At 38.3% G+C, this 72,089-nt stretch overlaps 4 protein-coding genes and 1 long non-coding RNA gene across 5 annotated transcripts; all 5 read left to right on the top strand.

The window, feature by feature from the left end:
- The first annotated feature begins 8,119 nt into the window (after window positions 1-8,119).
- Window positions 8,120-9,473, top strand: LOC125251452. Its single transcript, XR_007181004.1, has 3 exons — window positions 8,120-8,404; window positions 8,584-8,688; window positions 8,997-9,473. It is a non-coding gene; the product is annotated as an uncharacterized LOC125251452 (long non-coding RNA).
- Window positions 9,474-21,055: 11,582 nt separating this feature from the next.
- On the top strand, window positions 21,056-22,804 carry LOC125251497 (cystatin-like protein). Its single transcript, XM_048164522.1, has 4 exons — window positions 21,056-21,301; window positions 21,450-21,557; window positions 21,666-21,731; window positions 21,851-22,804. The coding sequence occupies exons 1-4, from the start codon at window positions 21,128-21,130 to the stop codon at window positions 21,971-21,973; spliced, it is 471 nt and encodes a 156-aa protein (XP_048020479.1). The 5' UTR covers window positions 21,056-21,127; the 3' UTR covers window positions 21,974-22,804.
- Window positions 22,805-28,263: 5,459 nt separating this feature from the next.
- Window positions 28,264-30,545, top strand: LOC125251475 (cystatin-like protein). Its single transcript, XM_048164501.1, has 4 exons — window positions 28,264-28,499; window positions 28,650-28,757; window positions 28,877-28,942; window positions 29,062-30,545. Exons 1-4 carry the CDS (start codon window positions 28,329-28,331, stop codon window positions 29,140-29,142), a joined length of 426 nt encoding a protein of 141 aa, XP_048020458.1. The 5' UTR covers window positions 28,264-28,328; the 3' UTR covers window positions 29,143-30,545.
- Window positions 30,546-33,096: 2,551 nt separating this feature from the next.
- fastk (Fas-activated serine/threonine kinase) lies at window positions 33,097-52,423 on the top strand. Its single transcript, XM_048162924.1, has 10 exons — window positions 33,097-33,750; window positions 36,731-37,562; window positions 40,200-40,673; window positions 41,512-41,660; window positions 41,781-41,997; window positions 45,214-45,373; window positions 45,458-45,549; window positions 45,709-46,374; window positions 46,464-46,579; window positions 50,772-52,423. The coding sequence occupies exons 2-10, from the start codon at window positions 36,773-36,775 to the stop codon at window positions 50,856-50,858; spliced, it is 2,751 nt and encodes a 916-aa protein (XP_048018881.1). The 5' UTR covers window positions 33,097-33,750; window positions 36,731-36,772; the 3' UTR covers window positions 50,859-52,423.
- A 2,889-nt stretch (window positions 52,424-55,312) lies between these two features.
- Window positions 55,313-70,602, top strand: tmub1 (transmembrane and ubiquitin-like domain containing 1). Its single transcript, XM_048163448.1, has 3 exons — window positions 55,313-55,439; window positions 62,020-62,588; window positions 69,667-70,602. The coding sequence occupies exons 2-3, from the start codon at window positions 62,065-62,067 to the stop codon at window positions 70,016-70,018; spliced, it is 876 nt and encodes a 291-aa protein (XP_048019405.1). The 5' UTR covers window positions 55,313-55,439; window positions 62,020-62,064; the 3' UTR covers window positions 70,019-70,602.
- Window positions 70,603-72,089: the final 1,487 nt, after the last annotated feature.

The following is a 72,089-nucleotide window of genomic DNA, read 5'->3' as shown; positions in this document are numbered from 1 at the left end:
ATTTTCAAAACTCTAAACACATTTAGCAGAACATCCGTCTGTTGTGGCCATACCATTAACACAATTCATGTTGTTTTCACACAAAATGCAGTCAATTAACATGTTTCTAAAATGCTTACATTTTCTTTTCATTTAAGCTTACTCCATACCAAAATCATGGATCTTTCTCATCTTATTTGCAAATGCTTAAAAACAGCGAGTCAGAAATGAAGACCCAATGTTCCAATCTTTAAATATAGGATAAAACTTATACTTTTGCAACAACAGCAGTACTGGAAAAGTACTGGAAAAAAATATAAAACAAATACTGAAACAACTGATAAGGATTTTTAATTAGCAGATCACTTGAATATTTAGAAATTAGTCTCAGTTGGAGGCATAGTCAGGTGTTGAATTTATTTTCATTACATGGACACACAGTAAAATAGGACTCTTTGAAACGGATTTGTTCAGGGTGTATGAAGAACAACACAGAGGAGCAGAGAGAAAATAATATCTGGGTGAGGGAGAGGAATAGATGAAGGAGGAGAGGAGAAGTTGGATCAGGACAAGGGAGAAGAAGAGGTATGGGAGAGGAGGAAGAATATGTGCTGGACTGTGTATCTCTGTTTTTTTCACTTACACGTGTGGAACCTGTGGTAGATTTTCCAAGACGCACCTGACTTAAGTTACCTAATGTCGTGCTCCTAATCGACACCCGAGCGTCCCCTAATCGACACTCAATACATTTCCTGATCTTTCGGAGTGTCTCCTAATCGACACTCAATAATATTTTGGGTCAACGTCTTGACCCCCTTAAACCTTGTTCCCTAACCTGACTTGCTGCGCAGCAATAACCAGAGACTCCAATTTTTGTCCTTCAAAACTTTAATCACGGCCGGGAGAGTTCTCGTCAATTCCAGAGAATCTCTCTCCAAACACAGGAATACAACAGGTTTTATAGGATTTCAGGTACACTTCACAGTCAGTATGGCATGATCTATTACTCATTATCATCAGTCTCAATACAATTGGTTTAGATTTAAGAAAAACATCTCAGTTCCTCTGTCCCGCATAAATTTAGATTAGAACAACTGAATCACAAGATCATCAAAAAATGTCTCAGGGTTAATAGTTCAGATTACTTCAAAGTTAGATTATTTTATTAGGCCTGTAGAAGAAAAGAAATGTTAGTTCATTATTAATTAGTTCAAAAATTCCATCACAAACCTATGAAAGCTTATTTCTGCCATGAATAGAAAATAAAAAAAGGTAATTGTGACTTTTTTCTCTCAATTCCTAGTTTATATCTCACAATTCTGAGAAAAAAAGTCAGAACTGTGAGATGTAAACTCACAATTGCAAAATAAAAAATAGTTTTGATAAAAAGTCACAATTACCTTTTATGCTTTTTTATTCTGTGGTGGAAAAAAAGCTTCCATAATAACCAAAGGCCATGTATGTTGGATTTGTTGATCGCAGCAATTTCATGTTTTCATTTCATACTACAACGATTTTACTACTATGATTCCACTACCATTGTTCCATATTTACTAAATGTGTGGTCTGCGTAGGGCACTAGCTACCAAGGGGACACCATCCCATCCTCTACAGGGGCAACATCAACACCACACACCCAACCCCAGAAAGAGATTTCAACATTTGACCAGTAGCTGCCCTGAGAAATTCTGTTACTTTCTTCTTCTCTTTTTCTACTGTACATTCTATAAAATAATGACTTACTTCTGTTGCCAAGAATGCACACATTCATCACTCAACCAAAAATGTAGAATGGCTTACATCCATTATACTTTTACTGCAGTAAAAGGAAACTGAATTTTAAAAACAATGAATTTCATATTTTCTGCAGGTAAAACTGAATGACAAGTCATGCAGTTTTCATAATGCCATCAACTGTTAGTATTTTGACAGTCATTGCGCTTTGATTGACTATATGTTCATGTTGGATAGAAAACTAGTGTGTTTGACAGAACGACTCGATTTTGAATCAGGTTTGCTGTGTTTTGATAGAGTTAGTATGTGTTGAAAAAGGTTTTTAGTATTTTGAAATGTAGAGTTATGACTTGCTGTTTTTAAGCATTTGCAAATAAGGTGAGAAAGATTCATGATTTTGGTATGGAGTAAGCTTACATGAAAAGAAAATTTAAGCATTTAAGAAACGTGGTAATTGACTACATTTTGTGTGAAAACGACATGAATTGTGTTAATGGTATGGCCACAACAGACGGATGATCTGCTAAATGTGTTTAGAGTTTTGAAAATGTGACTACAGATTGGACAAAAGTATGTTAGCAATTGAAAAAAACTGTAACAAAATATGGTTTTGGGCAGAAAATTAACTATTTGGCTAATTGTGTGATGTAGGTGTGTTGCTGTGTTAAGAGTTTAGAAAAAGTACTTTAAGTATTGGTAAACACTTGTTAGCAATTGAAAAAAACTGTAAAAGTAAAAAAACTACAACAACGGAATTGGTCATAGTTTACATCTTTCATACCCAATCATATGTAACTACATCATGTTTATGTTTAATTCATGTTTATGTATAATTAGTTGCTGTATTTAAATAAATGCCTAGTTCTGTCATGAATCTCTAGATGGCGCAGGCTGATGGGTCTTTAACGCAAGCTGATGATATTTACAGCGTTAACTACTGGCACAAGCTGATTGGTTCATGTCGCATCTGCTGCCAATGAACTTGAGGATAGCAGTTGCAGTGCGCTTTCAGAGTTCGTCTAAAACCCTCCACCTTCCCCAGCTCCACCTGTACAGATCTACTATGGGTAATTGGTATATGCTATTTGTGCAGCAGCAGCAGGATGTCTTGCATGCTCACAGCAGCATTTCGGTGTATGTATTGGCAATGGCAATAATCTACAACACAGCAATAATCAACAGCAGCAGCGTAGCAGATCTATTCTGCCAAAACCAAATACGTTAACAGTCATATCCATTACCATGCAAACAATCTTCCGAGAGTTGTCATGATAGAACTATAAGTAAGTATTCATAATACAATTTAACCACTTATAATCATTTTACATTAATAACAAGAACGATTCAAGTTCACTGCCCATGTCAAAATAATTCTTCTTATGTTATTACGTCGCTAGCTTGTAATCTTTGAATCTAAATCGCTGTTACAACGCGTTTGCATCTCGCTTGTTAACTTGTTATCAGTCTCGCGCGCTCCTTTTTTTTTTTTTTTTTTTTTTTTAACGCGTTCATCAAACAGCTGTGGTAACTCGGATCGGATCAGTCTACAAACACGGTGAGTCATGTCATCCTCTCCCTCTGTTATTTTGTGCTCAGTTTGTCACATGTTCAGTGTAGCTCTCTCTGTCAGCGACGAGGGATTTACATGTCATAAATGTAGGGAAATAGTCAGGCTGACAGAGAGAATCTCAGAATTAGAGACACGCATCCAAACTTTAATCGAGGATAGTAAGAATGCAGGGGCGTCAGATACTGTTTTGGATGCGACTAGCTTAGTGAACTCTGTACATTGTTCGGTTCCGGCTGTAGAGCCCGCGCAGCAGGGCACTTGGGTAACGGTGAGGCGGCCTAGCCACGGAAAACACCACTCTTCCGTTCCATTAAGAACATCAAACAGGTTCTCCCCACTCAGTGATGCACCCACTGAGAATCCTGTTGAAAGTGCCCTAGTTATTGGCGATTCTATTACAGGGAACGTGAAAATAGAGACACCAGCCACCATAGTCACATGTTTGCCGGGAGCCAGAGCACCTGACATCAAAGCAAATTTAAAAGTGCTGGCTAATGCTAATCGTAAATACTCTAAAATTATTATTCACGTCGGCACAAATGATGTTCGACTTCGCCAGTCGGAGATCACTAAAATGAACATTAAAGAGGTGTGTGAACTCGCAAGTACAATGTCAGGAGAAGTAATTTGTTCTGGCCCTCTTCCTGTTCGTAGGAGTGATGAGATAGTTAGCAGATTATCATCACTCAATGGCTGGCTGTCTAAGTGGTGTCCGCAGAATAATATAGGTTTCATAGACAATTGGAAAAGCTTTTGGGGCAGACCTGACCTGTTGAAAAGAGATGGTATTCATCCGTCCCGGGATGGTGCTGCTCTTCTCTCTAGCAATATGGCACATAGTCTCAGAACTAAAACATGACAAACTGGGGCCCAGGACAGGAAGCAGACAGACTGGCTAAACCGACCGTCTGCTAGCTGCCTCACGTTACAGAAGTCAGATAATTCCCAACACATAGAAACTCTTGCACCTAGATATTATCAAATAGAGACTGTGTCTGTACCCCGAATAAATAAAAACAAAAAACTTCCAAACCCATTTAATGGTAAAAATTTAATTGATGTTCAACAAATAAAAAATAGAGATAATAATGATAAACAAATGATAAAGCTTGGGCTGTTAAATATTAGATCACTTTCTTCAAAAGCACTTATTGTAAATGATATTATCACAGACAATAATCTAGATGTGCTGTGTTTGACAGAAACCTGGCTAAAACCGGACGATTACACTACTTTAAATGAGTCTATTCCTCAAGGTTATGATTATCGACACAATCCTCGACAGAAAGGAAAAGGGGGAGGTGTTGCTGTAATTTATAGTAATATTTACAGTATCAGCCAGAAGTCATTCAAATATAATTCGTTCGAAGTGATGGTGCTTTACGTAACATTATGTAAGTTGACATTTGTGTTGGCTACTGTATACAGGCCACCAGGGCACAATACAGACTTTATCAAAGAGATTGCCGATTTTCTATCAGAATTAGTACTAGCTGCAGATAAAGTCCTTGTTGTTGGTGATTTTAATATACATGTAGATAATAAAAAAGACTCATTAGGATTGGCATTTACAGACATTCTAAACTATATTGGTGTTAGACAACACGTGTCGGGACCCACTCATTGTCGTAATCATACCTTAGATCTAATATTGTCACATGGAATCGATATTGATGCCGTTGAAATTCTGCAGCAGAGTGACGACATCTCAGATCATTATCTAGTCTCGTGTATATTACATTTATTGAAAGCGGCTAAACTGCCTCCCTGCCATAAATATGGTAGAACCATCACTTCTACCACTAAAGATTGCTTTATAAATAATCTTCCTGATCAGTTTCATCGCCTTAGCATACCAGACAACTTAGAAGACCTCGATATTGCAACAGAAACTATTGACTCTCTCTTTTCCAGCACATTAGACTCAGTTGCTCCTTTGCGCTTAAAAAAGATTAAGGAAATGAATCCAACACCATGGTACAATGAGCACACTCGGGCCCTAAAAACAGCAGTTAGAAAAATGGAGCGCAGCTGGAAGAAAACAAAACTAGAAGTATTTCGCATTTCGTGGAGAGAGAAAATGACTGAGTACAGAAAGGCCTTAAAAACTGCTAGATCTGCCTATTTTTCAAAACTTTTAGAAGAAAATAAACACAACCCTAGGTATTTATTTGATACAGTGGCTAAATTAACAAGAAATAAAGCTTCAACTTCTGATGTTTCCAAAGAGCACAGCAGTAATGACTTTATGAACTTCTTTACTTGCAAAATTGATAATATTAGAGAAAAAATTATAATCATGCAACCGTCTACTACAGTCTTGTGTCAGACAGTGCATTGTAGTGTCCCTAAAGAAAAATTCAATTCATTTACTGCTTTAGGAGAGGAAGAATTGTCTAAACTTGTTAAATCATCAAAATCATCCACATGTATGTTAGACCCTATAACGACTAAGCTATTGAAAGAGATGCTTCCGGAGGTCATAGATCCTCTTCTTAATATTGTTAATTCATCTTTATCACTAGGATACGTACCAAAAACCTTTAAGCTGGCTGTTATTAAACCTCTTATTAAAAAAACACAACTTGATCCTAGAGAATTAGTCAATTACAGGCCGATCTCAAATCTCACTTTTCTGTCAAAAATACTAGAAAAGGCAGTATCATCACAACTATGTTCCTTTTTAGAAAGAAATAGTATCTGTGAGGATTTCCAGTCAGGATTTAGACCATACCATAGTACTGAGACTGCTCTCATTAGAGTTACTAATGATTTGCTCTTATCATCAGATCGTGGTTGTATCTCTCTATTAGTGTTACTGGATCTTAGTGCTGCATTTGACACTATTGATCACAATATTCTTCTAAACAGACTCGAAAATTATGTTGGCATTAGTGGAATTACATTGGCATGGTTCAAATCATACTTATCTGACCGTTATCAGTTTGTAGTAGTAAACGATGAGATGTCATATCGATCACAAGTTCAATATGGAGTACCGCAAGGCTCAGTACTAGGACCATTGCTTTTTACTCTGTACATGCTACCCTTGGGAGATATCATTAGGAAGCATGGCATTAGTTTTCATTGTTACGCTGATGATACTCAGCTCTATATTTCTTCGCGCCCTGACGAAAATCACCAATTCGCTAAATTAACAGAATGTATAGCTGATATAAAAAACTGGATGACCAGTAATTTCCTACTACTAAATTCAGGAAAAACAGAGATTCTAATTTTTGGACCGAAAACTTCTTCACGCAATAATCTAGAATACTGTCTAACACTTGATGGCTGCTCTGTTAAGTCTTCGTCGTCAGCTAGGATCCTGGGTGTGCTCTTTGATACCAATCTTTCATTTGAAGGCCATGTTACTAGCATCTGTAAAACTGCATTCTTCCATCTTAAAAATATATCTAAACTACGACATATGCTCTCAATGAAAAATGCAGAACAGTTAGTTCATGCGTTCGTGACCTCAAGGCTAGACTACTGTAACGCTCTACTGGGTGGTTGTTCTGTTCGCTTGATAAATAAACTACAGCTCGTACAAAATGCAGCAGCTAGAGTTCTTACTAGAACTAGGAAGTATGACCATATTAGCCCAGTTCTGTCATCACTGCATTGGCTTCCTGTTAAACATCGTATAGATTTTAAAATCTTGCTAATTACTTACAAAGCACTAAATGGTTTAGCTCCCCAGTACCTAAGTGAGCTCTTAATACATTATAGTCCCTCACGTTTATTGCGATCTCAGAATTCAGGCCAGCTGATAATACCTAGAATATCAAAATCAACTGCAGGTGGTAGATCCTTCTCCTATTTGGCACCTAAACTCTGGAACAAGCTTCCTAGCATTGTTCGGGATGCAGACACACTCTGTCAGTTTAAATCTAGACTAAAATTGCATCTCTTTAACCTGGCATACACATAACACATTATCAATTTATATTTTCAAATCCGTTAAAGGATTATTAGGCTGCATAAATTAGGTCAGCCGGAACCGAGAACACTTCCTATAACACCAGATGTACTCGTTACATCAGAAAAAGAATGGCATCTACGCTAATATTAGTCTTTCTGTTTATCCCGAGGTTTACCGTAGTCAACCGGATCCAGGCCGTATCCAGCTGAGACCAAGGACCGGTGCCATAACACGACCACAACGCAGCCCTGAAGTATCAGCAGAGATCGAGTCAACTAGATCATCCATTGTGAAGGCCTCATCGACACGACAGCCAGTAGCACAGTTCCTCAACAGACCGTCCATACCGGCGTGATGAATACGATCCTCAACTGGATGGAACTGAAATAAATACTTTGATTGCTGCGATCCTATCAGACTTATGATAGCAACCTGATTGTAACAAAGCACTGTTCGCCAGAGGAGAACTGGCCCCCCGACTAAGCCTGGTTTCTCCCAAGGTTTTTTTTTTTCTCCATCTTAACACCTATTTGCAACTTGTTTGCCACCTGATGTCACCTGATGGAGTTTGGGTTCCTTGCCGCTGTCGCCTTTGGCTTGCTTAGTTGGGGACACTTGACATTTGATATTCAATAGTATTCTTGACATTTATTCAACAGTGCTTCTGATCTGCCTGCATTGACACTATTATTTAAGAGCTGCTGTGCAGCCAAATTATGTACCAGTTATTATATCTTATTATATTAGGACAAGATATTTAGATACTGATGAATCAGAATACTCATACAAAAGTATGTTGAAAATGCATTTACTGACATAAAACTTCTATGACTTGATCTTGAAAGGGTCTTAAATGTATCTTCATAAAACCTGCAGAAGCTCTGTCTTATTTCATCATCCTGGGGAGGGCCTCCACCTACAAAGCAGACCAATCACAGCTGTTGTGGTCAGTGTAGACGTGACACCAGTTACTGCTTCTGACCAGATCAGGCAAACAGTGAAGGACTTCAGTTACTGTGCAAGATGAGAGGTTCACTGTTACTGCTTAGTGCTCTGTTACTGCTGGAGTCCACAGACGGAAATGAAAGAATATCAACTAGGCCAACCTGAGACAAACAATATTATTGACAACAAAAGAAGCCAATGAGAGACATGGAAAAGCCAAACACCTTGATTTTGACTCCATTTTAAGTTCTGTAAGTTATTCAAACGTTAAACCTTTTTACATTTTACTGTAATTTGTCTGTTTGTTTTGATTGGTTGTTTTCTGTGCTTATGCATCAGCCTTAAAGTGCTTGAAAAAAATATTTGAACATTTCCTACATTTATGATTGTCATCTTTATGCTTTACCTGTATCTTTCCCCTACATGACAGAATTATGACAAGTGCATGCTTAATGTGTTATTAAAACCCACCACATGTGACAGGACAGAACCGTTTGTCCATCGGAAAGACTGTAAAATCCAAAATAAGGCTACAGTAAGTATCTACTCACTCTCACAGAAGGATCTTGATTGTCTAAATGCCTATAGGAGTCATTGTAGAATAAATTTTTTTAAAAAAGCTTACAGTTTCACACTGTTCTGTTTTTCTCAAGCTGATTGGTTCATGTCACATCTGCAGCCAATGAGCTTGAGGATAGCAGAGTGAACTGAAACTCAGCGGCTGCTTGCCTCACATACATGAGAAATATATCTATAGAAAGCTTGAAATATCTAAAAACGAAAAGAAATAGGCTACTCTGATTATGTAGCCTAATCCGAATGAAATGTACATTCTCTCTCTAGGCGCGTCCAGTATCCGGAGATGATGAGAGTCAGCAATGTCAACTTCATCTTCGCAGCCGACACCAATTCAGAAAACATTACTTCATTAATAAACAATTAAAACGTCTCCTTGCTGTTTTGGTCACATTCACAATTATTACTTTTGCCGGGTTTTTATGGCAAGCTGTATGCATGCGCCTGAGTGATATATAGCCTATATTACATAAACGCTTATTTATTATGGTTTACTCTCCAGTATTTAAGAAATTAAATTAATATAAATGTGATTAGTCAACTAATGGCTTAAATTAATAACTACTAGTCGAAAAGAAACACTTTTCTCACATATAGGTATCCTGCATGTCACAAAGGGTATTTTGGTTTGAGCTCGCGCTCAGCTCGCATGCTCACAGATACACACACACAGAGCATTGTTTATTATTATCAGTTTAAAATTATATTTGTGTATGGCTAACCGCAGCACACACCAGAGAAAAATCTTTGCAGGTCCTATGGCTGAGAGAGAGCCTACTTGGATGAAAACTGCTTCCGTGAGCTCAATTATAGTAACGCAGCATATTTCTTTGCCAGTAATGGTAACGGCGTTGTAATTCGTTTGATTACTCGTTACTGAAAAAAGTAACGCGTTAGTAACGCCGTTTATTTATAACGCCGTTATTCCCATCACTGGTAATTGGTATATGCTATTTGTGCAGCAGCAGCAGGATGTCTTTCATGCTCACAGCAGCATTTCGGTGTATGTATTGGCAGTAGCAATAATCTACAACACAGCAATAATCAACAGCAGAAGCGTAGCAAATCTATTCTGCCAAAACCAAATATGTTAACAGTCATATCTGTTACAACAGAGACACGGAGACTGAAGTAGAAGCAATCCAGTTAAGTATTTATTCACAAGTTGTAGAGCACAGAGTGATAGCAAGCAGATATAGCGTGATGAGAGAAGAATGGGATATAATACTGTCCCTTTAAACTTGCAGATGCTGGATGAGAGATGCAATGGAGGGAGACGATGGAGACACTCACACACACAGGTAGGTTTGCACACGGGGAGACCAGGAGACGAAGGAGATGAAGGAGATCGCTGGAGCAGGTAGGTAAGTCGTTTGGGAGTCCTTAAGGTAAGCATACATATGACGTAGTGCGAACGAGACCGGACAGTGAGTGTGTGTGAGTGTGGTGGCTTTATGGTGCTGGTGATTGCAGAGTAAATGACGTGCAGGTGGCGGTGATTAGAAGGCTGGTGATTGAGTGCGTGGGTACTGCAGTGAGGTGGAACCTGACGTGTCTGTGACAGTACCCCCCTCCCACGGCCCGCTCCTGAGGGCCGCGGACCTCGACGCCGTGGTGGTCGTCCTCTAGGTCGTGGGGCAGGTCTGTCCGGGTGATTGGCGTGGAAGTTCTGTAATAGAATAGGATCAAGGATATCATTCTTGGGCACCCATGAGCGTTCCTCGGGGCCATAACCTTCCCAGTCAACGAGGTATTCGAGCTGACCACCACGGCGCCGGGAATCCAGGATCTCATGAACCACGTAAGCTGTGCCGTCCTCCAGGATGAGTGGAAGGGGGGGCTCGGCGGCTGCCACGTCAGGTTCTGTGGAGGGAACAACAGAAGGGTGGTGAGGTTTTAGTAGAGAAACGTGGAAAGTAGGATGAATTCTACTATACTGTGCAGGGAGTTGGAGACAGTAAGTGACGGGGTTGATCTGCCGAAGGATGGTGAACGGGCCAATGAAGCGGGGACTCAGCTTCTTGCAGGGCAGACGCATCCTGATGTCCCTGGTGGACAGCCAGACCTTCTGCCCCGGTTGATAGACTGGAGCGTCGGAGCGCCGAAGGTCGGCTGTCCTCTTGCGTCTGCACAGGGCTCTCTGCAGTTGGTGGTGAGCTGAGTCCCATACCCTCTCGCTCTCCCGGAACCAGTAGTCGACTGCAGGGACGTTGGAGGGTTCCCCATCCCAGGGGAACAGCGGGGGTTGGTAGCCGAGTACGCACTGGAAGGGTGTTAGTCCAGTTGTGGCTTGACGGAGGGAGTTCTGTGCGTACTCGGCCCAACCCAGGTACTGGTTCCAGGAGTTCTGGTGGCCGTGACAGAAGGTACGCAGGAAGCGGCCAATCTCCTGGATCTTCCTTTCCGTCTGCCCGTTCGACTGAGGATGGTATCCAGATGACAGGCTGACGGTCACACACAGGAGGGAGAAGGCCTTCCAGACGTGGGAAATGAATTGGGGTCCTCTGTCGGAGACTATATCTTCAGGTATTCCATAATAGCGAAAAACATGGTTGAATAGCATCTCTGCTGTGGCCATAGCGGTAGGTAGACCCTCCAGGGGTATCAAACGGCAGGACTTAGAGAAGCGGTCTACCACCACCAGGATGCACGTGTGACCGTCAGACTCAGGGAGATCGGTGACGAAGTCCACTCCCAGGTGTGACCAGGGTCGCTCAGGAACGGGCAGAGGAAGTAGCTTGCCGGTGGGAAGATGGCGTGGACTTTTGGAGATGGCGCACTCCCTGCAGCCCTGCACGTACCTCCTGACGTCGTTGGCCATGTTGGGCCACCAGAAGCGTTGTTTGAGCAACGAGAGGGTCTCATTGACCCCCGGGTGACCAGTGCCAAGTGATGAGTGGGTATTGTGCAGGAGTGGAGTGCGACGTGCCCGTGTGACATATTGCAAGCCTTGGGGGCAACCCGGCGGAGTGCGTGTGGAGGCATTGGAGGAGGGAATGGTTTCTTCAGACCACTGGATAGGGTTCACGAAGATAGACTCCGGCAGGATCTTTTCAGGCTCTTCGGGCTTTTCCTCAGGGGAATGGATACGAGACAGAGCGTCAGCTTTAGTGTTCTTAGAACCAGGGCGGTAAGAGATGGAGAAATTGAATCTCGAGAAAAACATGGCCCAGCGAGCTTGGCGAGGGTTGAGTCTTTTGGCAGCCTTCAGATATTCAAGGTTTTTATGGTCAGTGAGAACTTGAAACGGATGAGTAGCCCCCTCCAACCAATGCCTCCACTCCTCAAGGGCAAGCTTGACGGCCAGGAGTTCGCGGTCACCGATGTCATAATTGACCTCCGCCGGGTTGAGCTTGCGGGAGAAGAAGGCGCATGGATGGAGTCTACTTGGCGTCCCCTGCTGCTGTGAAAGGACCGCTCCCACTCCGGTGGTGGAGGCGTCCACTTCCACGATGAATGGTAGGTCTGGGTTAGGGTGGACGAGGAGGGGAGCGGTGGTGAAGGCTCTTTTCAGGGTCTCGAAGGCGTTGGTGGCAAGTTGGGACCAGGACAGAGACTTGGGCTGGTTACGGAGTAAGTTGGTGAGTGGACTGACGATGGTGCTGTAATTCTTGATAAATCTGCGGTAGAAGTTGGAGAAACCTAGGAATCGTTGGAGCTCTTTGATAGTTGATGGAGTGGGCCAGGACTGGATAGCGGTGACCTTCCCCTCGTCCATCCGGATGCCACTGTGGTCAATGATGTATCCTAGGAACTGGACGGAGGGCTGGTGAAAGGAGCACTTTTCAGCTTTTAGGAAGAGGTGAAACTGCCGTAAGCGTTGAAGGACCTCCGCAACGTGGTGGCGATGTTCGGCCAAGCTCCGGGAGTAGATGAGGATGTCATCAATATATACCAGAACGAACTTGTGGAGAAACTCCCGGAGCACCTCATGAATGAAATCCTGGAATACGGAGGGGGCGTTGACCAGGCCATACGGCATGACGAGATATTCGTAGTGTCCGGTGGGCGTGACAAAGGCGGTCTTCCACTCGTCCCCCTCACGTATCCGGATGAGGTTGTACGCGCTGCGGAGGTCCAACTTGGTGAACACAGTGGCACCGCGGAGATGTTCCAGGGCCGCTGGGACGAGGGGAAGTGGGTAGCGGAATTTGACGGTGATCTTGTTGAGGGCACGGTAGTCGATGCATGGCCTCAAGCCTCCGTCCTTCTTTGCCACGAAAAAGAAGCTTGAAGCAGCAGGGGAAGTAGACGGGCGGATGTATCCCTGTTCGAGTGCCTCCTTGATGTATTCCTCCATGGCCTTCTCCTCCGGTAGTGATAGGGGGTAGATGCGTCCCCTAGGCACTGGTTCACCCGGTAGCAGATCGATGGCACAGTCCCATGGCCGGTGTGGAGGAAGTTTGGAGGCGCGCTGCGGGCAGAAAACGTCACTGAAGGGGGCGTAGTCCGGGGGAACATCCACGGAGCGTTTCTCGACAGGGCTTTCGATAGAAGTGGCGTACATGGAGAGAGACTTGGAGAGTGGAGACTTTGGAACAGGAAGCGCTGGGAAGCAGTCGGGAAAGCAGTGATCGCCCCACTTCAGGACTTCGCCCGTGCGCCAGGAGATGGTGGGATTGTGTTGTTCTAGCCACGGGCGCCCTAGAACCACGTCAGCGGTGGATTCCTCCAGAACCAGCAGATGTACCTTCTCAGAGTGCAGGATGCCGACACAGAGTTGAAGAGGTCCCACATAATGACGGATGTTCTTACGGCTCAGGGGTTTGCCCGTGATGGAGTGGATTTGATAGCAAGTCGGAGACGGGGAGACTTTGAGGTTGAGTTGTCGGCAGAGGGCACCAGAGATGAAATTTCCTGCTGACCCTGAGTCGAGGAGCGCCACCACTGGAACAGAGGTGTTTGCAGCAGTAAGGATTACAACAGTAGTGAGTGGTTTCATTTTTTGGATAGAGGGAAAAATTGCACTCACCACGGGCCGAGGAGGACGGGTTGGGCATGTAGAGATGACATGCCCCGGTAATCCACAATATAAACATAAGTTCAGGGTCAGCCTTCTTTGTCTTTCATTTGTGGTGAGACGAGAATGAACAATCTGCATGGGTTCGGTGGCTGGTTCTGGAGGGCTGACGGGTTCGGACCGACGGAGGAGGTTGGTGATGGTTGACTGGCCCTGGTGCTCTAGGAGACACGACTGCATACGGGACCCCACGCGAATGGCGAGTTGGATAAAGCGTTCAAGTCCAATGGAGTCCTCGTATGCAGCGAGATGCAGCCGCATATTGGGTTCCAACCCCTGACGGAATGATGTGATGAGAGCTTGTTCATTCCATCCGCTGGTGGCGGCTAGCGTTCGGAACTGCAAGGCATATTCGTTAACAGAGAGATTACGTTGTTTTAGATTGTAGAGTTTCTCACCAGTCGATGAATCCGTCAGAGGTTTCCCGAAGACCTCCCGGAAGTGAGAGACGAACGCCGAGTATGATCTGACCACAGGGCCTTTTTGAGTCCACAGAGAGTCTGCCCATTGCAGGGCCTTACCTTGCAATTGCGAGATGATGAACGCTATTTTAGCCGCGTCGGTGGTGTAGAATTGCGGCTGCATCTCCAGGACCAGTTCGCATTGGAGAAGGAATCCGCTGCATTCCTCCGCCGATCCAGAGTAGGGCGCCGGTTTGGCCATGGGACTGGCGGTGAATGCTGGTGAGGAAGCGGTGCTGGCTGGTGCTGGAGTGGAAGCGTTGCTGGAGGAAGATGACGATAGCTGTGGTGTGAGTGCTCGGCGCAGCGTGTCCACGAGCTCTTGAAACGGGTCGTTGGTGCTCATACTGTGAAGTTGTTATGGTCCGGTCTTCTGTTACAACAGAGACACGGAGACTGAAGTAGAAGCAATCCAGTTAAGTATTTATTCACAAGTTGTAGAGCACAGAGTGATAGCAAGCAGATATAGCGTGATGAGAGAAGAATGGGATATAATACTGTCCTTTTAAACTTGCAGATGCTGGATGAGAGATGCAATGGAGGGAGACGATGGAGACACTCACACACACAGGTAGGTTTGCACACGGGGAGACCAGGAGACGAAGGAGATGAAGGAGATCGCTGGAGCAGGTAGGTAAGTCGTTTGGGAGTCCTTAAGGTAAGCATACATATGACGTAGTGCGAACGAGACCGGACAGTGAGTGTGTGTGAGTGTGGTGGCTTTATGGTGCTGGTGATTGCAGAGTAAATGACGTGCAGGTGGCGGTGATTAGAAGGCTGGTGATTGAGTGCGTGGGTACTGCAGTGAGGTGGAACCTGACGTGTCTGTGACAATATCCATTACCATGCAAACAATGTTCTGAAAGTTGTCATGATAGAACTATAAGTAATACAATTTAACCACTTATAATCATTTTACATTAATAACAAGAACGATTCAAGTCCACTGCCCATGTCAAAATAATTCTTCTTATGTTATAATTTATAAGTTCACTGAATGAATGAATAGCAGGATCAACACTGGAGAGACTTTGGCTTTTAAGACCATTTGTTTCAGTAATGCCATGTCTTTACAAATCACCACAGAACACACCTTAAAAACAAAATAATAAAGGCATCTGCTCAAATGTTTGTACAGTATTTTCTTTTTTGCAGCCTTGAATTTATTTTATGGCAAACTTGATTGAGAATGTAGTATAAAGGTATTATATTTTGAAAGAATATAAAAAGTGCAAAAAAGTGAATATAAAAAGGTACAATGATATAACAAAAGAGAAAAAACGTGGATTTATGCAACTTATTTGAGCAAAATTGTAGTGATATGTTAGTTTTTCTCATTCGCTTTGGTGTATTTCGATCACAACTGAAATTCTACTTGTTCAACCTCCACATCATCTAGTCACTTGTGCGTAAATTATCTGTTTCCTAAATTATCAATTGCTTATATCATCAAAATGTATTATATTGGTTCTCTTTTGAATAGTCTTTCCCCTCAAAACATCTAGGCATTAGTTCCTTGCATAAGTAATTAAATGCAAAATGGTTGAACTAGTAACGCATCAAGTAATGCATCAAGCATATTTTCTATATTTCTATTAGACCTCTATTAGTCTTCTAATTTTTTTGTAAATGTGTCCTGAATTGAATTGTGGAGGTGAATTTTGAATTTCACTAAAGAAGGGAAGTAAATGTAAAGCGTTAGATCAACCAATGATCAAACAGTTCTCTAAAATAGCTCAAAGGTGCATCTCATGAGGCTTCATTTGGCAAGCATAAATAGACAAAGCTAAACACAGTGTTACAAATTCTGACAATGGAAGAACAACAAGGAAACAAACAGTGTCAGTAGAGGAATAGGGATGTGGTAGAAAGGTACAGAGGCAAAACAGTGGAAGATGTAGAAGAGGCCAAGACTGACATGTTTCTGATGAAATAAGGCACTATTGTGGACCTTCTCAATTATATTCACTGTATAATGCTATTTTACAATAGTCCATTTGCATTTTACATTATACAGTAAATATACTCTATAGAGACATAATGAAACACACATGTACATATGTACAGCATTTATAGATGGTCGTCTTTTTCTTTATATTGCAATGACATTGTAATGTAATTTGTTGACAGACCAAAAGTAAAAGTGAAACTGTGAATCCTGTCCTGTCTTTTGCAGTCAATATCCCACATAGAGTAATGTGTACATTTGTACTGTTGAAATGTATATGTGCCATACATATAAAGATCAGTCTTCTGAATTTTCAACCACTGTCATCAAAATCATAGCCATAGTTTACATATGAAAATACTGACACTGTTATATTGACAACATGACTAAGCATTTTGACTATCTTGTTTGTGAACAATGTCACAAGGACTTGTCATTCTGATGGCTGTGATCTGTTCAGTGACATAAATACTTTTGAGACATGAACTAAGGATGTTTTAGCAAGTTACAGGCTTCTGCAGGTAATCCATTGTGTGGTGCTGTTTGTACAAATTTCTTTGCACTTACTGGTTTGCGAATCTTAAAGCTGCAGTTTTGAAGTATGTTTTGCCTCTTTATCGCCATCTCTGTTTGAAACCTGCAATTGCAGTTATTTGCGGAATTAAATCATCTTTATGTGGGATGTGGATCGGCACGGCTCCTCAGTGCGGATGAATCTAATGTTTGCTGTCAGTCACCACATCAGTGTGGATACTGTACCTCAGAATCACAGATTCTACATCTTGGAAGTATGACCAGAATAAGAATTTCCACCAGAAAATATCATCTGAACAATTAAGTAACATGTCTGCCACTTTTCTTCTGACCAACTGAGAAAAAAAAACATTACAAATAAGTTTAATTATTGCAGCTGCTGTGAGAAAAGGCTATAAATGATCCACCACATGCAGCATCCTCATGATATAGTCTACTAGCTGGGACTGTGATGTAATGACGCAAAGATGAATGGCTGCATGCCTTAATTTCCAGTGGAAACCCACCAGAACCACCCAAATTAGAAAACATTAAAAGCCTACCGTTGTGAATCGAGCTAAGGTAAGGAAATAGTTTTGAACACTGGCTGCATGTACTTGCTTAACCAAAAAAAGTTGCAGACTGCAGCTTTAAGGATGATTCAAGAAATATACCAAAGCCACTGAGAAAAACTGTAAGAGAAAACAAAAATAATACAGTGTCTAATGTCATATATGACAAAGTTAATAGATGGATAAATATATATATTTATATAAAATCATACAAATGTTAGTCATAGCATTAAATCTTGCATGAGGGGATGTTTCATTTTAAAGTGAAGAGAATGCATCATTTCTGCACCTCATGGCTCAATACCTTCCTTCCAAAAAGAGTAAAAAAATCTCAGTTCTTGAAAATCTTTTGTTATGTATCCAAAAATGATTACATGCTGAGATATTAGCAACATTCTTTACAAAAATACTCAGTGCATTTTAAAAACTCAGACTTTTCGGTCACGAAGGATCTTCCTCAGTGTTCACCTATTATTTTGAAACATCTCATCTCAATATACAGTTTCTTACATCATCAACATAAATTCAATCAATCAATTTAATTATAGACCAGTTACTCAACAGACAATTCAGCAATAAAATCTATCTGAAAGAGAAGAGAAAAAAATAATTTCATTCAAGAATAAAGTCTTCATTCAATCCATGTGGTTGTACAGTATTCAGACGAAAAATCAATTTGCTTTCTGACACATTGGAAGTACCATATTGTCATGATCACCAGTTGGAGTGCCCTAGTTAGCCACTAGAGGGCACTCCAACATGGACTATTGTCTCACCTTTTGAACTTCATTTCCCATAACCCACTTCCCGGCTCATTATCACTCATTGCACCCAGTTGTCTTGTATTATGTTATTAGTGTTCTGTCTATTTATACTGAGTTTGTTTCTGCTTTTGTTATGGAAGTTTCATTTATTGTCACTGGAGTCTCTGTTTGTTTTATGGCCGGTATGGACTGCTTCTGTGGATTTTGACCCTTGCATGTATGGACTACGTTTCTGGATTACCTCATTAAAGCTGCACATGGATCTAACCTTCTTGTCTCCGTGCCAATCTGTGACAGAAACTTCCATCAACAAATAGATCCAGCAGCATGAGTTTCCGGACTCTTCCTCCAGCCACCATGAGGGAGCGAATGGCTCAACTTTTGGCATTGATGGCTCTACGACAAGGGGGATGGGAGGTAGGATGTTTCGCCCAGTACTTTTGGATGATGGCGGTGGGGCTAAATTATGAGGCTGCTCTAAAGGAGATTTTTAATAAGTGTCTGAAGGACCCTCTGCCTCAATGGGAGTTGGAGGGGCTTCAAATCCTGGATTTTTGGGGCTTTGTCAATTATCTCACCCATAGAAGCCGTTGGGCAACACCTGCTCAGCCAGAGCCCGCTCCAATCCGTGAGTCCGCTCCAGAGCCCGCTCCAATCCGTGAGTCCGCTCCAGAGGCCGCTCCAACCCGTGAGTTCGCTCCAGAGCCTACAGAGGAAGTGGGCACAGAGTCACCGCCTCACCCACGTAAAAGGTGGAAGAGGAGGAGGAGGAGGGGTTCCCTCATCCCTCAAGGCTTGGAGGCCTTCCCAGAGCTCGCTCCAGCCAGTGAGCCCGCTCCAGCCAGTGAGTCCACTCCAGAGCCCGCTCCAGCCCGTGAGTCAGTTCCAGAGCTCGCTCCAGTCTGTGAGTCTGCTCCAGAGCCCACAGAGGAGGTGGGCACTGAGTCTCCACCTCACACACGTAAAAGGAGGAAGAGGAGGAAGAGGGCCTCCTTCATCCTTCAAGGCTCGGAGGCCTCCCCAGAGCCCATTGTTGGTCCGGAGACCACCACAGAGGTCGTTCTTGCGTTTCCCAAACGCCGTGCCCTGCCGGCGCCACCCAAGCGCCTTGCCCTGCCGGCGCCACCCATGCGTTTTGCCCTGCTGCCACCGCCCAGGCTTTCTGCCCTGCTGCCGCCGCCCAGGCCGTCTGCCCTGCCGCCGCCGCCCAGGCCGTCCGCCCTGCTGCCGCTGCCCAGGCCGTCTGACCTGCTGAAGCCCTCCTGGTCAGTTCCTCCAGCACCGCCCTGGTACTCAGCCAGGACTCCAGACCTGCTGGAACCCGCCTGGTCAGTTCCTCCAGCGCCGCCCTGGCAATCAGCCAGGACTCCAGACCTGCTGGCAACTGCCTGGTCAGTTCCTCCGGCGCTGCCCTGGCACTCAGCCAGGACTCCGACCTTCGTGGAGCCCCCGTGGTCTGTTCCTCCAGCTCCCCCCTGGCCTTCGGTCGGGGGCTCTGGACCTGGCCCGCCGTCCCTCCCCCTGGTCCTCCTCTGGTCCACCTCCCCCCTGAGAGTTTTGTTTTGTGTTTGGTCAGGTGGAGCATCTGGTAGCCGCTCCGTAGGGAGGGAGTACTGTCATGATCACCGGTTGGAGTGCCCTATTTAGCCACCAGAGGGCACTCCAACACGGACTATTGTTCACCACTCTGACTACATTACCCATAACCCACTTCCCGGACTCATTAGCACTTCATTGCACCCAGCTGTTTTGTATTATGTTATTAGTGTCTGTCTATTTATACTGAGTTTGTTTCTGCTTTTGTTATCGAGGTTTCATTTACGGTCACTGATTTCACTGTTTGTATTCCTTGTTTTCTGTTGACTGCTCTGTGGATTTTTGACCCCTGCCTGTCTGATTACGTTTTGGATTACCCATTAAAGCTGCACATGGATCTTACCTTTTGTCTCTGTGCCATTCCGTGACACATATCTATTAACTATGTTTTACCTCTGAAGTGTTGAGTAACTGGTGATTTACTATCGGCTTATAGGACTTCTCTGTTCATTAATACGAAATCTCAACTGACGACTGGTCTCACATATTGAAGGCCAAGAAAGCAAAATCACATTCGTTGAACGACAAGAAATAAAATGTTTATTTTCAAATTCCTGAATTTTTGAGAAACTCACAAACTAAAATTTTTTAGGTCACGACAAGCCAAACAAAGTCTACATGGAAAAAGCCTACTGGACCTTTAACTGTTTTTGGATGTCAACAGCAGCTGTATCAGCATGCACCAATCCTGCAGATTTCTTCCCCTATTACGCACAAATAAAGGTCTTTAAACCGATGTTCACATTTCCCACCTGTATTTAAAATATGCCAGTGTTTTTTAATGATGATTTTCACATCCTTATTAATGTAGGCTATATTTGTGCAACATAACATCGTCATTTTTAAAAATTTTTTAGACCTATTAATCGAAACATCATCTAAAACTTTAGCTTTCTCCAAAGCCAAATCCAACCATTGTTTTTATACTCTTGTGCTAACCTTAGTATCATAATCCGTTTTATTTGAACAAAATGTCTTTTTAATGGTCTCACATGGCTACTTGAGGAATGTAAAAGGTTGTTTCTATCCCTCGGTTTTCTATATAAAATTAACTCTCTGTAACCTGTAGAGGAACTTGATAAACATGCGCAGATCTTTTCTGAACATTGCAGCTTTGAGATGTTAAATTGGGGAAATGTTTGTCCCAAAAATTTGCAATACTAGTTTTGTCAGTTGACATGCATTTAGTTTGTAATGGCTCACCACCTTATAAGTTGGGTTTGAGTCATACAGGTCTTATTATATTAGGACAAGATATTTAGATACTGATGAATCAGAATACTCATACAAAAGTATGTTGAAAATGCATTTACTGACATAAAATTTCTATGACTTGATCTTGAAAGGGTCTTAAATGTATCTTCATAAAACCTGCAGAAGCTCTGTCTTATTTCATCATCCTGGGGAGGGTCTCCTCTTACAAAGCAGACCAATCACAGCTGTTGTGTTCAGTGTAGACGTGACACCAGTTACTGCTTCTGACCAGATCAGGCAAACAGTGAAGGACTTCAGTTACTGTGCAAGATGAGAGGTTCACTGTTACTGCTTAGTGCTCTGTTACTGCTGGAGTCCACAGACGGAAATGGATATGATCAACTAAGCCAACATGATACAGACATTATTGACAGAGCAATAAAAGCAGCCAATGAGAGACATGGAAAAACCAAACACCTTGATTTTGACTCCATTTTAAGAGTAGTAAGTTATTTAATTCAAATGTTTGTTTTGATTGTTTGTTTTCTGTGCTTATGCATCGGCCTTAAAGTGCTTGATAAAAATATTTAACATTTCCTACATTTATGGTTGTCATCTTTATGCTTTACCTGTATATTTCCCTATATGACAGGATTATGACAAGCGCATGCTTAATGTGTTATTAAAACCCACCACATGTGACAGGACAGAACCGTTTGTCCATCGGAAAGACTGTAAAATCCGAAATCCAAAGGCTACAGTAAGTATCTACTCACTCTCACAGAAGGATCTTGATTGTCTAAATGCCAATAGTTGTAGAATACATTTTTTTTTTTTTAAATCTTACAGTTTGTTCTGTTTTTCTCAGCCTCAAGTTTCTTGCATTGATTGTCGGGGAGAGATGACCTGTTTCCTTCTCATAGAAGACAAGAAGGTACATCACATATTAGTCACATATTGGGGACAAAAACCTCCTTAATTCACCATCATGATCCAATATTTTTGTTGTCAAGATATTCCTGCATTAAAAGGTTTTAACTGTTCTCATTGCAGATTAAACAAAATGTATCCAATTGTTTGAATCCCCCAAAGAGATCCCATATTGCTGGGAGTGTAAATCTGTTGGCACAAACGGCAGAAGATGAGCAACAAACTGGATGTCTGGGATGCATCTGAGAAATAAAAACGATCAAGGATCTTTGAAACTGGCCATGAAAAAAAACAAACAAGACAAAACAAAATTACTAATGAAATGTACCCTATAATATAATTTGACCTCTCAGGCCAAGTTTCTTTATCTTGAATTTAATTATGAAAATTAATGTGTATTTTTGCTTAATTATCAGTTTTGTCAATATGTTTCCATGTTATGATGTAATTTTGGGAGAAATATGGAAAATAGTAGCCTTCATTAGTATGTCCTAGTGTTTAATAACATACAAGTCAAATTAATAATTGTTTTTGGCACTGAATTTGAATTTGGTCCAGGATCTTGAAGAGATCTGTAAACGGATGTCCTGCAGTGAGATGCTGGTATTTACTGGTTGCGGTTGTTTTAGTGGTTGTTTTAAAGTAAGGGGACTTGAAGGTATGAAGGATTTTTTTTATTATTATTATTAATCATAACTAACATTTCTCTTTCTTGCAGGATTAACATTTATATGCTTTTGAAAACTAAATGTCCCCAATTGTTAGTGTGTCTGAATATTACAAAAGGGGAAACAAAACTAGAAGGAGGAAACTAAACTAAACCCTGTCTAAATATATAACCTCATGACTTGAGTAACAAGCTGAAGTAATCATGAAATCCAGATTTGCTTTTACCTATAGAAACAGAAGGGTTTGCTGAATTATACATATCAAGAACCAATCATATTGTAGAAAAATGATGTAATGAATCATGTCACCTTTTTCATGCTCCTATGCTATAAAAACTGTTTTTGTTGGAGGATTCTCTCTGAAAATGGTCAGATCCTCCCGGCTGTGATTAAAGCAAATTCAAAGGCATTGTCTAGAGTCTGTCTGATTACTGTTCTGCAGCACGCTAGAGATCTTTCTTCTATTCTCAAGTGATAGTGTTTAGTGGAGTACTAGAAATCTCATTTCCATTCTTAAGTGATAGTGCTGAAGGGGAACACTACAGAGACCTTATTCTCAAGTGATTGTGTTCATGAAGGACGAAGCGTCGTCCAACTTGGACAGGTCGAAATGGAGACGCCTAGCTTCAGAACTATAAAATGGCATCTCATGTCTGAATGACAATGTCTGATTGTCCATTTAAAGCAACATTTTTCAAACTGTTATTCTGGTTACATTCTTTTCATTATTAACCCAGAAGTTACAGGGAATATGTGACCCTTTTCAAAAAATAATTTATCATGACCGTTGAAATGAACTAGAGAAATCAAGAAGGATATTACAGTTTTTTTCAATTGCTAACATACAATTGTCCAATCTGAAGTCACATTTTCAAAACTCTAAACACATTTAGCAGAACATCCGTCTGTTGTGGCCATACCATTAACACAATTCATGTCGTTTTCACACAAAATGCAGTCAATTAACAGGTTTCTAAAATGCTTACATTTTCTTTTCATTTAAGCTTACCTCATACCAAAATCATGGATCTTTCTCATCTTATTTGCAAATGCTTAAACACAGCAAGTCAGAAATGAAGACCCAATGTTCCAATCTTTAAATATAGGATAAAACCTCTACTTTTGCAACAACAGCAGTACTGGAAAAGTACTGGGAAAAAAAAATGTAAAACAAATACTGAAACAACTGATAAGCATTTTTAATTAGCAGATCACTTGAATATTTAGAAATTAGTCTCAGTTGGAGGCATAGTCAGGTGTTGAATTTATTTTCATTACATGGACACACAGTAAAATAGGACTCTTTGAAACGGATTTGTTCAGGGTGTATGAAGAACAACACAGAGGAGCAGAGAGAAAATAATATCTGGGTGAGGGAGAGGAATAGATGAAGGAGGAGAGGAGAAGTTGGATCAGGACAAGGGAGAAGAAGAGGTATGGGAGAGGAGGAAGAATATGTGCTGGACTGTGCATCTCTGTTTTTTTCACTTACCCATGTAGAACCTGTGGTAGATTTTCCAAGATGCACCTGACTTAAGTTACCTTCCTGGGGCATCTCCTAATCGACACTCAATACATTTCTTGATCTTTCGGAGCGTCTGCTAATCGACACTCAATGATGTTTTACAGTATTTCACAATTGCTAAAACACATTTCTTGAAACCATCACTCATTTTCTCAAAACATTAAACACAAATCCAATCTTCAAACTAATTTCACAAAACCTCTGACTCTTATGGCAAAATCAAACAAAGCTTTCAGATCATACACATATTAAACAATATATAAACACTACAGATCATTCATTAGACACTACATTAAAAAATGTGTTTTAGCAATTGTGAAATACTGTATATAGTATTGAATGTCTGCATATACAGTACTTACATACTGCAAACATACAGCAGTCTAAATGCAAATGACTAAAAGGTCAAAGAAAACTCTAAATGAAAAGGATGATATTGTACACACAAAAAAAAAGCAAAAAAAAAACAAAAAACAAAGTTCAGAGTCAGTGAGAGATTCATTCTGCTTCAGCATCACGTCTTCATGTTGGGTCCGGCCTAAATCAAATCAAGTCACCTTTATTTCAATTGCAATTTATACTACACAGATACTAGTCTAGTCTAGTCTAGTCTAGTATAGTATAGTATAGTATAGTATAGTATAGTCAAAGCAACTTTACAGTGATAACAGGTATATGATGATCAGTAATGCTTCATTTTGGCTTTACAGCTCTAAAAGAAAATAGTGTCATTGTTCAGCTGAAGTCAGTTCAGTGTTGATTCACTTACATTGTAAAGACCATCAATTATTATGTAAATTACTGTAATTATTTTCCTCTATAAAGCAGTTCTGCAGAAAACAGAGATGTCATCATCTACGCTAGCTTAGTTCAGTTCTCATCCTATAATGTCAGTACTGTCAGATCAATAATATTGTTGAATATTATTGAATATTGTTGAGGCAATGTCGTCTCTTGCCAGGCAAAGGGAAAAACCTGTGCCGGATCCAGCCTTGACAGCCTTGTCTCCACACCCCTTGCTCTTTCTCCTCATCATCCTCTTACACATACTCTTCCTCCTCTACTTTTCAGATTGTTTCCATCTATTGTTGGTATCATCATTCAGCACCTGTGTCACCTGTGCACTCTGAACTGACCTATATTTTATACAGTTGATTTGATCACTTCATTAGAAATAAGTGTGAATAATTTTGAGTCATTGTGTTTAAAGAATGACAACTGTGTTGTAGTTGTGTTTAACTTTTGCCACATGTATTTACCATTTTGCAACACAGTGCAAAATGTGTTTTAGTGAGTAAGAATGTGTTTAGAGTTTTGCAAAAAGAGTGGATGAGATTTGCAAACAGTGTCTTAACTACCTGAACTTGTTTAAGGTTTTGCCTACAAAGTGACTGATTCGACAAATGGGTTTAGACCACTGAGCATTGGGTTCAGAGAATGGGGTTTAGTGTTTTAGCAATTGTGAAATACTGTATTAACAAAATTCGGGAGGAGCAGGTGCAGATTATTAGACTAATTATCACAGGTGGAAAGCATTCAGCTAATCAACCAACGGAGGTATATATAGGCTACTGCAGACTTACCTCTGTTCGATTGACAGTTTATCAGCATCCCTCCACCACCCCATCTCCTCACTTCTAAATTCTATCTCTCATAACCACATCCGGGGGGAGTACTCTGGGTTCGGGCCAAAATTCCGAGCTCGGAGCCCTCCCCCTGGTCAGCACGCCAAATACGCATTACTTTCTCTATCTAATTATATGTATAAGTGAACTTGTGAAATAACACTTGGGAGCGTCTCCAAATTGACACTCAATAACATATGATCTTTCGGAGCGTCTCCTAATCGACACTCAATAATATTTTGGGTCAACGTCTTGACCCCCTTAAACCTTGTTCCCTAACCTGACTTGCTGCGCAGCAATAACCAGAGACTCCAATTTTTGTCCTTCAAAGCTTTAATCACGGCCGGGAGAGTTCTCGTCAATTCCAGAGAATCTCTCTCCAAACAAAGGAATACAACAGGTTTTATAGGATTTCAGGTACACTTCACAGTCAGTATGGCATGATCTATTACTCATTATCATCAGTCTCAATACAATTGGTTTAGATTTAAGAAAAACATCTCAGTTCCTCTGTCCCGCATAAATTTAGATTAGAACAACTGAATCACAAGATCATCAAAAAATGTCTCCGGGTTAATAGTTCAGATTACTCAATAGTTTAAAAGACTATTTTTTATCCTTAGAAGGATGCTGTCTAGCTAGCACAGCAGAATTTTTCTGAATCACAACACTCAGTCTTAGTGACTATTTCTCAAAGTTAGATTATTTTATTAGGCCTGTAGAAGAAAAGAAATGTTAGTTCATTATTAATTAGTTCAAAAATTCCATCACAAACCTATGAAAGCTTATTCCTGCCATGAATAGAAAATAAAAAAGGTAATTGTGACTTTTTATCTCAAAATTCTGACTTTTTTCCTCTCAATTCCTAGTTTATATCTCACAATTCTGAGAAAAAAAAGTCAGAACTGAGATGTAAACTCACAATTGCAAAATAAAAAATATTTTTGATAAAAAGTCACAATTACCTTTTATGCTTTTTTATTCTGTGGAGGAAAAAAAGCTTCCATAATAACCAAAGGCCATGTATGTTGGATTTGTTGTTGATCAATGGCAGCAATTTCATGTTTTCATTTCAGTAAAAGCTTCATACTACAATAATTTTACTACAACGATTCCACAACCACTGTTCCATATTTACTAAATGTGTGGTCTGCGTAGGGCACTAGCTACCAAGGGGACACCATCCCATCCTCTACAGGGGCAACATCAACACCACACACCCACCCCCAGAAAGAGATTTCAACCAAGGGGGCAACTGAAGCTCTGTATAGGGGAAACATTTGACCAGTAGCTGCCCTGAGCAAATCTGTTACTTTCTTCTCTTTTTCTACTGTACATTCTATAAAATAATGACTTACTTCTGTTGCCAAGAATGCACATATTCATCACTCAACCAAAAATGTAGAATGGCTTACATCCATTATACTTTTACTGCAGTAAAAGGAAACTGAATTTTAAAAACTATGGATTTCATATTTTCTGCAGGTAAAACTGAAACATGACAAGTAATGCAGTTTTCACAATGCCATCAACTGTTAGTATTTTGACAGTCATTGCGCTTTGATTGACTATATGTTCATGTTGGATAGAAAACTAGTGCTAGTGTTTGACAGAAGGACTCGATTTTGAATCAGGTTTGCTGTGTTTTGATAGAGTTAGTATGTGTTGAAAAAGGTTTTTAGCATTTTGAAATGTAGAGTTTGTGTTTATTTATAATTAACTATTTGGATAATTGTGTGATGTAGGTGTGTTGCTGTGTTAAGAGTTTAGAAAAAGTACTTTAAGTATTGGTAAACGCTTGTTAGCAATTGAAAAAAAAACAATTTAAAAGTAAAAAAACTACAACAACGGAATTGGTTATAGTTTACATCTTTCATACCCAATCATATGTAACTACACCATGTTTATTTCTATAATTAGTTGCTGTATTTAGATAAATGCCTAGTTCTGTCATGAATCTCTAGATGGCGCAGGCTGATGGGTCCTTAACGCAAGCTGATGATATTTACAGCGTTAACTACTGGCACAAGCTGATTGGTTCATGTCGCATCTGCTGCCAATGAGCTTGAGGATAGCAGTTGCAGTGCGCTTTCAGAGTTTGTCTAAAACCCTCCACCTTCCCCAGCTCCACCTGTACAGATCTGCTATGCCATTTGTGCAGCAGCAGCAGGATGTCCTGCATGCTCACAGCAGCATTTCGGCGTATGTATTGGCAGTGGCAATAATCTACGTAGCAGATCTATTCTGCCAAAACCAAATACGTTAACAGTCATATCCATTACCATGCAAACAATCTTCTGAGAGTTGTCATGATAGAACTATAAGTAAGCATTCATAATACAATTTAACCACTTATAATCATTTTACATTAATAATAAGAATGATTCAAGTCCACTGCCCATGTCAAAATAATTCTTCTTATGTTATTATTTATAAGTTCACTGAATGAATAGCAGGATCAACACTGGAGAGACTTTGGCTTTTAAGACTATTTGTTTCAGTAATGCCATGTCTTTACATGAAACAGATAAATCAGAATATTCATACCAAAGTATGTTGAAAATGCATTTATTGACATAAAATTTCTATGACTTGATCTTGAAAGGGTCTTAAATTTATCTTCATAAAACCTGCAGAAGCTCTGTCTTATTTCATCATCCTGGGGAGGGTCTCCACCTACAAAGCAGACCAATCACAGCTGTTGTGTTCAGTGTAGACGTGACACCAGTTACTGCTTCTGACCAGATCAGGCAAACAGTGAAGGACTTCAGTTACTGTGCAAGATGAGAGGTTCACTGTTACTGCTTAGTGCTCTGTTACTGCTGGAGTCCACAGACGGAAATGGATATGATCAACTAAGCCAACATGATACAGACATTATTGACAGAGCAATAAAAGCAGCCAATGAGAGACATGGAAAAACCAAACACCTTGATTTTGACTCCATTATAGCAGTAAGTTATTTAATTCAAATGTTTGTTTTGATTGTTTGTTTTCTGTGCTTATGCATCGGCCTTAAAGTGCTTGATAAAAATATTTAATCATTTCCTACATTTATGGTTTTCATCTTTATGCTTTACCTGTATCTTTCCCCTAAATGACAGAATTATGACAAGCGCATGCTTAATGTGTTATTAAAACCCACCACATGTGACAGGACAGAACCGTTTGTCCATCGGAAAGACTGTAAAATCCGAAATCCAAAGGCTACAGTAAGTATCTACTCACTCTCACAGAAGGATCTTGATTGTCTAAATGCCTATAGGAGTCATTGTAGAATACACTTTTTTTTTTTTAATCTTACAGTTTCACACTGTTCTGTTTTTCTCAGCCTCAAGTTTCTTGCATTGATTGTCGGGGAGAGATGACCTGTTTCCTTCTCAGAGAACAAGAAAAGGTACATCACATATTAGTCACATATTGGGGACAAAGACCTCCTTAATTCACCATCATGATCCAATATTTTTGTTGTCAGGATATTCCTGCATTAAAAGGTTTTATCTGTTCTCATTGCAGATTAAACAGACTGTAGACAAATGTTTGCATCTGAGATTCCATATTACTGGGGATGGAACTGGGATTTCATTGGCAAAATGAGCAACAAACTGGATGTCTGGGATGCATCTGAGAAATAAAAACAATCAATAATCTTTAAAACCAGCCATGAAAAAAAAAAACCACACACACACAAAACAAAATTACTAATGAAATGTACCCTATAATTTTGACCTCTCAGGCCAATTTTCTTTATCTTGAATTTAATTATGAAGATTAATGTGTATTTTTGCTCAATTATCAGTTTTCTCTGTATGTTTCAATGTTATGATGTAATTTTGGGATAAATATGGAAAATACAGTAGCCTTCATTAGTTCACAAGGGACGAGGCGTCGTCCAACTTGAACAGGTCGAAACAGAGACGCCTAGTAAAGTATATTTTGTAGGTGTTTGGGACACCTGGTTTAAAGGTTATAAGCCACAGCTTCAAAGCTATAAAATGGCATCTCAATGTCATGTCTGAATGACAATGTCTGATACTATGTACAGTATCATTTGAAACTCAATTTAAAACTTTTCAAGCAATTTAAAGTAAATCCATTTAAAGCAAAATTTTTCAACTTATTCTGTATACATTCTTTTCATTATATAATATTAACCCAGAAGTTCACGGGAATATGTGACCCTTTTCAAAAATTAATTTATCACACTGCATGACCATTGAAATGAACTAGAGAAATCAAGAAGGATATTAAAAGTAAAAAAAACAATAGCAATGGAATTGGTTATAGTTTACATTTGTACCTTTCATACCCAATCATATGTAACTACACCATGTTTATTTCCATAATTAGTTGCTGTATTTAGATAAATGCCTAGTTCTGTCATGAATCTCTAGATGGCGCAGGCTGATGGGTCCTTAACGCAAGCTGATGATATTCACAGCATTAACTACTGGCACAAGCTGATTGGTTCATGTTGCATCTGCAGCCAATGAGCTTGAGGATAGCAGTCGCAGTGCGCTTTCAGAGTTCGTCTAAAACCCTCCACCTTCCCCAGCTCCACCTGTACAGATCTGTTATGGGTTATTGGTATATGCTATTTGTGCAGCAGCAGCAGGATGTCTTGCATGCACACAGCAGCATTTCGGTGTATGTATTGGCAGTAGCAGTAGCAATAATCTACAACACAGCAATAATCAACAGCAGCAGCGTAGCAGATCTATTCTAGATCTGCTACAAGTACGCATTTATAATACAATTTAACCACTTATAATCATTTTACATTAATAACAAGAACGATTCAAGTCCACTGCCCATGTCGAAATAATTCTTCTTATGTTATAATTTATAAGTTCACTGAATGAATGAATAGCAGGATCAACACTGGAGAGACTTTGGCTTTTAAGACCATTTGTTTCAGTAATGCCATGTCTTTACAAATCATCCCAGAACACACCTTAAAAATAATAAAGTTAAATAATAAAGGCATCTGCTCAAATGTTCGTACAGTCTTTTCTTTTTTGCAGCCTTGCATTTATTTTATGGCAGACTTTTGAAAATGTAGTAGAAAGGTATCATATTTTGAATGAATATAAAAAGTGTGACAGAGAACATCTGTGGTACAATGATATAACAAATGAGAAGAAACGTGGATTTATGCCACTTATTTGGGCAAAATTGTAGTGATATGTTAGTTTTTCTCATTCGCTTTGGTGCATTTCGATCACAACTGAAATTCTACTTGTTCAACCTCCACATCATCTAGTCACTTGTGCACATCATAACAGCAATTTCTCATTCTTTTGAACAAATTGTCAATGCTTTGGTACATTCATGCAACTAATTATGTACAATTGTCTGCTGTTTCCTAAATTATCAATTGCTTATATCATCAAAATGTATTATATTGGTTCTCTTTTGAATAGTCTTTCCCCTCAAAACATCTATAAAATAGTTAAATGCAAAGTGGTTGAACAAGTCATAATGCATCAAGTATATTTTCTATACATTTCTATTAGACTTCTTTTTTTTTGTAAATGTGTCCTGAATTGAATTGTGGAGGTGAATTTTGAATTTCACTAAAGAAGGGAAGTAAATGCAAAGCGTTAGATCAACCAGTGATCAAACAGTTCTCTAAAATAGCTCAAAGGTGCATCTCATGAGGCTTCATTTGGCAAGTATAAATAGACAAAGCTAAACACAGTGTCACAAATTCTGACAATGGAAGAACAACAAGGAAACAAACAGTGTCAGTAGAGGAATAGGGATGTGGTAGAAAGGTACAGAGGCAAAACAGTGGAAGAAGTAGAAGAGGCCAAGACTGTAGACATGTTTCTGATGAAATAAGGCACTATTGTGGACCTTCTCAACTATATTCACTGTATAATGCTATTTTACAGTAGTCCATTTGCATTTTACATTATACAGTAAATATACTTTATAGAGACACACATGTACATATGTACAGTGTATATAGATAGTCGTCTTTTTCTTTATATCGCAATGACATTGTAATGTAATTTGTCGACAGACCAAAAGTAAAAGTGCAACTGTGAATCCTGTCCTGTCTTTTGCAGTCAGTATCCCACATAGAGTAATGTGTAAATTTGTACTGTTGAAATGTGTATGTGCCATACATCTTCTGCATTTTCAATCATTGTTTCAAAATCATAGCCATAGTTTACATATGAAAATACTGACACTGTTATATTGACAACATGACTAAGCATTTTGACTATCTTGTTTGTGAACAATGACAAAAGGACTTGTCATTCTGATGGCTGTGATCTGTTCAGTGACATAAATACTTTTGAGACATGAACTAAGGATTTTGAGCAAGTTACAGGCTTCTGCAGGTAATCCATTGTGTGGTGCTGTTTGTACAAATTATTTTGCACTTACTGATTTGCGAATCTTAAAGCTGCAGTCCGTATGTTTTGTCATCAGTGTGGATACTGTACTTAAGAATCACATATTCTGCATCATGGAAGTATGACCAGAATAAGAATTTCCACCAGAAAATGTCATCTGAACAAGTAAGTAACAAATCTGCCACTTTTGTTCTGACCGACTGAGAAAAAAACATTACAATAAATCGCTCTACAAATGGTGATTAAATGTAACGATCGCTTAGCTCGGATTATGTCAGAGCATGCAAATTATTATTATTGTTACACTTTGTTCTCAAATTGTTAATGTTAACAACATCAGCATTGCGTGACTGTGTATATTTAGTGTGTATTAGTGTTACCTGTAGATTTCAATTTCTATAGCCACTCCGCAGTCTGAAGTCTTTTGCTTTTGACTACGGGTGAATCTCAGTTGTCACTGACTGATGACTGTCATATGGAACTTTTTGGATTACAATCCGCCATCAAAACGATAAGATTAATTATTCCAGCTGCTGTGAGAAAAGGCTATAAATGATCCGCCACATGCAGCATTCTCATGATATTAGCCCACAAGCTGGGACTCATTCTATATGTAAACAGATGTGACGTAATGACGCAAAGACAAATTCATGCTTGAATTTCCCGCGGAAACCTACCAGAACCACTCGAATGATAAAACATTATTACAAGCTTACCGTTGTGAATCGAGCTAAGGTGAGGAGATAGTTTTGAACACTGGCTAGTTATGTACTTGCTCAAAAATTGATTTTGGATCATTTTTAACCAAAAAAAGTTACAGACTGCAGCTTTAAGGATGATTCAAGAAATTAAATAACAGTGTATAATGCTGTATATGACAAAAAGTTAGATAGATAGATAGATAGATAGATAGATAGATAGATAGATAGATAGATAGATATAAGCATATAAGCATATAAATTTTAATCCTGAATGTTAGTTATGATTAATTACAAATTACTTAATGATAGATAGATAGATAGATAGATAGATAGATAGATAGATAGATAGATAGATAGATAGATAGATAGATAGATAGATAGATAGATAGATAGCCTATCACTTTAATTGTGTGATAAAACAAATTATGATATCATAAAAACTATTATTTTGGAAGAGAGAAAAAAACTGTCCGTCAAACACGTGTTTCCGGACTGCCTCTGTTGACTTCCGGAAACATGGCGAACACCGGGGCGGCGGACGACCACTGGCGGAGTGCAAGGGGAGTGTAGCGGAAGGCTGGGCACCCCGAGGTTATCAGGCCCTGACAGACGAGTCCGCCGCGGCGACAGGAGATGAGTCTCGTGAACGAGTCTGTATCGAGATCAAAGAAAGAAAGCGTTCCGATCAGGCAGCTCTACCTTCACCTACTCTGACTTTAGCTGCTGGAGAAGAAGTCGTGCATGTTGATGAAGCCATGTCCTACCGGATCGCACCAGATTCACGCACTGTATTAGCCATATTTTAATACAATTCTCACCGTTTCGGGACACGGAGCAAAACAACCGCTGCTTCAACACGCAGATACTGTGAAATCATCGGGGTAGCAGCTCGTTAGCAGCGCTCAGCTTCCGGGCCTCAACAGATGCTCCATTAATCCTGCTTTTGCAACATGTCAGTCCGCTTAAAGCGTTTGTTAAAGATAAGTTTTTGAACCCACACAGATGTGCAGCACAGTTAGCCGTCGAATCGTTCAGAAACACGAGCAATAATCTTGCCAATGCCACCGACTCCTGCGGGCAAATTCATCCTCCTGACCCTGACCATCCATCCATGCGCCATCCTCTGAGATAAACATGTAAGCCTGCTTTTAACCTCACTAACACGCCAGGTCTTATGGCAGCAACTGTAAGGAAGTCATTTTATGTTTAGTCTGTTTTATAGTGGTCAATTTGTCAAGAAAAATCAAGCTTTTGTGTCACTGTACAGGTACAATGAAACTATTAAAGAGAATGCTAGAAGTTTAAGTCCAGAACTGTTAAAGGAACAGTTCACTGTAAATGAAACAAGTATCTGTCATTATTTACTCTTCGTCTCGTTGTTCCCAAACTGAATTACTTACTTTCTTCTGTAGCACACAAAGTTTAGCGAATGAGAATTGGAGCTGTCAAATTCCAAAAATGATGAAAAAGCATCATTAACGCAGTTCATATAACGATATTCCAAGTCTGTAGACATTACTTCATGGGTTAGTTCAGCCAAAAATGAAAATTCAGTCATTAATTACTCACCCTCATGTCGTTCTACACCCGTAAGACTTTCGTTCATCTTCGGAATGCAAATTAAGATATTTTTGATAAAATCTGATGGCTCAGTGAGGCCTCCATTGCCAGCAAGATATTAACACTTTCAACACCCAGAAAGCTACTAAAGATATATTTAAATCAGCTCATGTGACTACAGTAGTTCAATCTTATTGTTATGAAGCGACGAGAAAACTTTTTGTGCACCAAAAAACAAAATACCGACATTATTCAACAATATCTAGTGATGGGCGATTTCAAAACACTGCTTCATGAAGTTTCGAAGCTTTACGAATCTTTTGTTTCGAATCAGTGGTTCGGAGCGCGTATCGAACTTGATTTCAGTAAATGAGGCTTCATTGTCATATATGTTTCAAAATGTCAGTGGTTCACCACTGGGGGGCGTGACTTTGACAGTTTGACACGCTCCGAACCACTGATTCAAAACAAAAGATTCATAAAGCTTCGAAGCTTCATGAAGCAGTGATTTGAAATCGCCCATAACTAGATATTGTTGAATAAAATTGTTATTTTGTTTTTTGGCCGCACAAAAAGTATTCTCGTCGCTTCATAACATTAAGGTTGAAACACTGTAGTCACATGAACTGTTTTAAATATGTCTTTAGTAGCTTTCTGGGCATCTGAAAGTGTTAATCATCGTTCTGTCAATGCAGGCCTCACTGAGCCATCGGATTTCATCAAACATATCTTAATTTATGGTGTTACGGGTGTGGAATGACATGAGGGTGAGTAATTAATGACAGAATTTTCATTTCGTTTTAACTCTTTCAGTCTTCAGTGTCATGTGATCCTTTATAAATCATTCTAATTTGCTGATTTGTTGCTCTAGAAACATTTCTTATTATTATTAATGTTGAAAACAATTGTGCTGCTGCTCAATGTTTTTTGTGGAAACCGTGATATACATTTCAATTAAAAAAGCATAATTATATGTCTATATTCCAAGTCTAAAGACATACAGTAGCGTTTTGTGAGGAACACTTTAAAGGGTTAGTTCACCCAAAAATGAAAATTCTGTCATTTATTACTTATCCTCATGTCACTCCACACCTGTGAGACCTTCGTTAATCTTCTGAACACAAATTAAGATATTTTTGTTGAAATCCGAGCCCTGCATAGCCAGCAATGACATTTCCTCTCTCAAGATCCATTAATGTACTAAAAACATATTTAAATCGGTTCATGTGAGTTCAATATCTTAATTTGTGTTCTGAAGATTAACAAAGGTCTTACAGGTGTGGAATGACATGAGGGTGAGTAATTAATGACAGAATTTTAATTTCTGGGTGAACTAACCCTTTAAGTTTGAAGTTGTTATTTGCAGAAAATCTTGCTTGACAGCTGTGTGTCACCATTGAGTTCATTGTGTGGAAAATGGCAGCTTGGACATTCCATGCATTTAACAAGGTCAAGTGGGTTTGGAGAGACACAAGGCTGAGAAAATGATGACAGAATTTTTTGGGAGTGAACTGTCTTTTTAAAGGGGACAAATGCAATGGAAATGGCATTCAAATAGTCCAAGAAATGTTATGTTTCTCAAAGGTGACCACTTCCACGGCTGACCAATGATTCGCTCATGGGATCAGTGTTTCCATAGTGACTAGTCCAACCATTGACACACCATCATGAGGCAATAACAGCAGATGCACTTAAAATGTCAGTCTCTATAATGCAATATTCAATATCCAATATTCAGATTACTAGTGCTTGTTTGATATGCATTTTTCAGTGGTTTAGTATATTTGGTCCCTCTGATCCTGTATATGTGATGATTACACTGCTGTTCAAAGGTTTGGGGTTGATAAGATTTTTTAAAAATGGTTTTGAAAGTCTCATATGCTCACCAAGGTTGCATTTATTTGATCAAATGTACAGTAAGAACAGTAATATTGTGAAATATTGCTACAATTTAAATGTTTTAATATATTTTAAAATGTAGTTTATTCCTGTGATGCAAAACTGATTTTCAGCATCATTACTCCAGTCTTCAGTGTCACGTGATCCTTCAGAAATCATTCTAATATGCTGATTTGCTGCTCAAGAAACATTTCTAATTATTAATCTTGTTAATACGTTAATACGTTTTTGCCTTACTGACCCCAAACTTTAGTGTACATCCAAATCTTGCTATACATTTGATCTGTTTTAAAAGTTTTGTATCTGGATCAACCTTATAATTATTGTATTGCTGTGCTATGAAACTTTGTAAACACTTTGAATTTTTAATATTCATAAATATCTTAATTCATAAATGAGGTCTGATTCAGATGTGAGGATGGGATATCCTCTCCTCCGCTCAGCCCCCTGATGGAAAGGGCACATCAGTCTGACAATTCTCAAGTTACCGGCTATTTTTGGAGCACCTCCTGCCTGCTTCATTAAAGTGGAGATGAGTTTCTGAACCATAATGTTGCATTTCACTGTGGTTCAGCACTAAAATCTGCTGTATACAGACTGATAAAATCATTTGGACTATGAAGTGTACTTAATAAAGGATGTGCTTTCTGTTTGTAGGAGTGTTCTCTTGAACTTCCCTCTTGGACCACCCTATATACCATGCTGGGGCTGCCTTTTCGCTTTGGCCTCTTAACCTGCAGGAGATTCTCCTCGCCCCACCAGCCTTCTCGCCTACTGAGTCTAGGTGCTCTTACTAGTATGTACACCACACGCATGTACAGCGGTGGTGGGGGCAAGCCAGGTCGGCGCATCGGCCTGATTGGAGGAGGGCCGCCCATGCTGGAGAACCACCATCATCCACTCCCTCCACATCACCCTCATGTCCATCAGCCTCAGAGCTACCCGCCCGTTTATCAAGCCCGTCTAGATGCCCACCGGCCCCATTACCAGACCCACCAGCACTACCACACGCACCCTCAAGTCACCCACCTCCCCCCTCCGCACTACCAGCCCCATGCGCATTTGCACCACGGCAAGAAGAAGACCTGGAACTTCATCCATGAGAAGATGAGCTACGACACCTTCTTCACCATGAAGCGGCTGATCGATCGATCGCGCACCGTGGATGAAGTTCTCCGCTGGGTCACGCAGAATCCAGGGAAGATCTCGCACAATCATTACCCCATTGCCCTACAGAAGATCGGTCAGCTCCTGGTACTGCAGCAGGCTGGAGGTCAGGCAGGTGGGAGCGGAGCGGGTGGCGGTGGTGGTGGGGTAGCGGGCGAAGGAGCCTTGCCCGCGACCTCTGTCGGAGGTTCGGGGGAGAACACTATACGACAGATTCTGGATAATCAGGATTTTCAGACTCTCTGTGATGCCATTGTCAATGACTGCTCCAAGTTCGACAACTTCAGCATTGTTAACTGCCTTTATGCTGTAGCTGCTCTTGGTGAGTCCTTCACGTTTAGTTCAATGACAATGTAGTCGGGAACTTTTTTATATGTATATTTTGCACTATTATTTAGTTTATTAATTAATTATGCAAATTTGTGACATTGACCATGTTAACCTCAATCCTTAAAGGCTTAGTTCACCCAAAAATGAAATTTCTGTCATTTATTACTTACCCTCATGCCGTTCCACACCTGTAAGACCTTTATTCATCTTCTGAACACAAATTAAGATATTTTAGTTGAAATCCGATGGCTCAGTGAGGCCTCCATAGGAAGCAATGACATTTCCTCTCTCAAGATCCATTAATGTACTAAAAACATATTTAAATCAGTTCATGTGAGTACACTGGTTCAATATTAATATTATAAAGCGGCGAGAATATTTTTGGAGCGCCAAAAAAAACTAAATAACGACTTATTTAGTGATGGCCGATTTCAAAACACTGCTTCAGGAAGCATCGGAGCATAATGAATCAGTGTATCGAATCTGCTGTTCGGAGCGCCAAAGTCACGTGATTTCAGCCGTTGGCAGTTTGACACGCGATCTGAATCATGATTCGACACAATGATTCATCTGTGCTCCGATGCTTCATGAAGCAGTGTTTTGAAATCGGCCATCACTAAATAAGTCGTTATTTTGTTTTTTTTGGCGCTCCAAAAATATTCTCGCCGCTTTATAATATTAATATTGAACCACTGTACTCACATGAACCGATTTAAATATGTTTTTAGTACATTAATGGATCTTGAGAGAGGAAATGTCATTGCTCCCTATGGAGGCCTCACTGAGCCAATTTGTTCCGAAGATTAAGGAAGGTCTTACAGGTGTGGAACGACATGAGGGTGAGTAATAATTGACAGAATTTTCATTTTTGGGTGAACTAACCCTTTAAAAGGTCAGATTTCCTTACTTCCATTTAGCAGAGTTCTGGTCATGGAAAACCTGGAAATATCAGGGACATATTAATTTATGGTGATTTCCAGGCCTAATAAAATGATAAAATTGTTGAAAGTCATTGACAAGCCATGGAACTTTCTATAATAAAAATAATGTTTTTAATTTAAAAGAGGTTATGCTCAGTGCAAAAATACTTTTTTTTTTTGTATTTAAAAGTATTTTTTTAAAATTAAATTAATTGTTATAAATTTATTATATTATATTATTGTTATAATCATTCAAGTAAAGAAAAAGAGAAAAGCCTGTACATATAGAAAAAACTTCAAAAATATATTTAAGAGAAAAGAAGGAGTAAAAAGCATAATCCTTAGTCCTCTAAGGTTTATAATGGTTGTGAATGGGGTGCCACGTTTTAAAACTAAAAAAATGCATCCATCCAAAAAATGCATCCATTCCGGCGGATGACCGCACACAATACTCATGGTTCAAACAAATAGGGCTGGGCAATAAACTGAAGCTCCTCTCAAAATCCTCTGACATTTCTCTTCAAAATTTCTTATTTTTTAGACTTCTAATTCGTGACCAGTGCTTTGTTTTGCTCTCTCCTCTGCGCCTCCGCGTTTGTCATTGCGTCGTGTCAAAGGTTGCTCTTCCGCCCAAAACAACTTGCGCAGTATGTGTACAGTCGTCCGCTGGAAGCTACTTATTTTCATTTATAAAATTTTAAATATGGATATTTTTCTTTAAAAAAAAAAAAAACGCATCACTTTAAAAGGCCTTTATTAACCCACTGGAGCTGTATGGATTACTTTAATTATGGATGGATGCATTTTTGTTGTTGTTGTTTTAAAATGTTGCCCCCCATTCACAACCATTATAAACCTTGGAGGAGCCAGGATATTTTTAAATTTATCTCTGATTGTGTTCGTCTGAAAGAATGTAGTCATATACACCTAGGATGGCTTGAGGGTGAATAAATCATGGGATAATTTTCATTTTTGGGTGAACTATCCCTTTAAGTATTTTACTCATACTAAATGTAGCCTCAAAGATGCACTAGTCCTCAACACCTAAGAGACATGCCAGTGAAAAACAAGAAACAGTTGATTTGTGTGAAGAGCAATCACGTTTATTGAGAACAAGCCACGTCCTCATATATGAAACACCTGCGATTCACCTGCTAATGCATTCCTGTAAAGTAGCTTTGTTTCCAAGATTGGCAAAACACACAAGATATAGTACCTTCAGTGCCCTGTAGATGGCGATATCACTACTTTTGTAGCAGAAATAAACTGCTGCAGAAAAAGTTAGGTGCCATGCAATATGTATATAAATATATTGGATTAAAGAGTGTATATACTTATTCAAAAATGTAGTCAAGTAGAGGGTAAAAGTTGCTAATATCTTTGATACTCAGTACAATTACAAAGTAGCCAAAAAGATACTTATAGTACAGTATAGTACAGTAACTCATTACATTTACTCAAATACTTGACACCTCTGCTGCAAGCACAGTGTATGCTGTTATTCAAGCAAATGTGCACCCAAATTCCAAAGAAAAATCGTTATAAAATGAGAAAAATGTTTTTTGAAATAGTTTTAGCTGAAGTGTAGCATCTGACACTACTGTCACAGCTTGATGTGTCATGTCAGCTATCCACTTACTGTCTATATTTCTAGATCTATAGTTTCACGAACTTCACTTTTGATCGTATGTGTTCTCCATCTCATTTAGGGCTGCCCAGTGACTCTCAGATTGTACAGGTGCTGGAGGAAGAGTCCCAGGCTCGTCTGTCCCAGTTCAACCAAAAGGACATCTCCATGGTTTTCAGCAGCAGCATGAAGCTGCATCCGTCCAGCCAGCATCCCTTGATTGAATCGTGTCTCGCCGGGCTAGAGAAGAACATCGAGCGGGAGCGCCACCCTCAGACGCTCTTCCTCCTGCTCTCCTACTACCGCACTAAGTGGAGAGCGCTGCGGGTGGCGGATGGAGCCTCCCCGGAGCAGCTGGTGGTGAACCGGAAGATCCTGCGGCTGGTGAAGCACACGCTGGCCAGCGTTAGCAGCGTCAGAGACCATGAGATGGCTCTGCTGGATGAGATGCTGTCAGCATGTGCCAGGGAGGCCAGCAACAAGAGCCTCGAGCTTATCTTCAGCTCTCACCTCTTCTACCAGAACAGGCAGGAGAAGTTTGTTAGCAGTCTTGCAGGTAAGTTAATGAGGTAACACTTCAGTATGGGGGACAATTATCACTTTTAACTAGTTGCTTATTAGCTTGCATATTGGCTGTTTATTAGTGCTTATAAAATACATATTAATGCCTTATTCTGCATGACCATATTCTACATCCCTAAATCCTACCCCATACCTAAACTTAACAACTACTACAACTAAAATTAGGAGGTTTTTTTAGGGAAAAATCATAGTTAATAGTAAATATGTGTTTCACATACTGAGGTGTTACCATTAATGATATATATATATATATATCAGAGCCTTGAGGAAATTACTTTTAGATTTATATACCCAGGGGTATTGACCCCATCGGCCCCTGCTAGAAGATTACCATTAGATTTCTCCTTGGATTTCTCCTCATATATTAAAATGTTTGAATAATAAAAGATTATTCACATAAATTTTAGAATTATTTGAAGCGTGAATCCCCTTTTTATATATATATATATATATATATATATATATATATATATATATATATATATATATATATATATATATATATATATATATATATATCATATGTGATGTATTAAAAAGTGATGTAAATTAAAGTGATGTATTAAAAAAATCCATCATAAAATGCAAATGATGGGCTTGTGATAAACAGAATTTTCTGTAATAATTCTAAAATTTATGTGAATAATCTTTTATTATTCAAACATTTTAATATATGAGGAGAAATCCAAGGAGAAATCTAATGGTAATCTTCTAGCAGGGGCCGATGGGGTCAATACCCCTGGGTATATAAATCTAAAAGTAATTTCCTGTTGTGGAGTGAGGCTAATTTTAAATCTTTTTTATCTTTTTAGAGGAGTTGCCTAAAAAGGTTGATAGCATCACGCCTTACACCATGGCCCTCATTGCCAAGTACATCGCTCGCCATCGTCTCAGAGAAACACGCTTGCTAGACACTATCGCTGACTTCTTGGTCAAGAAGGGTGAATACCTGGACAGCAAGGTTTGGCAAATTGTTTCAGTACTAAGGAGTTGTTTATTTATTTCCTTTTTTTATGTAACTCTATATAATGAGAGGAGTATCGTATTTAACTTTTCCTCTTTCAATGTTTCCTCTGTCTAGGTGATCCAGAAGCTTGTCTTCCCATTCAGTCGTATGAGTTATCGGCCGGCTAATGAGACTCAATTTTTTTCCAAGCTCGAGATGGTGCTTGAACTCAAGGCTCTGAGCTCTCCACTGGCAACTGTCAACATCCTCATGTCCTTGTTCCAGCTGGGGCATTTTCCTGGGCTTGTTCTTCATCGTGTCTTCTCTCCATCGTTCATCAGCAATGTCACAAGTAAGTTGGAGTTTGTCATTACAAAATTTGACAAAATCACACCAGAACTTTCAAATCTGCGTTGGCGCTGCCGCTGACCCAGAGAGAGCAGTTGTCAAGTGTAAGTATGAAAAAGCTTCACAGTCTTTTCAGCCACATGCTAGTATCATCATTTCTGTGTTACAAATATATTTATATTATCACAGAAGTTTTGGGATAAAAGTTTACAGGTGCTGGTCATATAATTAGAATATCATCAAAAAGTTGATTTATTTCACTAATTTCATTCAAAAAGTGAAACTTGTATATTATATTCATTCATTACACACAGACTGATATATTTCAAATGTTTATTTTTTTTTATTTTGATGATTATAACTGACAACTAAGGAAAATCCCAAATTCAGTATCTCAGAAAATTAGAATATTACTTAAGACCAATACAAAGAAAGGATTTTTAGAAATCTTGGCCAACTGAAAAGTATGAACATGAAAAGTATGAGCATGTACAGCACTCAATACTTAGTTGGGGCTCCTTTTGCCTGAATTACTGCAGCAATGCGGCGTGGCATGGAGTCGATCAGTCTGTGGTACTGCTCAGGTGTTATGAGAGCCCAAGTTGCTCTGATAGTGGCCTTCAGCTCTTCTGCATTGTTGGGTCTGGCATATCGCATCTTCCTCTTCACAATACCCCATAGATTTTCTATGGGGTTAAGGTCAGGCGAGTTTGCTGGCCAATTAAGAACAGGGATACCATGGTCCTTAAACCAGGTACTGGTAGCTTTGGCACTGTGTGCAGGTGCCAAGTCCTGTTGTAAAATGAAATCAGCATCTCTATAAAGTTGGTCAGCAGCAGGAAGCATGAAGTGCTCTAAAACTTCCTGGTATACGGCTGCGTTGACCTTGGACCTCAGAAAACACAGTGGACCAACACCAGCAGATGACATGGCACCCAAAACCATCACTGACTGTGGAAACTTTACACTGGACCTAAAGTAACGTGGATTGAGTGCCTCTCCTCTCTTCCTCCAGACTCTGGGACCCTGATCTCCAAAGGAAATGCAAAATTTACTTTCATCAGAGAACATAACTTTGGACCACTCAGCAGCAGTCCAGTCCTTTTTGTCTTTAGACGCTTCTGACGCTGTCTGTTGTTCAAGAGTGGCTTGACACAAGGAATGCGACAGCTGAAACCCATGTCTTGCACACATCTGTGCGTAGTGGTTCTTGAAGCACTGACTCCAGCTGCAGTCCACTCTTTGTGAATCTCCCCCCACATTTTTGAATGGGTTTTGTTTCACAATCCTCTCCAGGGTGCGGTTATCCCTATTGCTTGTACACTTTTTTCTATCACATCTTTTCCATCCCTTCGCCTCTCTATTAATGTGCTTGGACACAGAGCTCTGTGAACAGCCAGCCTCTTTTGCAATGGCCTTTTGTGTCTCGCCCTCATGCAAGGTGTCAATGGTCGTCTTTTGGACAACTGTCAAGTCAGCAGTCTTCCCCATGATTGTGTAGCCTACAGAACTAGACTGAGAGACTATTTAAAGGTTTTGAGTTAATTAGCTGATTAGAGTGTGGCACCAGGTGTCTTTTCACCTTTTCACAATATTCTAATTTTCTGAGACACTGAATTTGGGATTTTCTTTAGTTGTCAGTTATAATCATCAAAATTAAAAGAAATAAACATTTGAAATATAACAGTCTGTGTGTAATGAATGAATATATTATACAAGTTTCACTTTTTGAATGGAATTAGTGAAATAAATCAACTTTTTGATGATATTCTAATTATATGACCAGCACCTGTATATTTCAGATATTAACACTGATGTCTACAGAAAGCGATCGAAATAGAGCAAATCACCTTTTGAAATTAACTTGACGCTTCAAAAAGCTTCATAATTACACCATTATGTGGCGACAAGTGACTGTTAAAAAACATATTTTTCATCTAATCATTCATTCAAAAGACTCATTCAAAACACTGATTCATCCAGGAATTAAACAAGTGAAGTATTTATGAGTGAGTCATTGAATCATTCATTCAACCCGATTTAAAAAAAAAAAAAAAAAAAAAAAAAAAAAAAAAATTAAATATTTTTAATATTTTTAAATAGACTGATTTAATTAACATTTGTCAGAACCTCTAGTAAATTACATGTTATTTTGTTTTGTTTTTTGTTCACCATCTCTATTTGAAAAAAAAAAAAAAAAAAAAGCATGATTCTCAGTTTATCCAGAATCATGCAGCTCTAGTCATTACTGAATGCTTGTTTTGAAAGCAAGCTAACTGGCATGTTTGTGCAGTGCTAAGACGACCAGCACTTGTCTCTTGAGAAGATAAAATAGCCAGGCCTTATGTACTCAGATGGTTCATGGCTTCATATTTGTTTTTAAATGTTTTATTTATAACATCGTAGTCACCCATAAGTAAACACCGAAACTATCTTGGACCAGTATACACTCATGCAAACACATCATAGGGAACAGAAATCAATGGTGACCTCTGCTGGCGGATTTATTTCTTTATAAACATTAAAAAATGATTTCCACAAAGGATAAAGAATGTCTAGGTCCCCAAATTTCATGTGAAATTTAAAGAAAGCCTACTGTGAAAACAACTAAAGCTCTTTCTTTTTTTTTTTTCATGGAAAATAAAAAAAAATTGTTCTGTAAAGTAATAAAAATTGTAGTTTAATTGATAACTTGTAAAGCATTTATGCATCATGGCAGTAATTGCTGCACTGAATTTAATTTATACACTTCCATTCAAACCCATTCAAATTCCATTTTTTGTTTAAATATATTTTAAAATGTAATTTATTACTGTGATGGAAAAGCTGAATTTTCAGCAGCCGTTACTTTAGTCTTCAGTGTCACGTGATCCTTCGGAAATCATTCTAATATGCTGATTTGGTGCTCAGGAAACATTTCTACTTATGTGAAAACAGTCGTGCTGCTTTTTGTGGAAATACTGACTTTTTTTCATGATTCTTTGATGAATAGAAAGTTCAAAAGAACAGCAATTATTTGAAATACATTTTTTTGTCATACTGTAGAAGTCTTTACTTTAACATTTGATCAATTTCAATGGATTTTTTCTTTTCTTTTATTATTTTGGAGTGAAATATCACTCAGACACCCATGTTTTTGGCAGGACTGTAGAGTGGAGAAGTCACTTTCCTCTCTGCAGAAAAGTTTGAGCTTAATTCTGTTGTATCTTTTTCCATGTAGACAGCCCGTACGCCCTAATCGTACGTCGGTACCTTTCACTACTGGATGCAGCCGTAGAGCTGGAATACAGGGACTACACTGGACCTCGCCTTCAGGACACCCACAAAGTGCTCATGTTTGACCACGCTTTAACTGCAGATGAGGTGAACCGCAAATACAGGTAAGTGACTTTAGAAGTCTGCCTGAAATCCATTAGAGAAGTGCCACAAAATTGTCCAGGTAACAGTGAGTGTTTATGTTTCAGTTATAAAGGTCTGGTTGCAGAGGCACTCCGGCAGCTTGTTGGCGAGCACGGCTACAAACAAGATGAAGTTCTCGCACCAGGATATTACACAGGTGATTTTTTACTTTTATTTTTTTATTTTATTTAGCTTTTGACAAATTGCTTTAGTTCCTCTTTTGCCCTTTTGGATAAAAGCTAAATGCATAAATTTGTGCCACAAACTACATGTGCATTTTTGTAAAAAATTCATGTGCCATTTTCTCTCATGGCAGATTTCCTGCTGTGGATCGACAGCACAGGCCGTGTCCTCCCCATCAGAACAGGCACACCAGCAGCAACATTAGCAGCAGGATCGACCCCGTGTGTAGTACTGAACCTTAAATCTCCAGATGGGTCCGGCTCAGTCACGGCCCTCACTACTGACTTCCAGAAGTTCTCTCCCTTTGCCCCGTCACTGGAGGAAGGGGCTGACAAACAAGCCGGAGAGGAGCCTGCCTTCCTCTCTGCTCACATGCGTCCTCCAGCAGTGGCAGGATCTCAAAGGGTCGGCCCTAATGGAACGGTCTCGCTGGACTACAACCCATATTACACCACTTCAGATTATTACTCGACTCTAGCCAAGGAACACTCTCTGGAGAGCCAGGACAGCTCCACCCTCAGTAGCCCCTCAGACTGCCTGACCCAGACAGGACCCTCCGTTCCAGGGACGGTTGCACCGCAAGACTCCCTGTTCCAGTTCTCCATTGGAAAAATCCTGGAGGATGAGGGGGGTGCTGCGTCAGGAGCGAACACGGGGCCGGACTGTGAGATCGCTACTTTTTACGAAAGCGTGTCGTACCCAGAAGGAGGTGAGAGTGATGTGGTGGTCGGTTCTCCACTGCAGCTTCACAACACTGACAACCCTGAAGCTGACCGGACCACAGGAGAGCAGGTGAAGAGGTCAGTCCTTCCTGAATCATTCAAACTAGGTGTCCAATGTCTTGCTTGTCATCTTTAACACATTCTTTCTGTCCTTCCTCATATGCAGGGTTAATTATGTCTGTGAATGATAAATGGCATTATTGCCATAACTCTGACGTGCTGGTCGGATCCAGGGCCATGAGAGATCGTCACCTGCAGTTACTGGGCTACATCATACTACAGGTGAACACTGAACAGTTTATATGATTTATTTAGTTATTAATTCTAATTAACTCTTGCTGTGATATGCTGTCGTTTATTTAAAATGGTAGAAATGAATTTTAATATCATTTTAATATTCTTAATTTGAATAGCATAATGGACAATGCTGTTCAAAAGTTTGGGATCAGTAAGATTTTTAATGTTTTTAAAAGAAGTCTCTTCTGCTCACCAAGGCTGAATTTATTTGATTTAAACAAACAAACAAACAAACAAACAAACAAACAGTAATATTGTGAAATATTATTACAATTTAAAAGAACTGTTTTCTGTCTGAATATTTTTTAAATGTAATTTATTCCTGTGATGCAAATCTGAATTTTCAGCATCATTACTCCAGCCTTCAGTGTCACATGATCCTTCAGAAATCATTGTAAAAAGCTGATTTAGTGCTCAAGAAACATTTATTATTTTTATTTATTATGTTGAAAACAGTTGTGTGCAATTTTTTTTTTTACAGGATTCTTTGATGAATAAAAAGTATTTAAAGAAAGAACAGCATTTATTTAAAATAGAATAATTTGTAACATTATAAATGTCTTTAATGTCACTTTTGATCAATTTAATGCATCCTTGCTGAATAAAAGTAATAATCTCTTCAATTTTCTTTAAAAAAATAAATAAAAAATTCTAACTGACCCCAATTTTTTGAATGGTAGTGTATCATCTATTCAGCTTTGATCACAGGAATAAATTACATATTAAAATATATTCAAATAGAAAAGAGTTCTTTTAAATCGTAATAATATTTCACTATATTACTGTTTTTACTGTATTTTTAATCAAATAAATGCAGCCTTGGTGAGCATAAGAGATTTTCTATTAAAAACAGTAAAAATCTTGCTGATCCCAAACTTATGAACTGCAGTATTTTTTTTTTTGTGTTATGGGGAATATTATAAATCTGTAATCAAAATCTAATGATCTAATTTCCTATAAAAAAATAAAATGCTATACTAAAATCAATACTTGTAGTCAGTCAGCACATTAAAATACATATTAAGACTGTTGTTATTCTAAAAAAAATCTGTTTGAATGGGCAAAATATTAGTAGGATTTAAAAAAGAGATTTATCTCGAGATTAAAGTTGTTAAATTTCAAGAAAAAACTCGTTAAATTTCAAGAAAAAAGTCGTTAAATTTCAAGAAAAAAGTCGAGATAAAATGTTGAGAATAAACTCGTTAAATTTCGAGAAAAAAGTTGAGATAAAATGTTGAGAATAAAGTCATTAAATTACGAGAAAAAAGTCGTTAGATTATGGAAACAAATTCTTTAAATTGAGGAAAAAGTCATTAAATTTCGAGAAAAAAAGTCGAGATAAAATGTTGAGAATAAAGTCATTAAATTACGAGAAAAAAGTCGTTAGATTATGGAAACAAATTCTTTAAATTGAGGAAAAAGTCATTAAATTTCGAGAAAAAAAGTCGAGATAAAATGTTGAGAATAAAGTCATTAAATTACGAGAAAAAAGTCGTTAGATTGTTGTTATTCTAAAAAAAATCTGTTTGAATGGGCAAAATATTAGTAGGATTTAAAAAAGAGATTTATCTCGAGATTAAAGTTGTTAAATTTCAAGAAAAAACTCGTTAAATTTCGAGAAAAACGTCGTTAAATTTCAAGAAAAAAGTCGAGATAAAATGTTGAGAATAAACTCGTTAAATTTCGAGAAAAAAGTTGAGATAAAATGTTGAGAATAAAGTCATTAAATTACGAGAAAAAAGTCGTTAGATTATGGAAACAAATTCTTTAAATTGAGGAAAAAGTCATTAAATTTCGAGAAAAAAAGTCGAGATAAAATGTTGAGAATAAAGTCATTAAATTACGAGAAAAAAGTCGTTAGATTATGGAAACAAATTCTTTAAATTGAGGAAAAAGTCGTTAAATTTCGAGAAAAAAGTCGAGATAAAATGTTGAGAATAAAGTCATTAAATTACGAGAAAAAAGTCGTTAGATTATGGAAACAAATTCTTTAAATTGAGGAAAAAGTCATTAAATTTCGAGAAAAAAGTCGAGATAAAATGTTGAGAATAAAGTCATTAAATTACGAGAAAAAAGTCGTTAGATTATGGAAACAAATTCTTTAAATTGAGGAAAAAGTCGTTAAATTTCGAGAAAAAAAGTCGAGATAAAATGTTGAGAATATAGTCATTAAATTACGAGAAAAAAGTTGTTAAATTATGAGAACAAATTCATTAAATTATGAGGAAAAAGTTGTTAAATTAAAAAAAAAAGTTGAGATAAAATGTTGAGAATAAAGTCATTAAATTACGAGAAAAAAGTTGTTAAATTATGAGAACAAATTCATTAAATTATGAGGAAAAAGTTGTTAAATTAAAAAAAAAAAGTTGAGATAAAATGTTGAGAATAAAGTCATTAAATTACGAGAAAAAAGTCGTTAGATTATGGGAACAAATTCTTTAAATTGAGGAAAAAGTCGTTAAATTTCGAGAAAAAAAGTCGAGATAAAATGTTGAGAATAAAGTCATTAAATTACGAGAAAAAAGTCGTTAGATTATGGAAACAAATTCTTTAAATTGAGGAAAAAGTCATAAAATTTCGAGAAAAAAAGTCGAGATAAAATGTTGAGAATAAAGTCATTAAATTACGAGAAAAAAGTCGTTAGATTATGGGAACAAATTCTTTAAATTGAGGAAAAAGTCGTTAAATTTTGAGAAAAAAAGTCGAGATAAAATGTTGAGAATAAAGTCATTAAATTACGAGAAAAAAGTTGTTAAATTATGAGAACAAATTCTAATTTAACGAATTTGTTCTCATAATGTAACGCCTCTTTTTGTCATAATTTAACGAATTTGTTCTTGTAATTTAACGACTTTTTTTGTCATAATTTAACGAATTTGTTCTTGTAATTTAATGATTTTTTCTCGTAATTTAATGACTTTATTCTCAACATTTTATTTCAACTTTTTTCTCAAAATTTTACGAGTTTTTTCTCGAAATTTAACAACTTTAATCTCGAGATTGTTTTATTTATTTTTTTTATTGCTTGGCCCTAATCCTCTTCCGTAAGATATTAATACTTACATTCAGGATGCATTAAAATGGTCAAAAGGTGTCAGTAAAGACATTTGTAATGTTACAGAAGATTTCTATTGCAAATAAATGCTGTTCTTTTGAATTTTCTATTCATCAATGAATCCTGAAAAAGTTTATGGTTGGTTTCCACAAAAATATTAAGCTGCACATCTGTTTTCAACATTGATAATAAGAAAAAATGTTTCTTAAGCACCAAGTCATCATATCAGAATGATTTCTGAAGGATCATGTGACACTGAAGACTGGAGTAATGATGCTGAAAATTCAGCTTTGCCATTACATAACATACGTGACATTAAAATAGAAAACAGTTCTTTTAAATTGTAATAATATTTCACAATATTACTGTTTTTACTGTATTCTTGATTAAATAAATGCACCTTACTCACCCCAAACTTTTGAACTGTAGTTCAACTTTTGAACTTTCTAAGAAGGCTATAACTTTAAAGGGATAGTTCACCCAAAAGTGACTCACCCTCGTGTCGTTCCACATCCATAAGACCTTTGTTCATCTTCGGAACACAAATTAGATCTTTTTGAGGAAGTCAGAGAGGTTTCTGTCCATCCATAGAGATCCAACACAACTACCACTCCAAGGTCCAGAAAGATAGGAAAAACATCATTAAAGTACTTCATATGACTCCAGTGGTTTAAACTCAATTTTATGAAGCGCAAACAAAGCACTCGCATCGCTTCAAAAAACTGAGGTTAAACCACTGGAGTCACATGAAGTACTTTAATGATGTTTTTCCTATCTTTCTGGACCTTGAAAGTGGTAGTTGTGTTCATCAAAAATATCTTAATTTGTGTTCTGAAGATGAACGAAGATCTTACGGATGTGATGAGGGTGAGTAATTAATGACAGAAATTTTCATTTTGGGTGAACTAACCCTTTAAGTCCTTACATGTATCATGTAAAAGTTAAAAACAATTACAAAAACTAAGTATAGAGGTACCATGATGCAGTTATGGTATCAGATGGTAGTACTACTGATATTGAATATTTACCACTTATAAACATGTTACACCAATGTATTGAAAAAAATAACCCATGATTTTACCTTGCTAATGAATGCAGAATTTCTCTGTGCTTTTATTGTAGTTGCCCTATCTGGAGTTGGAGAAGCTGAATGGGATTGAGGAAGTGAAGCAGTACCTACACAAAAAGCTGCTGGAGGTTCCTTTATGACGACATAAATGGAGCGAGTGTGTGTTCATGTGCTTCAGAGAGCATGTGCGACTTCGCGTTTTCAAGAGGTTTTGTTGTTTTCAGAAAGACTATGGTGTATGTATGTGTCTGTGTGTGTGTATGTGAGCGTCTGTATGTGCGTTTGTACACACAGGATGTGAACAGTCCTTGTTTTCAGGACAAAACATCAGTTGACACAAGGAATCTGGGTGGGTGTTATCGTCATTCTTTAATTATACAGAGGTTTCCTCTGGGCAAAATTCAAAAAGGTAAATGTAGTAAGTCTAACTGTGCCTGGAAAACAGCTTATTCAACTTCATCAAGCATACAATACTTCCCTCGGTGAGTGATCAAGGACCATTTCATTCTCAATGAACGGTATATTCAGCAGCACTTCTGAAGTGTTTTATATTTTGTCCAGAGTGAGTGTTTTTGGTATATATTCGGGGGTGAGAGGAGCGGGTGGTTTATTATTTCATATTCCCCAGCGTTTTATTTTTGTTTTTGATGGTGTTCCCACATCCACTTTCATGTCCTCGCGGTTATTTTGGTGTGTTTAGGTGCGGGCTTGGAAGTAGGCAATAATATTGTCTTTTGGGGCAAGTATAAGGACTATAGTATATTTTATGGATGTGGACACAAGTGTGCAGAGGTCTGGTGATGAGCCACAGCTCTTTGTATGTCAGATGCTGCCACCACAGCCACTGCTGCTCTTTGGTTTTAAACCTAAAAGAATTGAGGGTTTGGGGATAAATATGGACATATATATTAAGAAATAAGTGGAAATGCTTATGATGTGAACTGTATGGAGATACAGAAGAGAAGAGATGGAATGTACAAGAATTATTATATGCAGGAATGGGTTATGTTTATATATTTTATTTTCTCAAAATGACTGACGCTTTGGTGTCATGCGAGGGGGAAAAGCAATGCACAAAGTTGACTGCAGGATAGTTATTAAATAATGTTTTCATCTCCCATGTGGAGAATGTTGCATTTTTAGATTGTGCCTTTAGCGTATGGATCTGTCCTCATTGTAATGTTCAGATAAATTCTAAACTAAAAGACAAGTTAGCTGCAATTAAAAAAAATAATGTTAATTTAATCATTAAAAAGAAGGGAATCCAGTTGGATTTGTCACATTCATTTTTTTGTCACAGTGACTGGCAACAATCAAGTGTGATATTTAAGTATTATCATAATCTATTTTACTAAGTACAAAATAAGTTTTGCATAGTTCATTTTAACTAAAGCCATGAGGGTTTGTTAAATCAAGGCCTTGCTTGCATCTACATGAATATGAAAAGCATAAAGATCCTAAAGTCAGAACTTAATATGGAAGAAGTATTTTGTGCGAGTCAACCATATACCACTTTATCTGTGTGCATTTGCTTTGCTCTTTCTTTAGAGGGAAAGATAATTTATTATGGGAAGTGAATGTCTGTGTGAGTGAATGTCTGTGTGTCAGGTAGCAGGTGGGGAAATGGATCGAAATGTCTGTTTATATATACATATTAAAATGTCTATATAAAAAAACGATTATTAAAAATGAAAAAGCAGAAAAATTTGTCTTGAATTTTTCTTTTTCTTCCCTCCAAACTAGGAAGAGATCCTTTAAAATTTTCTCTGCTTAGTTCGAACCGATATGCAGTGTTATTTTAATACACTATATATATATATACATACAGTACAGTCCAAAAGTTTGGAACCACTAAGATTTTTAATGTTTTTAAAAGAAGTTTCGTCTGATCACCAAGGCTACATTTATTTAATTAAAAATACAGTAAAAAACAGTAATATTGTGAAATATTATTACAATTTAAAATAACTGTTTTCTATTTGAATATATTTCCAGAGGTAATTTATTCCTGTGACGGCAAAGCTGAATTTTCAGCATCATTACTCCAGTCTTCAGTGTCACATGATCCTTCAGAAATCATTCTAATATGCTGATCATCTGCTCAAGAAACATTTAATGTGTACAGTTGTACAAAATATTTGTGTACAATATTTTTTTTCAGGATTATTTGATGAATAGAAAGTTCAAAAGAACAGTTATTATCTGAAATCTAATCTTTTGTAACATTATAAATGTCTTTACTGCCACTTTTGATTGATTTAATGCATCCTTGCTGAATAAAAGTATTCATTTCTTTAATTTCTTTTCAAAAAAATAAAAATAAAAATTCTTACTGACCCCAAACTTTTGAACGGTAGTGTATAATGCTACAGAAGCTTTGTATTTCAGATAAATGCTGTTCTTTTGAACTTTCTATTCATCAAGGACTCCTGAAAAAAAAAGTACAAAACTGTTTTCAACATTGAAAATAATCATAAATGTTTATTGAGCAGCAAATCAGCATATTAGAATGATTTCTGAAGGATCATGTGACACTGAAGACTGGAGTAACGATGCTGAAAATTCAGCTTTGCATCACAGGAATAAATTATTTTGTCAAATATATTTAAATAGTACACAGTTATTTTAAATTGTAATAATATTTCACAATATTACTGTTTTTTACTGTATTTTTAATTAAATAAATGTAGCCTTGGTGAGCAGACGAAACTTCTTTTAAAAACATTAAAAATCTTAGTGGTTCCAAACTTTTGGACTGTACTGTGTATATATATATAAAATTGTAAAATTTATTTCTGTTTTAGTTTTAATATTTGTAGTGCTTTAACGTAAAGCCTCCATGAAATCAAAAATGAACTTTTTATTTTTATGGAATATTGCCTCATTTATTATAAATTATAAACTCTGCAATTCTTTACTTTAAGGGTTCACCCAAAAATGAAATTTCTGTCATTAATTACTCACCCGCATGCCATTCTACACTTTCAAAGTCCAGAAAGGTACTAAAGAAAACATTAAAACTGTCGACGTGACTGCAGTGGTTCAACCTTAATTTTTTGAAGTGATGAGAATACTTTTTGTACGTAAAAAACAAAAAATAATGACTTTATTCAACAATCTCTTCTCTTCCCTGTCATTATCCTTATGCAGGTAACACAGTAAGCACAGTGCAGGCTTCTGTGTTTATGTCCGAATGCTGGCTTAGTATTGGCCAAAGCTGGGGCCGGTTGCATAAACCACTTAGACTAGTCTTAAAAGTTAAGACACTAATGTTTTTCTTGAAGAGTGGTCCTAATTTTTAAAAGTCTCTTATATAAAAAGGTAGACTGGTGTAATTTGAATTAGAAAAATAACATTGATTACCCCTTGGTTAACTGCAAGTTGGTCAAACTAGTTCTTAAGACACAGTCTTAATATAGTGACTAAGTTTATGCAACTGGCCCTGATCACATGAGTGTCACGATGCATGCGAGTGATTCTGACGCAGGAGCCGGCCAATAATGAGTTGGTGTTCTGACGTAGAACCAGGAAGCGCTGGACGTAAACAACATATGAGAATGACACAGAAGAGATGAGATTGTTAAATAAAGTCATTATTTAGTAATTAGTAATTAATGACAGAATATTCATTTTTGGGTGAACTAACCCTTTAAAATAACTTCCCCTCCCACAGCGGCATCTTTTCTCTGATGACATTTACTGGCTCGAGGGTGGGGACAACCTATCTCTCACATGAGATCGCAGCGATTGCAAACCACAACGATCCAATGAATTCCCAGCGGACAAAATCATTTTTATGTCACAAGCAAGAAAAGATGATCCGCTTCATGCCCACTTTAAACTTGTTTCAGTTAATTGCCAAGGCAACATTTCTCATTTTTTGTTAAAAAATTAAGTTGAAGTTTTTCAATATTTATTATTTTTTCTTAATTTTATTATTCACTGTTGACATGCCCATTAATGTCAAAAGTCGAATGTGCAATTCTGAAATGATTGGCTTCAAAAGGTGTTCTGCAGGGTGTTCTCTCAAACATAATGGATTCAGTCTGTTTAACAGTCTGATCAGATGGTAGTGGCAGCTCTGAGTTTGTCATTTAGTGTCTGACACATCTAAGCATCTGTGTGTGAAAGGACAGACAGTAAAGGCAACATATTCAGATTATCTAGATGCAAAATACATGCAACACATAGTAAATAAAGAGCAGTGCATGTTCATTTAAATGTAACTCAATTCTGGCACAGCACACTTAACAGGTAAAGCGTTAGAATTTTTTTTTAAAGAGACAGTTCACTCAAAAAATGTACTCATTTGTACTCATGTTCCAAATCTCTATGCCTTTCTTTCTTCTGTGGAACACACAAAAATATATATTTTAAAGAATGTTGGTTTTGAAGCCATTGAGTTCTATTGTATGGATTTATATGGATATGTATTTTTCAAAACATCTTTTATACGCCACAGGAGACAGAATTTTTGACATGAACTGTCACTTTAAATATTTCCTACTAACATAATTATATTTATCAATTTACATATACTTCAGTGTTTAAATTTGGACTTGTAGGATTTGTGTGAAACCAATAAACCTTTATTTTGAAGGGGGATTTTTTTCTTAAACCGGAAGTCGTATTTGTGGCATCGTTCTAGCCTGCCAGTGATCAGGAAGCGAGACGTTAAACGGTGTGAATCATGGACCATCATACGATGTGATATGTCAGCGGTAAGTCATTTTTTCAGAGCCTCATATAGGTTTTCTAAAAAGTTTGAACTCTGCTCGTTTCGAGGACACATTCAGTTGAGACGTAACAGCTGTGTCGAGCGCGTGTTAGCAGCTCGCGAGCTTGTTTCGTGGCTGTAGCGGTGCGCGAGCGCTCACCTGCCTCTGCGTTCACAGACGGATCTTTACTTATAAACACACACCTGATGCTCTTGACCCCAAAACTCACGGCTTTAGAAAAGACGAGAGTTGGACGTTTTTGTAAAAAAAATAGTTAACTTTAACTTTTTCTGTATGTACTGGCTACGTGGCTGTTGACATCTGTTTGTTCGTTTCCTGTACCTTTACATTGTGTTTTATGATTTAGATCAGTAAATCCACCTCCGTTCATCTGGCCAATCACACCTGTTTATTTACATCTATTTAATTGCATAATTTTTTAAAAGGCGTTACTTTTAAAGCGATAGTACACCCAGAAATGAGCCTGTCATAATTTACTCGTCGTATGGCTTTATTTCTGTTTTCGCAGGATGACAGCCCTTTCTTCACTTTCAGTGCATGTAAAAAGATGCTATGAATATGAGAAGACTTCCCCTGATATTCCGCCTAACATCTCCTATTTTTGTTCCATCGGTCAAATAAAGTCATAGAGGTTTTAAATATATTCTGAGGAAATATTTTACCCTCTTTGCTCTTGAGAAATGTACTGTAAAGTGGACTGCATGCATAATGAGAGGAGCTGTCATCAGGCAGCATGAGATATGGCCTAAACTTGCTGACAGCCACAGTTAAAGAGTGGAAATATCTGGACCACTTCACTGCTCCTGTTCAAAGGTTGCGGCTTATGCCTTGTAAAAGTTTAAAGGATTGTACACAGAGACTATGTCTGCTTACACAGTCATGCTCTGGGAAAACATCACATTTATAGACCAAACATCTAATTTATCCACACCTTTGATTATATGCATTATTTCATGTTTCAGGTTCATTTATCGAGGAACTTTAAAAGAAGGCTCCATATTTTTTCAAAAGCGGTCATTTTGTTTCTAAGTGAGGCAGTCATTTTTTCAAGTGTTAATGTGTCTATTAATAGATTGAATCATTTGGTAATAGATATTTCTGTTCTGTCCTTCCAGTTTAATAGTTTTTTAGCTAATATAGATGAGGTAAAGATAAATGCTTGTGTTTCTTTTGAAACATTAATCGGAGAAAGATCTCCTAACAGAAATACTGAAGGGGACTTAGAGAGATTAAAGGTGCAATATGTAATATTTTTGCAGTAAAATTTCCAAAAACCACTAGGCCAGTGTTATATATTTTGTTCACTTGAGTACTTACAATATCCCAAATGATTGCAACTATTTGTAAATCGTGAGAAAATTGCAATTTTAACTAAGGCTTACCCTTGGTTTCCAGTTTTATTTTGCAAAAACCATGGAAACACCAAAGACACTTTAATATTTACATCTTTTATTAGGCAAGGGAACAACTGTTTGGATATATTTATAGACAAACTAATCATTGTTATATAGCTCAACACGTTTAGTCTTATTGTTTAATTCTAATTTTCTTGATTTTTTGCGAGTACCATACTTTACCATGCCTCAGAGAAAAACACTATTTTGTAGCTAACATAGCATAATCAGATGCAGCTTTATTTTTAGAAACAGTAATACAGAATTTTCGCCATCATACAATACATTTTAAAATTAATTGCATGCCATTTATCAACACAAGCCATCCAGCATTTAATATGATATTCTAAAATCGATCTATCTTACTGCAGTGTGTAACAGTGTCTCACAGCAGCCGCCGAGCGAACGCACAGAGTAACGTTATTACATCATTTTCAACACACTCAAATGTATCTAATATGATAAACAGAGCTGCGTTACCTCATACTCATGACCAGAAAAGCGGAAGCAGTGCCGGCAACTGTGTCATAATAAAAGTCCCGCTGCTCATGAGGCGTGTGTTGTGCAATCGCTCCAGCGGCCTCGTTCAGCTCCCACAACACTCGGTCCTGCTCTGCTTCATACTACAGTAATGTTAATAATCACATCCATGAACATGATTTCTTCACGAGTCCTATCTTAACCTTTTTCCACCGTCCGTTGAGGTGGAGACCACATGTCCCAAGATTCCGCGCTCAAACTTGGCGTCATCAAGCTACGCCTTTGTTTTGAATAGGCCTCTATCAACCTCTAGCGGACAGAAAATATTACATATTGCACCTTTTAAAGTCTAGAATCGCTTCAAGTTTGTATATAACTTTTGACCAGAATTTCTTTGTGTATATATACAGTTCCAGATGGGAAGGCCATTTTCCCATAAGGAGTTTTCCCCCTCATACACTAAACCAGAAGTCTTGAAAGAAGAATTTTGAATCCGGCTTTGTCCAGTGTTCAGATTTTTTGTATGCAAATTTGGACATTTTTAGTTAGATAATGCTTATTTAAACAACCTTTCAGCAAACGTCTAATGCAAAACAGTTGTCTTGTTGTACTGTGATTAATCAATTTGGGAAGTATGGTGATATCTAATTAGTATTTGTTCCCTATTTACCTTTTGTATCTTGCTTTAATTAAAGATTATCTCAACCTTATTGCCCTGGAAACTGCACCGATCTGTGATGATCATTGGTTCAAATTTGATTTACTTTAAAAATGCTTTAAACTCATGAATTCTTGATTAGGGTTCAGTGATTTTAAAGGCTTGTCTTGAGCCTTGAGTTAAATTTTCTTCTGGTATTATTGGTAAAATAAACACTTTTTGAATATTTATGGAATAAGAATTTGTGTAAATAAACACCATTGAGATACAATTTCAGCTTAAGGCTTTTCACTTTTGGCATTTCAGATTTTTTTTTTTGTAACTTCTAGCCTATATGATTCTGCCATTAGTTACTGAATGTTGTTCATCTTGAAGGTTTCACTGTAGATCATTCATATTTCACAAATAAATCTTCATCGTAACTTAAAGGTGCAGTAAGCGATTTCAGAGAATCATTGTTGAACACTGTTGATATTTGAAATCAACCCAAACTTACACACCCCTCCCTTCATTGCTTCACCCCCAAAATGTACGAAAACTCAATGCAAGAGTGGATATCTCTTTATCATAGCAGAAGCGAAGCAAAATAAAGCGAAGATGACAAACGATTGACAAGAAAGAATAAAAAATGAACATACAGTACTCAAGTATACACAGTCAAGCAAGAGTTTGTTGTTAGTCTCCAGTAGCACATACTCAAAGCCAGTGTACTCGCGTATGGAGCAGAAACAATGCAACCTCAGCATCCTTTTCCAGGCCTTCCCGCTTAGGTTTCTCCAGCATAGGAAAGCTTTTCTAATATTAATGTGTCCTAAAGCTCTTTACTGATCATAACACTTCTTTTTCCAGTGATATCCCTTTGACCTTTTCTCTTTTGTAATGTCTCTCAGCTGTCTCTTTTTCTACAATCATTTTTTCAAATCTCCCTCTTGCCTACTCCTCTCTCTCTCTTCCCCCACCATGAGTGGACACGCCCCCTACTGCTGCTGATTGGCTGCAAGTTGTGTTTGTTGCTCGGTCCGATCCACTTTCAACAGTGTTTTTCAGAAATCGCTTACTGCACCTTTAGGCAGACAATATGAGAATGAGGGGCTAAATCTTAGTAAATGCAAAATATTATGGAGTCAAATCTAAAGCTGTTAAATGCTGGAAGGCCACGACTAAAGGCCCGTTCACACCAAGAATGATAACGATAAAGATATAGTTCTAAAAATCATTCTGAATATAAAAGAATAGCATTGTCCTCACCACAACTATAACGATAAGGATATAGAGAAACGATATCATTGGGATCACTTTCAGAACGATTTTTTTTTTTGAACGATTGACAGCCGATCAGAATTCTTTCTAATTTAAGGGCTCACGCATTTAAAATGGCAGACGACATTGCAGAGAAGTTAATCGCAAAGGTGCAGAAAAAGCCACCACTTTTTGAGAAGTCAGCCCCCCCTTTTCAAGGATACTTCAAAGTACACATAAAATCAAAATTGACCCTATTTACTTTTTTAGTGCATATTAAGGGCCCTATGAAATCCGTTTTATTTTTTCCCAAATTCTGTTTTAATTTTTCTGGATTCCGTTTTTTCTGTTTTATTTATTTTTTTGACTCCATTTTAATGGTTAAATTAAATTTTAGTAAACAAAAGCATGTCTAATTAATTGAAATAATGAATCTTGTCCAATTTACCAACTATTTAATAAAAGTTTAACAAAAAAAAAAAAAATTTTTTTAGGGCCCTATGATAAATGTCTTATTCTTTCCCCTCAAATTTTATTTTTACCAAATTCTGTTTACTGGATTCCATTTTAATGGTTTAATTCCATTTTAATAATCAAAAAGCATGTCTAATTAATTGAATTCTTAAAAACAACAATATTCATTAATTAAAAAATACATTTTTATGATTTTTTTTTTTTTTTTTCATAAGTTCTGTTGTATTTAAATTTTTCTGGCAATCAAATGAACGCATACCATGTAATTTATCTTTTAATCATGAAATTAAACTTTTTTGTCAAACAATGTGCTACACAACAGAGCTTTACTGTTAAAATTAAAACATGGAAGAAACACTGAGATTATTGTTTAAAAATATATTTTAATAACTTATTGTTAAATTAATTGATCTAAATTCTACTGTACAACAGTAATATGTTTCTGTCAAGTTAAATCGAACTTTTATTTTGATGTTTTGCCTAGAGCTTTGAGTTTCTCTGTGTTTATGACGGTAGTTTTCTCAAACGAAGCGGTTAAATGCTGATGAAGTGACTTTCAGAGCAGCTCTGGAGATGAATTCGTGCGGTCATATAGTGAGGCGACAGAGGACGAAAACACTGTGAGCGTCGCACGTGCTTTTTCAGTGTGTGAAACTGCGCTTCCGCATCATTCATTTCAGAGGCACACAGGCATGCAGGATTCATGTTTAAATAGTCTTTTTGCGGTTTAATATTCACAGACACTAGTCTATATCGCGATTTAATTTAAGTGTACTGACCTGCTTTTAATTCATTCATCAAAAATTTGACAAATTCCGTGACATTCCGCGTTATATAGTAAATTCCGTTTTTTTGAATGGATTCCGCGATTCTGTCCGTGATTCCGTGATCGCGGAAATTATAGGGCCCTACACATGACTAGTCTTGTGGTGAACAATTAATCCGTGCAAGTTAAAACACAGAAAAAAAATTTTGTCATGGAAACCTTTAATCAAAATCTGAAATTTACGATAACGCCTTAATCGTAATCTCTGATGACGTCAGTTTGATGGCTTGGGTTGAAAACGCATAAACAACTCCCCTGCAACCGTTAGTCTACTATGAGCGAGAGATGGAAAGGAGGAGCGCTGAAGTAAAACTCTATAAAGAAAATGGATAGGCCTATATGGAAAACAATCAGTCATACCCTTGGAATAATTGGTGAGAAGTATTAACAATGAGATCATTATGCCAGGCTAGCAAACAGTGTAACATAAAAATTACCTCAGGTATCCAGCGCTAGTTTCGACAACATTGTCTTGCTTCCTTTGACGTTGCAGTGAAAAATATTAGGCATTGTTTTTATTCCACTATATTAACTTCGTCAGCTAAATTCACTGTTAGTTTAGATTGATTACACTAGCTATTCACTCGAAACATAGCATGCTGAGGACATCTGCTGGTTAAAGCCATGTAAATGCAACAAGAACAGCAAAAACATGTACACACTTTGAAACCGCAGCGCATGAGCTTAGAATAAACAGACCATTATCGTTTGTTGGTGTGGATGCAAATATAGTTATCGTTATAGTTCACTTCATAGTTATCATTCTTGGTGTGAATGGGCCTTAATTCTTCAAATAAGGGTCCGGTTTGACTTGTATAGACCACATGTGGAACGTTCTTTAAATTGGTTAATTTAAACAGGAAGTTTGTGTTTATGATTTTAGATTCCCCCCCCCCTACAAAGACTGGTTTCATTAAGAATGGCAGAGTTTGTAGAAACTGAAAAGAATAATGATCCCAAGACAACAGGAAGGTTCAAATGTCTTCATCACATCTTATTAAAATGATCAAGGTTCCCACAATCATGAAAAACCTGCAAATATCTGGGAATTTTAAAAAGGTGTTTTCATGGAATAGTCAGAAAACAGTTATATATTAAAATAATGTTTTCACCATAAATATAGCCAGATAAACTAGCATAGCGTTAAACAAATCTTTCAAAGTCATTTACATTTTTTTTAGTGAACATCAATTGTTCTAGTTTTGCTTCAAAAAGTACTTGTCCCATAATAAGTATAATTGTAAATCTATTAATTCACAAGATTGATATTAGTCATATAAATGGAAATATGCTTGTGCAATCTCTGTGATTCAAAATATTGATACTGGATTTAAAAAAAAAAAAAAAAGCCTAATCCAGCAATGACTGGAAAGGTCAGGATATTTAGTGAAAACTGTGGGAACCCTGAATGATGCATAATGCAGATCTTTTATTTGACAGAAATAATGAACTTGCACGAATGTGATTAGTAATTGTGAACATGTGCTGTAGGTGCCTAGTCTGAAGTTGCCTTAGTCCAGGACTCAGCAGACCAGGATGGCTCTAATAGAGGGTGTGGGTGATGAGGTCACCCTGCTCTTTGGAGTGGTGTTCCTGGTGCTTGTCCTGGTTCTGGCCTGGGCCTCCACTCACACTGTTGAAACCCCTGAACACCTCCTCTCACCCAGCCCAGGGACCTCCCCCTCCACAGAGACTGACAGCCAGGAGCCGCTCCCCTCGGGTAACACGGACTCGTCGCCCAGCGGTGTCAGGGAGAATGACAAGAGTGAGCCTGGAACAGAAGCGGGAGCGGTGGGACAGTCCTCGGATGGTAGTAGGGCTGGAGGAGGTGAGGGAGGCCTCCTGGAGGAAGCAGGGATTGGGAGTGATGGGTTGAGACATCGAGAATCAGCGGGTCCCTCGACTCAACCTCCAGCCAGCGCCCCAAGTGCCACACAGCCTTCGGCCGAAGATGCACCAAATGACACCCAAAGAAACATGGTGCTCAGGCTGAAGTTCTTGAATGATACAGAGAGGACAGCGCAAGTGAATCCTCAAGACACGATTGGTTACATTAAACGGTAAGCAACTGAATACTCAACCTAAAATAATTTTGGTATCAAATGTTTAAGATAAGATGCTCAAGGCAGCATATAGATTACAGCAGATTGAAACATGGTAAGAATTGTTTTATTTTTTTTAATAATTGGCATATTTAGGTCAAAATGGTTTAAAAACAATTCAAAATGGGCAATTTCAAATTTAAGAATTGCTAATTAGTTGTAGCAACACCCCACCGAATTAAAATATTTTTTTTTTATATTTAAAAAGATTAGATAAAATGTGTGTGTGTGTGTGTGTGTGTGTGTGTGTATATATATATATATATATATATATATATATATATATATATATATATATATAAAATGGGCATAATTGGGGAAAAAAGTTTCTAGTCAGCAAATTTCTCAGTTCATTTTAACTCTATGTCCTTAAAGGGAATATCCACCCAAAAATCGTCATCTCTCTCTCTCTCTCTCTCTCTCTCTCTTTCTCTCGTGTTTTTCAAAATCTGTATGCATTTCTTTCTTCTGCTGACTGCTGAACACAAAAGAAGACACTTGGAAGAATGTTGATAACCGAACAGTTTCAGTACCCATTAACTTCCATTGTGTTTTTTGCCCAATGGAACTCAATGAAACTGTTTAGCTACTAACATTCTTCAAAATATCTTTTGTCTTCCACAGAAAAAAGAAAGGCATATAAATTTGGAACAACATGAGGGTGAGTAGGTGATGACAGAGTTTTAAATTTGGGGTGGATCATCTCTTTAAAGGTCCCGTTCTTCGTGATCCCATGTTTCAGACTTTAGTTAGTGTGTAATGTTGTTGTTAGAGTATAAATAAAATCTGTAAAATTTTAAAGCTCAAAGTTCAATGCCAAGCGAGATATTTTATTTAACAGAAGTCGCCTACATCGAACGGCCAGTTTGGACTACATCCCTCTACTTCCTTCTTTAATGACGTCACTAAAACAGTTTTTTGACTAACCTCCGCCCACAGGAATACACAAGAGTTGCGTTTGTAGAGTGTGTTTGTCGCCATGTCGTCGAAACGCTGTTATTTTCATCCCGCAGTCCAATCACCGGGTCTGATTCCGGCTCAAATTGATAGGGTAAAATTAAAGACATGTTTACAATAACACTGAGCGCGTGCATCTCCACGTTATGGTAAGAGGCGTGACCTTTCCGGACAAGGAGCGCTAAGCTGCTGTCGAATCACAACACAGGAACAGCTGGCACAATCAGAACTCGTTACGTATTTCTGAAGGAGGGACTTCATAGAACAAGGAAGTCATCAGCCCGTTTTTATGACAGTGGAAACAGCGGTATACAGATAAGTAAATTATGTGAAAAATACTGTGTTTTTTTTACACGTGAAACATGAACACATGTTATATTGCACACTATAAACACAATCAAAGCTTCAAAAAACCACGAAAAACGGGACCTTTAAATTCAAATTGCAGTTCTGTGTCCTGCTTGGTACCTCAATTCAAATTCAAATCTGTTGGATTTTAACAGGTGGTCTTAATTGGTGTGCAACCCTGCTTCTGTTTGTCTTCTGTTTTCACACATACAACAAGATTGTAGATGTATAATAACCTTAAAGGTAGGGTAGGCAATTGCGGAGAGGCTAGCAATAGCAAGTTAGCTTTGAAAGCATGAGATCCCACCCTCCCTTCAGAGCGGTCTCAAGCCACGCCTCCTTCAAAATACACACAGCAGAGTGTGCAAAGCACCACAAGACGAGATGACATTAAATTACCTCATGTTTAAAACTACATAACAATGCAATAATAATGAACATAAACTCTAGTTGTACCACCTGATTGCTGCAGATTAATTTTGGCGTTGATAGTGTTGACCAGGTATAGACTGTAAAAAAAGATGGACGATGCACCTTCACTCTCTGAAGCTGTCAGTGTGCCAATATGGCACTGCCATCTTGAGTCTCGAGTCTGCGCATAGTGAACTTGGAGCCTAAGTGTGCGCAGTAGTGAGCGCGAAGTGGAGCCACGATATCAAGGTCATTATATCGGTGTGAAATAAACAGTTCTGGAAATGTAGACATTAAAGTTAAAGATCCAATCTCCTCCCAAAGATCCAGAAAAAAGTCACTCGGTGCTTCAGTGACTACTTCGCTCAGAGAAGCTGTCAATCTCGGCTGTCAATCATGACGTCAAAACCCACATTTTTATAGCATCAAATAACTAACTAAAAACAAACTTATTTAAAGAAGGAACACTTTAACTAACATCAGCGTGATAAAAACTGCCTAAAATGACAAACTAAGGCTGCACAATTATTAATCGCGATTAATCGTGTGCAAAATAAAAGTCTGTGTTTACGTAATATGTGTGTTATGTGTATAATTATGTATATATAAATACACACACATACGTGTATATCTTTAAGAAATATATGCATGTATAAATAAATATATATATTTATATACAATTTATATTATATATAAATATAAATTTTTTCTTAAATATATACATGTATGTGTGTGTATATTATATATACATAATTATTATACACATAACACACATATATTACGTAAACACAGACTTTCATTTTGCACACAATTAATTGCGATTAATAATTGTGCAGCCCTAACAGAAACCATCTTTGAAAAAAAAAATATTTGACGTGTAATTTGATTGTTTAGTTGGTCTCACATCCCATTACATTACTTGGAGAGGGTGGGGTTTTACTGCATCCAGCCACCTGGGGGCGATCGAGACACATTAGCTGCCATCTCGAAATTAAGGTTACGACATGGCGTGAACACAGCATAAGCTCGTTGTTCTGGTTCAGGAGGAACTATAAAACTATAAAAAAACTATAAGGAACTATAAAAAAAAAAACCTATTGTTTTTGGCTCTCAGTGACTGTCTTGCTACAACTCTGCATAGCCTTACGGGACGCACTGATGACGTGTGCGCGGAGGTATGGAAATACTTATGTTGACAGGCAGGTAGGACATTGTATGGACCAAAAAATGTTTGTCCAATCATTGCATTCGGTCCGAATGCAATGATTGGACGAACACTTTTTGGTCCTGAGACTTCCACAGAAGTTACATGTACATGTTTTAATATTTAGATCACTTCTATTATTGATTTTTATCAAGATGTGACGAGAGTTTCAACCAGTATAACAAAACGTGTTTGTAAAACAAATTGCCTACATTTAAGAAAGCATTTTTGATGCATATTTGATTTTTCTGCATATAGGTTGTATCCTTGGCTACCTGCTAATTGTCACCAGGCAACATATATATTTTTGTCAGTCAATAAGAAAGTTAATGCCAAGAAAATGTCTGCAACAACAGCCCACACACAGTTACCGGCCAGAGACCTTTTGTTCCAACACCACTTCTCTTTCCTATGCAGTGTGTAGCACCATGCTTTCAGTCAGAAGAGTGAACCAAAAAAGAGACCTCCTTGAGCCTCATGAGACACAATTATCCATTCTTACAAGCGGTAACCATTCTATTAAAATCAGGCAGAAGGGTTCTTCTGTGTCTACTGGAAACATGAGGCATTGAGTGTGTGGGAGTTCACATCATGTTTGCAGTAGGTGAATGCACCCTTTCGAGAGGTCAGATTGGAGAGTTTCAGTTTTGGAAAGTTATTCATTGGGAAGACATTTTGAATAGAATTTAAACATTGCTGAGCAGCTTTACAAAATAACTGCATTTTCTGCAAATGATAGTATTTAAAACGGTATTTAATTCAGTTTTTTTTTTTTTAATGCTTCAGTTATTCCAAACTACCTAAGAATGTTCTATTAAAATAGTTGAAATGCATCAGCACAGCATTTTTAGATGACAATTTAATTTGCGCCTGCATTTTTGCACGGTGTGGACTTGAAAGGTTTTTTTGAACTACTTTTTTGTTGTTGTTGTTGTTGTTTTTTTAGGATTTCTGAAGGCTGTGAGGCCTTTTGTTATTATGATTCTTTGCCTTTTGTTTGTCTGGAGCTACACAATTTGACCCAAAAAATAATATTGTGACTATTTTGACATTGTGATTTGAACTTTGATATGGTAAACTTTTAACATCTCATCTCATTCTGCTTGGATATCAGAGCTAAAATAAAATCAGAATGAAAGAGCAGCTCTTATATTCTCAACCTTATATTCTCTCGAAATATGAACTGCTTTTAGAACCCCTGTTATTTAAAGGGGGGGTGTATCACAGTTTCTGCCAATCTCATGTTAATCTTGAGTACATATAGAGTAATAATGCATCCTTCATATATCCGTAAAGTCTTAAGTTTTGTCATATTTATAAAAGATAGATACGCTAAACAGAGTCTTTCCGAAAAAAAGGCGAGATCCTGGAGGCGTGTCTGCCGTCAGTGCCGTGGGCGGAGCTAAAGAGTCACGAGCGCGTGCAGCTTCTGCCTAGAGATCGCATGCTAGCTGCGACATCATTATAAATAAAAAGGGAACAAAAAAACGTTTGTGTTGTTCACATGTACTTGCGTGCAGATTGCCAACAAAACACAGACATCTGATCTGATGCAGCTTTACTCACCACCCGCGATCTGCAAATCCAGCGCCGAACTGAGACTTGTTTACAAAGTATTCATCACTGAATTCCCGGGAGGGAACAAACAAACATACGTGCACAACTCCTTTGCTGCCTCAGAAAAACAAACTTCATCCTCTGTTCCCTTAACGCTGGGTTCTTTGGGAAGCTGAAAAAGGTCATCTTTCCCTCACAACCAAAAACACACTCCTTTGGTGACAGGTGAAATGCGTCTCATTTCGGAGGTTGTGTCCTCCGGAGGTCGCAAGAATGTCATATTTAAGAAAACTAACTGTAATAAAATTGACTATTCATTTTGAGGTGTAAAATACTGCAATTTCTTTCTTATGTTGCAATCGAATGGTTATTTTTCTTAAATGAGACTGCCTTGATGATGTATGCAGCCTTCAAAGGGTGCAGCCCCTGAATTGGGACACAGCCATTGTTGGAAAAATATCTCGGCTTCCGTATCCCAAATGAAACGCGTTGATGGGCGTGCTCTTGCTCTTGCTCTGGGTGATGTGTGTGCGCACGCTTATCAGGGAGAAGTGCCTATACAAGGAATTCCGCTCTCTTTTGACGTCATACAGACACACTCGAAAAAAATTGTACTCCGAATCCTGTACCAAAACTGGGAGTAGTGGATTTGGCACAGAAATACTCCGTCATACGTCCAACTTGTGTTTTGAAACTTTGGCTATGTTTAGCATGAGGATGCAACTCTTTAACAGTGTAAATAAGTCAGAATGCATGAAATAGCATTACACCCCCTTAAAGGGGGTATATCATATGTAAGAATTTTTCATGTATTAATCACTTTTATTGCCAATGTGCAAACAGTTTGGAAAGAAACTTAAACAAGACCTTCTCTGACTTCCTAGGTTGTCTATGAAAGGCTGTAAACGCAAGTAGGGCTGGGCGATATATCGCATGCAATTGTCACGCGCATTTCGTCAGTAAAGCCGGTTCCCTGATTACCGCTAAATCGCCATCACCTGCTTTCAAATGGAGCGGCATTTACTAGACAGAGCCGTAGATCACTGACAAGCGGCGCAATATCGCGTTCATTATCGAAGGCGATTCATCTGCGATATGAACGCGATATTGCGCGTGACAATTGCATGCGATATATCGCCCAGCCCTACTTGGGACATTTCTGCCGGGAAAATCAAAAGGATATGATGTTTATGCGTGCTCCCGAGAGCCTCTCTTCCGTTATGTGACACATGAAACTAATGCACTTGTACGCTATGTGTGCACGAGTGCGAGCATGAGCATTAAAGGATTAGTTCACTTCAGAATTAAAATTTCCTGATAATTTACTCACCACCATGTCATCCAAGATGTTTGTCTTTCTTTCTTCAGTTGAAAAGAAATTATGGTTTTTGAGAAAAACATTCCAGAATTTTTCTCCATATAGTGGACTTCAACGGCTACCAACGGGTTGAAGGTCCAAATTGCAGTTTCAGTGCAGCTTTAAAGGGCTCTACACGATCCCAGATGAGGAATAAGGGTCTTATCTAGTGAAACGATCGGCCATTTCCTAAAAAAATAAAAATGTATATACTTTTTAACCACGAATGCTCATCTTGCACTAACTCTGCGATGCGCCACGCATTACATAATCACATTGGAAAGGTCGTAGGCGGAAGTACCGAGCAAGGTTTTACAAAGCGAACGTGCAAAGATGAAGTCAAACGGGCTTTACAAAAAAAAGGTAAAACAATGTTGGACGATTTTGAAGTTGGAGGAGAAAATGAGATGGAGTTTGGAGATGGAGATGGAGCATGGTGCATCACAGAGCAGTGCAAGATGAACGTTTGTGGATAAAAAGTATATACATTTTTATTTTTTTAAGAAAATGACCAATCGTTTCGCTAGATAAGACCCTTATCCCGCGTCTGGGATTGTGTAGAGCACTTTGAAGCTGCACTGAAACTGCAATTTGGACCTTCAACCCGTTGGTGGCCGTTGAAGTCGACTGTATAGAGAAAAATCCTGGAATTTCTTTTTAACTGAAGAAAGACAGACATAAATATCTTGGCATGGGTAAATTAGTAATGAGTAAAATTATCAGGAATGAGTCAATTAATGAGTAAATTATCAGGAAATTGTAATTCTGAAGTGAACTAATCCTTTAAGTTGCTGCCTGCAGTTCCCTTAACGGCCACTGGTGTCACTAATAACAAGGGTTTCTGAATTGTACATATAGTATTATCCCAGTTCTACATGCTTTCACAATGTACCTGTACTTGAAAGTCATTTTGTTAACCTTTTTTTAATAGGGTCCACTTTTCATATGGTATAATTATATTGATTATATCTTATGTGTAGTTTATTTTTCTGACCATTTTTTTCGCCTTATTGCGAGGCGGTCTGCTTAAACCCTCAAGTCTTTGGTCAGAAAACTGAAGGAAGACCTTCAGTTTCTGTGTGTAGTTATTCAATAATTATTCATATGCTTAAACAAGTCAAGCAGCATTTTTGTGATCAGACCAGTATGTGTAGGTGTTCGTTTTTATGTATATAAACTTGTTTGTTTGATTGCATTTTCAGGACTTACTTTGCTGGACAGGAGCACCAGGTACGTCTGATTTACCAGGGCCAGCTCCTTCAGGACGATGCCCAGACGCTGGCCTCTCTCAACCTGGCTGACAACAGTGTTCTGCACTGCCACATCTCGCAGCATGCCACACGGGCCATGCCTGCCGGGGCACGGGCTGCTGACCAGGTGCACGTGGCGCTCAACGTAGGGAGCCTCATGGTGCCTCTGTTCGTGCTCATGCTGTCTGTGCTCTGGTACTTCCAGATCCAGTATCGGCAGTTCTTCACTGCACCTGCCACCGCCTCACTCGTGGGCATCACCATCTTCTTTAGTTTTGTTGCGTTCGGGGTATACCGCCGTTGATGGCTGTTACTATCCAATTATATTCAGCATATACGTGTTTGCACACACACAGATACTTATTCTTCGCACTTTCTCACTTACCAGTGCCAGTGGCAATGTCTTCTGGGATTTCTGGACTTTTGAGGTTTGCTGAAGGCTGTGATATCAGAGAAACATCTCTGAGGTCGTCTTTTTTGTTATTGTGGTTTTCATTTGTTTTTGTTGTTGTTTTTGTTCATCACTTTTGCCATTTTTCATCTGCTCTAAATTTATGCTTGTCACAGATAGGAATATGCTATATATTTGATTTTTTTAAAAAGAAAACTAGAGATGTTTATTGTGCCTGTCCTCTTTTTCTTTTTTTTTCTTTTTTTTCTTTTCGTATGCATGCTGCCAGTGTGAAACTGGGGCTTGCTTGTAAGAGGGTGTATGAAATGATGGTGTTCGAGTTTCAAGTGGAGGCGCGTCTGGCTGTCTACCGGACTCAAAATGTAGTAAAGCAGGTCAGGTAGAGCTGCTCTTATATGTTGGGACAATTAAAATAATTTGTGTACAATAAGGCTTTTGAAATGGAGATATAATCTATTAAATCATTCTTTTATTTACTGGTGACTTGTCATTTCTGAAGTGCTTTACCGCTTCTCATATAATTGTTATGAGACTGATTTGTCCATTTTTGGAAAATGGTGCAGACGTTAGTATATACCAGGGGTTCCCAAACACATTCCTGGAGCCTCCCCAACACTGCACATTTTGCATGTCTCCTTTGTCTGACACACCCATTTCGAGAAGGGTCTGGCTGCAGACCAGGGGCGAGTGGAGCTCCTCTCTCGAACAGGAAATACGTCACCTCCACTTGTGTTTTATTAACGTCTACACCTACCCCAACCCTAAACCTACCCTTACAATAATGCAAATACAGTAATTAAATGACACAATATTGATGTGCGCATGCCCAGCGGCCATAGCTGTAGCTAGCTCCACTAGTGGAGGTGACGCATTTCTGCCCTTGAGTGGAGCTCCACTTCCCCCTTCAGGCTGCAGCCAGCCCCTATTGCCCATTTCAGGTCTTGGAGTCTCGACTAATGAGCTGATGATCTGAATCAGGTGTGTTTGATTAAGGAGACATGGAAAAAATGCATGGTTGGGGAGGCTCCAGGAATGTGTTTGGGAACCCCTGGTGTATACTATAGCCCCAAAAATATAAAGTCATACATAAAAATGTCTGAATGTCATTTAAATAAAAAATAAAACATCACACCAAATGGCATCTGCAAACAAGTGATCAGTTTTTCTCAGAACTAGACTCACTTTCTGAGCACTCTCTCCAATTACTTTGAAATGCCTGGAGTCAGAATGTTTTTTAAAGGATTAGTTCACTTTAAAATGAAAATTACCCCATGATTTACTCATCCTCAAGCCATCCTAGGTGTATATGACTTTCTTCTTCCAGATGAATACAATCGGAGTTGTATTAATAAATATCCTGACGAAAGTCCATCCATCATATACGTACTCCACACGGCTCCGGGGGGTTAATAAAGGCCTTCTGAAGTGAAGCGATGCGTTTCTGTAAGAAAAATATCCATATTTAACAAGTTATAAAGTAAAATATCTAGCTTCCACCAGACAGCCTTCCGTATTCAACTTACGAAGAAAGTGTAACATCTCTCGCAGTTCAAAACGCTTATGATACGTCCTACGCCTTCCGTATTCTTACGAAAAAAGCGTAAGTGACGTGACGGAAGGCGGTCTGGCGGAAGCTAGTTATTTTACTTTATAAAGTGTTAAATATGGATATTTTTCTTACACAAATGCATACCTTCGCTTCAGAAGGCCTTTATTAAACCCCTGGAGCCGTGTGGAGTACGTTTCACTTTGGATGGATGCACTTTTTTTCGAGCTTCAAACAGGTGGTTTCCATGCACTGCCATTATAAAGCTTAGGAGCATCAGGGTGATTATTAAAGGGTTAGTTCACCCAAAAATGAAAATAATGTCATTTATTACTCACCCTCATGCCGTTCCACACCTGTAAGACCTTCATTCATCTTCAGAACACAAATTAAGATATTTTAGTTGAAATCCGATGG

The sequence above is a fragment of the Megalobrama amblycephala genome, linkage group LG17 (genome assembly GCF_018812025.1).
Source record: "Megalobrama amblycephala isolate DHTTF-2021 linkage group LG17, ASM1881202v1, whole genome shotgun sequence".
Taxonomy (NCBI): Eukaryota; Metazoa; Chordata; class Actinopteri; order Cypriniformes; family Xenocyprididae; genus Megalobrama; species Megalobrama amblycephala.
Note: the sequence above shows the minus strand (reverse complement) of the source record. Positions and strands in the feature narration are given on the sequence as shown.

Bases quoted from the DNA above. Each gene is read 5' to 3' on its own strand.
- tmub1 (XM_048163448.1), top strand. From the start codon at position 62,065: ATGGCTCTAATAGAGGGTGTGGGTGATGAGGTCACCCTGCTCTTTGGA. The intron at 62,589-69,666 runs GTAAGCAACTGA...TTGCATTTTCAG, and splicing joins ACGATTGGTTACATTAAACG to GACTTACTTTGCTGGACAGG.
- LOC125251497 (XM_048164522.1), top strand. From the start codon at position 21,128: ATGAGAGGTTCACTGTTACTGCTTAGTGCTCTGTTACTGCTGGAGTCC. The intron at 21,302-21,449 runs GTAAGTTATTTA...CCTATATGACAG, and splicing joins TTGACTCCATTTTAAGAGTA to GATTATGACAAGCGCATGCT. The intron at 21,732-21,850 runs GTACATCACATA...TTCTCATTGCAG, and splicing joins TTCTCATAGAAGACAAGAAG to ATTAAACAAAATGTATCCAA.
- LOC125251475 (XM_048164501.1), top strand. From the start codon at position 28,329: ATGAGAGGTTCACTGTTACTGCTTAGTGCTCTGTTACTGCTGGAGTCC. The intron at 28,500-28,649 runs GTAAGTTATTTA...CCTAAATGACAG, and splicing joins ATTTTGACTCCATTATAGCA to AATTATGACAAGCGCATGCT. The intron at 28,758-28,876 runs GTAAGTATCTAC...TGTTTTTCTCAG, and splicing joins TCCGAAATCCAAAGGCTACA to CCTCAAGTTTCTTGCATTGA.
- fastk (XM_048162924.1), top strand. From the start codon at position 36,773: ATGCTGGGGCTGCCTTTTCGCTTTGGCCTCTTAACCTGCAGGAGATTC. The intron at 41,661-41,780 runs GTTTGGCAAATT...TCCTCTGTCTAG, and splicing joins GTGAATACCTGGACAGCAAG to GTGATCCAGAAGCTTGTCTT. The intron at 41,998-45,213 runs GTAAGTTGGAGT...TTTTCCATGTAG, and splicing joins GTTCATCAGCAATGTCACAA to ACAGCCCGTACGCCCTAATC.